This window comes from Pinus tabuliformis, chromosome 9, assembly GCF_031772625.1.
Source record: "Pinus tabuliformis cultivar Carrire ecotype Pingquan chromosome 9, CPIR1, whole genome shotgun sequence".
Classification (NCBI taxonomy): Eukaryota; Viridiplantae; Streptophyta; class Pinopsida; order Pinales; family Pinaceae; genus Pinus; species Pinus tabuliformis.
The window spans coordinates 1673692563-1673764651 of NC_142307.1; positions in this window are offsets into that span (position 1 = coordinate 1673692563).

Sequence of the window (72089 nt, forward strand, 5' to 3'; positions counted from 1 at the left end):
CAAGTGGTTGTAATCCTCTCTTCTACTACTTTTACTAATAAAGCTATTTGGGTTTTCCTCGATATTCTTGTGTATCTTTGAATATTGTGTTGATATATGCATTTGTATGGTCAATATATATCTGATCCTATATTGTTTACAATGATAGATCTCTATTCTTTGATGTTATTATGCTACTGTGAATCTACAGGTGCTTTTTGAAGCGAGACAAGTAAGGAAGCAGTGGCGAGATTCTATCAAAGGAGAATGGAAACAATCAAGGAGCCAAGCGGAAGACTGAGGTTGGTACTCTCTGCTTCTTTCTCATCTCTCTCTCGTAAAGGAAAAACAAATGAATTTAATCTGTTTTTTTCTAAGATAGCTACCCGTCTTAGTGGGACTAGCAGTTCTGAATAGACACTAGATATCCCGATAACAAAATGGTGACTCCGTTGGGGAGCAATTAGTTTGATTTCTTGTCTCTATTTTTTTGATTCATAAACCACAGACGGAGCCTGAAGTTAAGCCAGCTAGCCTTCGAACTGCACTCGCTATGCAAGTCCAAAGTAGATCAATGCTACTTCAGTCAATCTCTGGGTTTGTTTATGAACTGAACAATTGATTTGCAAACATCCTAAGTGCCCTAGAGGTAGCTTGAGTAACCTCATTAGATCAGCCCCTGTACTTTGTAGTTACTGACTATCATTTGCTTGGCATAAATCACTGAACTAAGCCGCAAAATGTGACCAAAAACCAAGTTAAAGTCTTGTCCCTGAACCATCGCACCTCCCATGTGCAGTAGGTGGTATGCATCCCTATTTCCATGTGTTGCAGGTGCGATGATCAGACAAAGTTAGTTCTGCCTCCAGATTTTGGTTTTTCTTCACTCTCTTCAGCTTTATTTAGGAGTTTTTCTGTCTGTGATCAGTAGACCACTGTTGAAACCCCCTTCCTTTGCATCATCCAACCTCCATTGTGCAAAGATTTGTGAATGTTTTTATGTATTTTTTTCCATTCACAGCTCTCATTTACAAAATGGTAGCTTAATCGAACTATCGTCTTTGGATTTGAAAGTGTCGCAAGTGTCATTTTCAGTCAAGGAAAAGAATCCTTCTCTTTTTGATAGTCAATTACACTACTACTCTTGTATTTGATCTAAATTAATAGTACTTCAAGTGTTGAAAGCAGTTTTCAATTCAAAATTGTAAAGAGCCATCTTGTCTCCCTTTTGTTTTTTTGAAAAGAAGATCGTTAGTATTGTCACTTTGAAAGAAGATATAGTTCATATTTGTGCTTAGCATTCTTTTTGTCAATCACACATTAAGAAAGAAGAAAACAAATACATGCATGTGCATTTGTATTTGCATTTAGAATGCTTGTTGATTTTGATTTAGGACAGTGCATCTAGTGTGTGCTCTCTGCTCTATGTTGAAAGGATTTCATTTCTCTTTCCTTAGTAGCTAGGATTTTCATTGGAGAAAGAAGATTAAATGACTGTTTATCATCTTAGATTGCATTTTAGGAATTGTATATCTACATCACGCGGTGAACCTTAAAGGAAAACTTCTTAAGAAAGGTCAACTATAAAATAAATTCAATGAACATAAAAATGCTTTGGAACCTAACGCACAACATCTAGAAGTCTAGGCTAGAGACGTATTCCAGCGTCGTAAAGCCTGGTAACTATCACTTTCATCATAGGTTGGGTGATTCCTCCTCTTTGAGATGACAAGTGCCAATACAGACTTGTGCTCCCACGTACCATCAAGTATATATTGGGAGACCACAATAGGCTATATCCCTTTATCCTTACAAAGCCGTGTCTTTTGCCCTATCAATCGCAATGCACTGAACACAACATTTGGGAAGATTGACTGCCGTACCGTAAAAAGTATTCTGCAGTTTTGCGATTGGTTTGGTAATCCCTCTATCTAGATTTCCAGAGTAGTCCCTTTCATTCCTTTTAAGACTCCTTAAAGGAAAAGGTCCATCTGAGCACTTGTCACTTCAGGCTCATTAAAAATCGAAGGCGACTAGAGTCATCTTTAGCTTTCTCTCAACTCTTAAAAACTGAAAAACCAAGTTGTGTCAAAGCGTATAAAATTTATTTTAATCGGAATAACGTCACTATTTCCTCGTTGGTCTTAGGTTGAGAAAATGGAGTCCACCAACCAAGGATTTCCCCTCGGGGGAAATCCTAGTCCTTTCTCCTCTTGGGGAGATGTTGGTGCACCTCATATGGCCACATTGTCCCTTCCAGGACTGACAATTGGCCTGTCGGTATGGCTTTTCTCGACCTCTGTCATTCAAAGCACCATGATTCCTGAACAATCAAATCAACAACTAGATGATACTAGAGTTACCCCCCAACCTTCTACTTCATTTGTCTCTCCCTCTCCTTCTTCCTCTTCTCTTGATGAAGATAGTAAAACTAAAAACCAAGTAACTGAGAAGAAGAAGAAACGGAAGGAGAAGAAGAAGAAGGAGCCAATGGAAAAAAGAGGCAATCGTGCATCGTCTAGCAAAAATACACACACTGCACCGTCCAAACCTAAATCTCCATGTCTCATCTACAAAGGAGAGCACTATCATCGAGATTGTCCTTGCATCCCATGGATCTTAAGGGACTGGTCTCCCCGCTTGCACAATCCAATGTCGTCAACCTCTGACAATCATGTTGAGAGTACACCGTCAACTAGTGAAAACGAAGTCATCAGACAGAAAGGAAAATCTAAATTTCCCTATAGACTGTGTGAAGGCGATCATGCGCTCCACTGTTGTACCTTCCTGGATGAAGCTAAAAGAGTCTTGGATAATCATCTTGCATCACCGCAACGACTCCCTCCTAGATACAAGAAACTCTTGCCAAATCCATTACTAGTTGAAAATCTGGCTAACCCACCTTTGTTGTCAGTCGAAGCACCTATCATTGAAGATAAACCCTCTGAGTCCACATCGGACCAAAGTCACTCGAGATGGCAGTTGACCCATCTTGGCTTCAGAAGATTTACCTTCAAATGATATAGTCACCAAAGAGAATGAGAATGACACCGTTCAAATTCTTTTCATAAACACAAACTCCGATGAACATGGGGGAAATCTGCCCATTCCTTTGCTATAGGAAGGAAATTCATCAACGCCATATCCGGCCATTTATTCGGTCCCACCTCCAAGCAACCTAGTCGTTTCCTTTGATTGGAACCTACTAGGTAGACCCCGTTTACTGCCTAATGTACCATTCCGAATCATAGTGAAAACATATAAAATGGTCATGGTTGATACAATCATAGATGAAGGGGCTTCTGCGATTATCCTTTTCTCAACTGCTTGGAAAGCGCTTGGTTCACCATCGCTTTTTCCTAAGATGTGAAATCTGACAGGCTTCGATAAAGGAACTAGTCGATCATTAGGGATCCTTCCAAGTTTGCCTATAACTTTGAGGAAAACCATTTATCTGAATGTAATGGTAGTCCAAGGACCTTTAGATTACAATATACTCCTTTGGCGTGACTACATTTATAGCATGGGAGCTATTTTTCCTCACTCTTTCAAGTAATGTGTTTTTTGCATGAAGGCAGAGTGGTCCAGCTCATAGACCAGCTTTCATTCCCCCGTTCACACATAGGTAATAGTCAAATGCCATCCCTAACAAGTCTTTTTGTGCAAGGAATGTCTCATCAATCTCCAGTCAGTCCACCTGATGAACGCGAGCGATTCGGTGGTTGTGACTGAAACCTAGGGGGCATGCACCCTAGTTTGCTTCGGCAGGAAAGCTTCAGGTATAGGGTAGGTTTGCATAGAAGATATATGATTGGTCTAACACACCCGTCCGTTTATGAAAATGGGATTAGACCAGAATAAGATACCTCTGTTAGAAGGTAGGCCTTTCCCGATAGAAAAAATGTTTTGTCTGCAAATTGAAGGGTAACCTGGAAAAGGTAGGCCTTTCCCGATAGAACAAATGTTTTGTCTGCAAATTGAGGGGTAACCTGGGAAACTCTACTTCGCTATACCTGGGGGCATGCAAACCTTTTTGCATGAAAGTGAAAAGTGACCATTTATTTTCCTAGTTTGTAGATTCTTAACCCTTTAAACTCGTAGGATTGGTCGTTCCTAGCTTACATAATAAAAGGAGTCGGAGCATAATTTCGAATGGTGCAAGCTCCCTAAAAAATGAACCTATCGATGAGACATCCTTATTATACGACTGGCATGAGCAGTTTTACGTGAAGTTCAAGCTCGTTAAAAATTAAACCTAGCAATGAGCATATGTTCCACTAGAGTTTAAGATCATTAAAAAATGAACCCACCTCCAGTAAATAACCATTGTGAATGATTATCATCAGCTTTTGAGCCTTGGTCATGTTCTTACCATCACCTCCACTCTGTTTTAGCCGATCATTCACCTCCATTTGATTGTTTACCCCTTTTGAGGAACAGCTACGACGAGTGATCCTATTAGCCACCTTCTTTACACTGCCATGATTGAGGAAGTTCCAAACCTTACCTGGAACCAGCTGCTATCTGAAAACATCACTTGTTCCTCAAAAAACGAGTCTCCTTTAAGCTCTTTTCATCTAACTCATAAAATATGAAAATATTGTCGAGCAATTGGCCTCTCCAGCTCGTTAAAGTGATCGAAAGTGCTATCCCTCCTCTAGATTTTAATCTTTTTGGACCTGAGGGATCATTAGACAAATGGATCAAGCGTTTGTCTTATTCGGCTCGTTAAAACTATTGAAAAGTCATCCCTTTTGCATTGTTTTATACTTTTTCGGACTTAAGGGATTATATTACGAAAAAGGAATATTGGAGTTTCCTTTCCGTCTCTTTTCAGACTCTCTAAAATTGAAAAGGACTGAGTTATCCTTGTCGTTAAACTCGTTAAAACAATAGCGACAAACTTGTCCATTCAAACAAGAGCGAGTTTCATTGTCACTAGACTCGTTAAAACATAGCAACAGGTCTACCCGAAGGGCAGATTATAGAACAAGCATATGTTATCCTCCTCAAGCTTGACAAAAATAAAGAGGTACTGGTCAGAAATGACTGGGGAAAATTGGGAAGAAAACTTGAAGAAACTTTATTGGTAGTAGGTAGCTCTTGAACATGACACTTTCACTGCATCACCATGATTAAGTCGGGTTGGGTTATTCCATTCACCAGTCATATCACCATTGGTCCATCGTACCATCCACTTTTGGGGTTAATGCTACCAATCAATTTCAGTGTCGCCAATATGTTCAAGAGAAGTCACTAAGAGAATTCACCTACCCAGCTTGTGTCTCATCCGCTACAATACCCTCACACTTCATTCTTTCGTGACCGCCACCCCGAACCTTGTATCATCAGATTGTTTTCACCTCTGAAAAATCATTTGCTCCATTTCATGTCGTAGATGTGGGATCCATTAATGCCTTCCTACGACGGGTCACTTCTTGTTGACATCATCTCATTATCCAAGAAGCCGACCTAGGGACGACCCTTCCAGTACTTTGAAGCTTGCATGCCTCAATGGCAAGTTTCTCACTTCCGGCGACAGGTTTACATTAATGGCCTTCGACCGAAAGATTTTGTGTGGTGTTCGACATCGACTCATGTATTCACACCACATGAATTATACTGCAGTACCTTGAGGGTCATCATCATCATTGGTGATTCCTCTCGCGTCTGTTAACAGCTTATTTCATTGGCTAGTAATCAGGAAATGTCCTTCCATGTTCAACATCAGAACATCTTTTCACATGGATCGACTTGTACTTTCAGGCGAAGATTGAACGAGTTTTGAAGACCCCGGATCTAGTTTCATCCATTCGGGCTGCGATATATTCAGGAAAATAAAGACATCAAATGTACATCATTGCTGCATAGATAATCATCCAAACTAAGGGATGATGGCTCTACCAAAATCATTAGTCTGCACACAGACGGTTGTCTGTCCTATGTACATGAAAATGAATTTATCAAGCTGAGCATGGGAATGCCCACCTCAGCTAGATCATGAAAATCTTATGAATATAATGTATTTTATTGTTTCTTATTACAGGTCACCTTACAGTGTAAAAAACCTTGGATCCTCATTATAAAGCATTTCACCCGACATCAAAAGATTTACGACCTCATGCTTTAGGGGGCAACTGTTATAGAAATATTTGGGCACTGCAACCCCAATCACATATGTCCATAAACCAAGGGCTTCTAAGTCCCTAAAAGTGTTGTTTCATACCCTAAAGGAGCAAAGTCAGCTGATTACATCATCTCCCAGAAGTTTTCCATGAAAAACCACTCAAAACTGGTCAAAGCAGGACCATAAAGACTGCCCAATGCAAAGGGTGTGATGCATCTCACCTGCCACATGTAAAAAGTGCGATGCATACTGGAAAGCCCTTCCGTAGGGTTCGATGTGTGAGAGCAAACAAATGGTACAAGAAGTTTGCTAGGTGGAGACCCTGAGAATCTTCTAGAAGCTACTCATTTAACACTTGCCTCCCTGAATTCACCCAAGGATGAGTAAGAGATCATGAAATCTTGAAGTGGAACCAAGAACTATCAGAGAGATGACACTAATAAAAATCCCAGAAGCTGACTCACCCCCCTACAAATATCTATAAATGGATCCCTCATCCCAGAGATCCAAAGGTTGGAATTTGGTAATTTGAAAAGAAGTGTTATTGGTTTCTCGTTGAAGACATTGTTGGGTGATCTTGCTTTGTATGAGGTGAAGAGGGATTTTAAGCTGGGAGGATGGCACTAGGTCAGACCAAGTGGTTGTAATCCTCTCTTCTACTACTTTTACTAATAAAGCTATTTGAGTTTTTCTCCATATTCTTGTGTATCTTTGAATATTGTGTTGATATATGCATTTGTATGGTCAATATATGTCTGATCCTATATTGTTTACAGTGATAGATCTCTATGCTTTGATGGTATTATGCTGTTGTGAATCTACAGGTTCTCTTTGAAGCAAGACAAGTAAGGAAGCAGTGGCGAGATTATGTCAAAGGAGAAAGGGAACAAGCAAGGAGCCAAGCGGAATACTGGGGTTGGTACTCTCTGCTTCTTTCTCATTTCTCTCTCATAAAGGAAAAACAAGTGACTTTAATCTATTTGTTTCTAAGATAGCTACCCGTCTTAGTGGGACTAGCATGTTCTAAATAGACACTAGATTTCCCGATAACACATAGCTACTATGACTCAGTGAATGGAAGAGAGAAACTACCAGATTGGGAATGACTGTGGTCAGATCTGATGCAGGAGAAGATCAGGACGAGCACTAGAGATGGTTCTTCATCTAAGGAGGATGAAGAAAATCTAGCCTTAGCTAGTAAGGCAAGGAAAGAGAAGGAGAAGGATTCTCAGTCTAAATCGAGTTCTTCCCATGGTGGGAAGAAGATTGAAAAATCTAGAGTGCGATTCTTTAATTTTCATGAGGTGGGCCATTATAAATATAATTGTCCATTGAATAAATCCAAGAAGGGATCCTCAGAAGGATCTAAAGGTGAGGCATTTGCCTCTCATTTCGAATTGGATTTTACCCTCATCGCATGCATGGTTTCATCAATGATGGGTTGTGGTTTGTTTCTTGACAGTGGAGCCTCATTCCACATGACTGATGATAAGAGTTTATTCAGTACCTTGGAGGAGAAGGACATCCAGATGCACATAGAGATGGGAGATGATGGAAAGTACCATGTTTCAGGTGAAGGTACAGTTGTCTTTCATAGGGAGAATGGAGCTTCTATGACCTTGACTGATGGGAAGTATGTGCCTGGACTAAAGAAAAACTTGGTATCGATTGTGATGTTGGAGGACAAAGGCTACGGCGTTGTCTGTAGTAAGGGAAAGGTTTTCCTTAAACACATCACCATGCATCAGGTGTAACAGATTGGTTCATGGGTACAGAACCTGTATGCTCTTGAGGTTCAAGATGCATACAAGGCCTTGAGGAGAAAGGAAACTATTAGAGACTTGGTGGTTGAGAGGGAGAGTACATTACCTCTCAACATGCAACGCTAGAAGAAGTCTCAGACAATTGTGGAGGAGCCACAGTTGGTGAAGAAACTTCAAGAGGTTATGGAGTAGCCACAACTAGATAAGCTGAGAGGAGATCGAGTGGAGGCATCCACTCATGCAGAGACCTCCAGTAGGGGGAATTTTCGAGCCAAGTGGGTAGAGGGACCACATGCAGCCATACCTCCAGGTGTGAGGTAGGGCGATGTGAAGTGATAGTCCCAAGAAAGTTGAAATAGGGGTAGATCCCTGAGGTACCAACCCCTTTGATTATACCTTGCTACAAGAGCCTCGACGAGGAGTAGCAGGACTGGCTGAGTGGGTAGAGACAAATGCAAATGGAGTGGCAGAGGGAGCTTCAACATCAGAGGGTATTTCTAGCCCAACAGGGAGGTCAATTGGGAGATCAGTTAATTACCTCTCAGTAATTGAGTTGTGGTGAGTAACATGATGCAGCATGATGAGAGGAGGTGCAGTGCGGATGCAGTGCTGGGAGATAGAACCAGTAGAAGCACGGATGTAGTGAGAGGAATCAGTGGGATTGATGCAATCAAAGACCAAAGTGACAGAGGCTAGAGTAGTCAGATAGTAAAGAGCACAGAGGTGCAGAGTTTTCAGTCAACAGAGGCAATAGCAGTCAGAGACTTTGATGACAGATGCATCATTCTGATTTAGGTTTTATATTTTTTGTTTCTGGAGTTGCTGCAGCAACAACACTCGAGAGAAGTGTTGCATGCAGAAAATTCCAAAGGTTGAGGATCGCGTTCCAGTTGAATGCCTTGCTTGTTGAGAGGGAGTGTTGAAAATAGCAATAAGTAATGCTAAAAATAGAAATGCTAAAAATAACATTGCTATAAATAGAATTTCAGGATATACTCCAACTCTGTTGGAAATAGAAAAAAATAGAAAAGATAAAAATAGCATTGATATAAATAGCATTTTGGGATATATTCCAATTTTGAATTGTCCTTGAATCAAAATTGAGAATTAAAATTCGAATTTAGTCTCACTAGTTGTTTGAAAAATAATTAATTAATTCATATTGAGTTAATTAGTTGGAGAAAATCAAACATGAAGTCTTTGTGAAGACATGCAACAGTTATCCCTTTGATTGAGGAAGTTATCCCTTAATTAAGGAGATAAGGATGAGTTGTATTTGAATTGTAATTAGTTAGCTCAGTTAACTGAGTTAAGTCCAATTGAATTAGTTCCAAATATTTTGTGGAACTAATTGTGAGTTCAGTCAGTTAATGCATGCATGCATGCAACTAGTGTTCTCCTATTAACTAAATATTCTCTCAAAAATAACTCATGCATGTCAGTTCAGATAGAGACCTAATTGATATTAAAGGAAGGGACAGTGTACTATCAGTTGGAGGAATTTTCCTATAAAGGAAACTCATCCATGCAAAAGGAATTATCTCCTTCAGGATTACGCAGTTATTTCAAAAGTTAGTGTTGTGTGTGAGGTGAGAATCACATGGGTTGCAGCTGGAGGACAGAGGAGAAACTGTGCAAGGAAATAGGAGGCTTGGAGGACTGAAGGAAGGCATATGTGTTGTCTATTCTATCTATGAGCAGTAGTGGATTGTACTGAGAGCTTGATAGCTTGTGAGCTAAAGCTTTGTGTAATCCTAAGATATTTCCACTTGTATGATAATACAGATAGCAGGGTTTTTAGCTAAGGCTTTCCCCTGAGTATTCTTCTATGTTTCATGTTTATGATTTCTTCTTCTCTATTATATGTGTTCCGATTGATCTTTCTCAAATTGATTAAGCTTCTGAAAAAGTTTGATAGTAGAAGTAGATCAAGTATTTTTCTTTAGTTACATTGCATTATCACGTGATCTATAGTGAGAATTTCTACGGGGACTGGACATTGATATTGTGTAATACATAATTCTTGAATGCACAAGATGCATAGTTCATAGTTGAAGGACACAAGGATAACTTATTGGAGCTTAAGACCATGTAGTGTACATTTCCTGAAGGCAATATTAGGGGTGGCTGGTTGGGAAATTTGTGAATACAAGAGAACTTCAGAAATTTACTATGTGCGATCAGTGAGAAAGAAAGGTGAGATTAGACCATGGACATGTATTGAACATGCTGAACACACTCATAACAATTAACCACATGAGAACGTAACACTAAACACCCAAAATAACATGTGTCCATTGAAATGATAGCAAAATAACACTTACCTCCAAGTGTGACACTTAAGATACACTCCGCAACATAAGTGTCAATTGTAGTCAGAAAGTGCGCTGAGTTGTGGGAGAGTGTCTAGCACATTTTATTATGATATATAAGATCAACTAATGCAAAAGAGTGAGCTAGATCCACCTCTAGTTATGTGCCAAAGTGTGACACATGTAGGAGTGAAAATAGTTAAAAACGACATTTGTGATAGTAAAAAAAAAGGTAAAATGACACTTGTGAAAGATAAAGCAAGTGAAAGTGACACATGCTAAAGTGAAGAGAAAGAAAAAGTGACACTTGATAAAGAAAAACAAGAAAAGGCAATAGTCAAGAGAGTGAAAATGACAATTGTGAAAACCAAAGTCTAAAAAACAAACAGTTGAGAAAAATTAGTAGGGTGATAACATAATTGCAACTAATATTGAGAAAGACCTTTAACTGAAACTGCGCACTGCCTGTCCATAGGGATTTCATAGTGCATTGTCCCTAACAACTAAACAGGAATTCTCAGCAGGGATTGCACAATGTTCAGGAGTTATGCATGATTTCTCTTAAGGACTGTGTAGTCACTATTTCTAGAGACATCACAAGCATTGATCTCAAGGATTACACAATTGTTGACTTTAAATATAGACATTGACTATTAAGCTAGCTGGAAAGAAGTGCAATTGTAGATGCATTGAAAACTAATAATGTGCAAGCAAGTGACTTCAACACTCTAGAATCACAGAAGAAGACTTAAGAACTTTGAAAAAATCAACCAACCATGAAGTGATAGTAGGAAACTTAAAATGATAGATCATAACATCACAAGGAGGCCCCAAAATTCAACATAGGAAAAATTTTGTAGGGTGTTTATCATAGCAACAATAGGACCCATATCATAAATTACCCCGAAGGTGCCACCATTGAAGAAAATTAAAAATCACAAAGGAGGAGCTCTAAGATGATTCAACTTTGGGACACAAAGGAACACATGGCAGACTACAAGGACAAATGAGAATCGAGCACATAGAGAAGGAGGTGGACCCATTTCACACATAATCCCAGGTCAAAGACCCCGATGTTATTTGCAAAATTCACACTAAGGAAAAACATTTGAGGGCCAAAGATAAAAGGAAGGATGAGGTTTTATGAGGATTTGATGACCAAATGCAATAGATTTTTTCATTGTTAATAAAACTTCAGGGCTACAGTCAAATGGGCCTTGATTAAGACCTTTGTTTGAACAATTTTATATCTTGGTTCTTTAATTAAAAGGCTTTGGGCCTATGTTAAATCATTTTTGAATGAGATTTGAAAGTTTTGTGGAAACATTCACACACAAGGAGCTATTTCTCTACAACCTTATGGCCCTAGCAAGCTTACCAGACAATAAAATATATGACCAATTGAATCGCATAAACAAATATGAATCTATATGATCAAGCAATTAGTCATGCATGTCTCCCCTACACTAAGGGTTTGAGCTCACACCTACAACCCTCGCAGATTTGTTAAGGATGTTGGATTTGATTTAGAAATTATTTGCCCCAGCCAAGAGCTCTTGCCTCCAACAATAGATATACTACCGTACACAAATGCATCATCAAACAAAGACCACAAATAGCCTTCCACAAAAGAATTCCATCTCAATCAAACATTAACATGTATAATAAACCATAAACATTGATTTAGAGTAAAGTCAACATGCAATTTCATTAATCGTAAACAAAATGGTACAATTATACCTTCAAATAATGAGATCCTCTCCTCAAGCTTATATTATGGTCTCCTTCTCCCAATACAACAAAGCTCTCATACTATATTTTGGATACTCTCTTTTCCCCCATTTCCTCTTGTTAAGATTATATAAGTTCATTCTACCCTCTAGTAGAATGTATATAAACACCCATGGGCTTGAGAAGTTATGAAAATTCTACAATAATGGACCCTTATTCCACTCACACACAACTGGGTCAAGTTAATCTCATTGGGAATGAGAAACTCTAGAAATATTTTTACGATTGTGAAGTTTTTCTCAATTATCTCAATTACAAAATAGTTATTATCTCCTAATTATAATATTTTAGCAAAAAAGTTATGATAAATTGCTCAATTATGTAATAACACCATTTTAACATGGAATAAATCTCACATAAGTAAAATAAAATCTGAAAGAGGATGAACTTTAGCCAGCAACTAAGGTAAGTTGATATTGGGTTTCTCTCACTATAATTGAGTGGAAAATAGGGTTACGTTGTCACTACTACAACACCCTCCTAAATTTTGGCCTAAAACCAAATTTTGAAGCCTAATTTAACTGTGCATGTTTTCGTTGCAAGTATAAAGAGTCATCATATGTGTTTTCTCCAAGTATTCTTGTCCCATTTAGAAGAAAATCAAAGTGTCATTTTTTAGCACGGAAAGCGTTGCACATCACATATATGTATTTTTGGTTTTTTTAAATGGGTATACATGGTGTTAATGATAGATTCTTACCATGTACACTGGTATCACACTCATTCCCAAAGTTTCAAGCAATTTAACACAAGTGTTGTCACTGTCGACGCAAAGTGTACCTTTAGTGTCATACTTGGGGAATTTTGTCGCAATGTCATTGCATTGAGGGAAATATGTTGTTCATGTGTTCTAAGTGATCGATGGTGTTCCATCAACTGTTATGAGTGTGTGATCATGCTTAAGTTTTTTCATTGTTCACATTGGCCTCACTGATCCAACAATTAGCCAAATCTGGAAAAATTCTACACACTTGGCTTCCCTGAACTACACATTGCATAGTCTCAAGGGTTATTCTTGGCTCCTAACCTCATGAGCTGTAAAACTACACAATATCTAAGCATGATATCCATTTAGAGTTTTAATGAAGCAAGTTACACTACGAATTGATTGGACTGATGACATCTTGTCATGAGTGGATTTCAGCTATAAGTATTATATCATGTTATGATAGGATGATGATGAAGGGGATGAAGAAGGAGACCCTGCTAGAAGATACTTTTGAAGTTGTGAAGACAAATTAATCAATCAAGAAATACAAAGGGATGCCATATTGTGAAAGGAGATGGAAATCAAGATCACGTTGAAGAATCCCTACCTTCAAGCCTTACGAAGGAGGAAGAAGAAGAGCATGTCCCATGTCATTAGTTTCATGTCATGTCATGTCATGATTCATAATTTTCCACATCATTTGTGGATTATGTAAATTATATATTGGAGTAATGTAATGTAAATTGGAATTCCAAGAGTCATCCATAGAATGTGAAAAGTCATGTAGGATTCAAAGAGTCATAAATAAGTCAAATAGCCATGATGGTAGTCCAAGAGTCACGAGGGAGGTGAATGGTCACCACATTTGTTATATATACACTATCATAGGTCATGAAAAATAATTTTCACATTGGCTCCTACTACCAAGAATTAGAGACAAAAATAGTTCTTTTGGAGGAGCGAGTGGTTTCTCTAACACTCCACTATTGGGGCTAGTGATTTTCATTGCCTTGATGTATCTTGGAGCTTTTGCTTAATTTCAAAGCATTTTGAGCCACACTTTCATGTGTATGTCATAAATACTGTATGAATATTCTTTGAATGTTTGTGATGTATGTTGTTTTCATTTGTACTAAGGAAACTAAACTACTTCGGTGGCTTTTGTACTTACCTTTTTGAAGGTATGTTATATGTGTTTTACAATTGTTGCTTCTATGTGAACTATTTCTCATTTGTCAAATGATTAATTCATTTGTATATGCCCATTTTTCTTTACTAGATCATTACTATTACTCCTATTCTAAAGGCTCACTTTTCTCTCCCCTTTCAATAGAAGAATCTTGATACATTTTTCAGCTGAAAGCTCCCTAAGGAATACTCACTTACTAATATGAAAGTACATGTTCATTACTCTATTGTGCTAAATATTATAGCCAAGGAATATCTTTAAGAATATATGGTAGTCAGGCCTTATTTCCAGAACGGTTCCCACACCAAACGCTGCGAATTCTAATTAGGACTTTTCATCAAGGAGACCTCTTGCATGTTGGTGGTATCCAACACCATAAACATTCTAACATGATGAGGAGGGAAACAACCTTTTTATTGTCGAAAATTCACCACATCCTAACAAAAGAACTTCCATGCAAGGCAAAAACATTCCCATTTCCACTCCCACTCATACTCCTGAAAATGAAGAAATTATTTAGTCTAGCCTGGGACATGCCTTCGAGGTTACCTACGACTAACTCCATACTATACAACCCATCCCTCGTTAGTTTGTGAGAGCTCTTGGTCTACTCCTTGTCGTTGTGATTCTACTTCATAATCCTATAAAGAAAGAAGTAACTCGTAGTGGTGTATTGGTTTGTCAATGGAATATTTGGTGATTGCAACCCTCAAAGAGTTCACTGAACCTATAGAAAATGGAGGGGAACTTACACCTGTTGAGGAGAATATAGATAGTGAAGGTGATGATTTTAATTTTTTTGATGAGGAGCACCCTAATTACAGTGCAGATATGAATGGTCAGGCACAAGATTCATCATATTTATAAGAAGAGGAAAAGGACAAATATGAAGACATGGCTAACACAGATTTGGATTAGATGGCCCAAGGGCCACTCCCTCTTCTAGACAATCTTAACAAGATTCCAAAACATCCATAAAATATGTTGTCAAATTTTTATGCGGACACGAAGACAAAAGTTGAAGACCATATAGACATTCTTCATGCATATATGGATGCTAGAGGTACGTATCGACGATGTTTCTTGAAAACTCGTTTTGCACACTTTAGAAAGTAGAGAATTTGTATGGTATCATAGTATTCCATCCAATTCAATATGAAATTGGAGGGAGTTTAAGATGCTTTTTTCTTGAAAAAATTGTCGATGATAAGACTCCCGTCATGCTGTTGAAAGAACTTGGGAAGTTGAAAGTGGGGATAAATAAAGAATCAAAGATTTTAATGAGAGATTAATGTGATTGTTGGAAAAGTTCCCCACCAATGTACAACCTCTTAACGACATCACTAAGGATTATTACACATATGCATTGCTAACTAACATTTATGTTTTGGTAAAGAGAGTTGCAAAGGAAACATTGGCCTTAGACTTTGCAGAATCCCTTACTATAGAAAAATATTTGTAATGTATTGGAGTCATCTTATACAATGATGATCCCAAGGACTCCAAACAAGTTGGTAAGAAAAACTAAGTCTCTTCCTATAATAAAAGGTAAAGACTCTTTCGACATGGAGGGCTTGACCAAGTCTCTCAAGTTTCTCATGAAGAAAGTATTAAAATTGAAGAGATGGTCAAGCGAGGCATCAACTACTAGTAGGAAGTCTTCCATGCCACCATTCTTTAAAGGAATTACCAATTCACAATTGGTCAAGTCTTCTTGGAGTTCTAACACAGTATTCAATATCGAAAGCCTCAACATGTATAATTTTTGCACTTTTGATCAAGAAAAACATTCAAGAAAGACATGCCCATAGTGGAATCATAATATGAACACTATGATGGCTAATCTCATTGATACATTATTGACAAAAGAATAGTATGAGAAGAATGATGAAACAAGTGAACCTAGCATGATTGAAGACAGTTCAAATGTTGGAAATTTAGTAAACATATTTAGTATCATATACAATGCTGAAAAACAAAGTGTTGACCAACCAGTAGCCAGTGAAACTCCTCCAAAGTAGTCATCTAACCATTATAATCTCAGGAGAAAGGGACCTTTTACTGAGTAAAATTAAGAATAAATTAATACAAAATTATGCCACCTTCCAACTCGACTCAAAATTCACAGAACAAGTCTAGAGGTGCTCCTTTTTCCAAGAACACTTTCAGTAGTAACAAGAACAAGTCCATCACTCCTACTGAATCAAAAAAAGTTACACCACTTGATTCATCAACACGGCATGTTGTGATGGAAAAAAATTATTATAACAATATTGAAGACATGAAGAAATATCACGCTAACATTTCACCTTTCAAGCTCGAAATATAGCGGGCTAGCATGAACCGATTTTCCAAGCATTGTCATCGCACACTCCGACAGATAAAGAGGTTTTAACATTGCAGGTAATGCCTAGTAACTCTCACAATATCCTAGAATCCATTATAAATGTTGTAAATTTAATTTCTAACACTCTGTACACGCCATTTCTATCAAATTTTAAAAAATTTAATTATAGTGTTCACAATTGTTTAATTTATTCTAGTGCTTCAACGAATGTTCTTCCATTGTCAATTGTAAAGAAAATCAATGCATAGTGGGAGAAAATTGATGCGCGGATCATAAAGTGAGATAGATCAATTTTCCAAGCTATAGGTGAACTAAAAAATGCTCTTAGTTGTTTTTCATATGATCATATAGTTCATCAATGTATAAATATCATAGCTCTAGACATTCCAGAAGCATATGGATTATTGTTAAGCAGAGCTTGGTCCAGCAAACTCTAAGTAGACTTTGAAATAGACTAGTCTCATTTATGGCTTCCGTAAAAGGGTAGAAATAATCAGATTTGAGTTGAAATTGAACCCTACATGAAGAGTATCGTGACACAACTTGAAGAAAAAAATGAGCTAATGGGCTTTGCAGAAGTGATCTTTGTTTATTTTTTCTTGAAGTAGATCCTGGAAGTTATATGGCTTAGCCCTCACCAATCCCACCAAATACATAGTTGGAACTCCTTCCCAGAAATCCACCTAGTGATAATGACATTTTTATAGTAGATGTAGATAGTACTAGTGTAGGTTATAACTCTAACATTTCTAATTCTTGGATTTTATATTTTTACAGTTCGTAAATGCAGGAGGGATCTAGAGATGGTTGCATTTTATTAGAACCACAACTGAGAAAATATCGAATCTTGTGTCACCTGGAATTTGAGTGAATAAAAAACATCGCATAATATGAAGCACTCATGTTGGTTTTGAATAAAGCCATTGACCTCAAAGTTGAGGCTCTTAAAGAAAAAGTTGACTCTAAAATCATCGTACCACAGGTAAGGAATTCTATATATTGTGTGTCACCTAATCTCAAAAGTTTTTATGAAGAGGTAAGGAATTTGATTTCATAATTCAAAGCTTTCAATATTGTTTTTGTTCCTAGAATATGTAACACTTTTGTTGATACATTAGAAAATGTTGCTGCTAGGTTGTCACCACTAAGGGATGGATTTTCTATTGAAATAATTTATAGGCCATCCATTCCTGATAATATCACTAATTTTCACATTTTCAATGATGACCAATGGGTGTGGTGTGACTAGAAAATTTGTATGACTTGAAAAATTGCTTTAAGGGGCTAGAGAACACGAAGACTTACAACTCAACTCGTTCGCACAAATAAATCAATCTTGGGATAGAACAAGATCCGAAATTTATAAATCTCAGTACTTTCTACACACCTCAAGAGAGGCAAGCTTTCATTTGCATTTTCAAGAAGTATTGATATTTTTTCACATGGACATATGATACATAGAAAGAGATGAGAAAGCTACTAGACGCTCAGATCATTTTCAAAGTGTCACATTCAAAATGGTTCTCAAATTTGGTCTTGGTGAGAACGAAGTTCTGGGAAATACGTTTGTGTGTGGATTTTCGCAATCTTAATCATGTGTCAGGAAAGGAAAATTATCGAGTGTCATCGATGGAAAAGATTATACAGACAGTATCGGGGTATGAAATGTTTTCCTTCTAGGATAGATTTTTGGGCTATAACCTGGTTCTAATGTTAGAACTCCATAGATATACAACAACCTTTCGAACCAAGTGGGGTGTGTTTTCTTTTGAGAGAATGTCTTCTGGACTTATCAATGTAGGTGAAACTTTAGAACATGTGATGGAAGTTTCATTTCATGATTTTATTGGACAAATTATAGTGATCTATATTGATGACATAAAGGTGTTTTCAAAAAGAATATCTGACCACTTATGCCATTTGAAGAAAATTTTCTAGCAGTGTCACAAATATAAGATATCACTTAATCCCAAGAAGAGTATTTTTGTAGTGTCCAAGGGAGATCTCTTGGGCCATATTATCACAAAGAGTGGGATTAAGGTGGACACTAAAAGTATCAGAACCATGACTTAGATTCCATTCCTAGTGAAAACGAAATCCATGTAATCCTTCTTGGGGAAAATTAATTTCCTCCACAAATTCATATCTGATTACGCAGAGTTAGTGAAACCACTACAAGAGATTATAAATAAGGGTGTGATGTAGAAGTGGGATAAAAGGGAGAAGGATGCTTTCAGCTATATAAAGCAAGCAATTGTAGAAGTACCAGCACTATAAATTCCAAACTTTAGCAAATATTTCCTACTATATACTTTCACTTTTGATACACCAATTGTTATTGTTCTTACATAGAAAGATTATCAAAATAATGATTGGTCCATATCATTCATGAGTGTTGCCTTGGAAGGACCTAAACTTAATTATCCTTCAATTGATAAACACGTGTACGTAGGTTAAAAGGAGTTAAAAGACTTTCAGACTTATATCCTAAAAAATCATTGTATTATCTTTCTACCACACCCAACTATCATATTGTTGCTTTTTCAACAAGATCTAGGTGAAAGAAGAGTGACCTAGATGACTATCTTATAGGAGTATGATATTGAGTTCAAGACAATTCACAATAGCAATGGCCATATTCTATGCCATCTAGTAGTAGAAGTGGTAAATTCACTAGAAAATGACTCGTTTGAATGGGAGTAGGAGAACATAGTTACCGATCAAACGAGAAAGTGAACTGGTACCTGTTTTTTTGAGGTAGCAAAAAATCACATGATTTTGAAAAGTGGTGATGCCAGAATAATTTATATTTTTTAGCATATTTTTGGCACTTTAAATTTTAGTGATTTTAGTGATTTTAATTCTTTTTTTTCAATGTTAGTTATTTTAATGTTGATTTTGAGAAGTTCTGATGTAGCATCAACCCCTTTTTTTTAGAGGCTTATTTTTTGGCACTTTAAATTTTCTAATGTCTTCCTCTTCCGGTAAGATTTTTTTTTAAGTGTGTCTTTTTTGTTTTTTTTTTGTTTTCAATTTTCTTTGTAACGAAATCTTCATTTTTTCGCGTAGTTAAAAAAATAAAAAAATGGTCAATCTTTTAAAGTTACTATTTTCTATATGGTTATGTAGTGTTAATTAATATTTCAATGGACATCAAACAATTGTCACTAAAACAAACTAATTTTAAACATTTCAAAAAAACATATTTTCTATATAAATATAATGAAAAAAATACACATTTTCAGAATTTTTCTCAAAAATGACATGTCAAATAAACGATTTTTATGGGAAAATCCTAATAGAATTTTTTTTTTAAATTGCATTTTTAATGAATTTTATGTTAAAAAATAATAGTAATCATAGGGTTTTTACAAAAAAAAAACTATTCACATAAAAATTACAGTGAAAATCAGGTAATATAAATATTGAACATATAACAACAATAATCAAATGTTCATTCTTCTCATAAAATCTCAAAGTCAAAACATTACAAATAAAACTAATGAAGATCTTTCAAAATTGAATTTGATTTGCAATCATAACCTAAATGTCATCGAGAATATCATATAATCCATGTTCATCATCTTCTACAACTTTATTATTTTCTTCTTCCACAATATTTCTTGCTTGAGTTTCCTCATTTTCCTCATCTACTAGATCTTTCATGTCTACAAATCTCTGAAAGTGTCCTTTCCAATCATTCCATATAGTGGTGGTTGTCGTTCCTTTGCTTTTTTTGCCACACGTGATTCATTAAAATCTCATTTCCTCAAACCAACTTCTTTCATTTCATCTGGAAGAAATTGAAGAGCATTAATTCTTTGTCGAATAAAATTACATTGTAGACCTGGGTCTCTTTCAATCGCAATGCAATTTCTTCCTTTTTGTAGGAATCATGCTCATGTTGTACCTAATCATCAAACACAAAAACAATAAGTAAGTAAATTAGTATAAACACATAAAAACAAAAAAACAAAATATTAAAATTCAATTTTATATAATAAAACTTATCTAAACCTGAAAATAAATCCAAAACCCAGTCTCCTTTATTTGACCATAAATCTATAAGATAGTTAATCAATGTTTGTGGTTTTTGATAAATGTTAACTATCTCCCTTTTTGCATCTTTATCCTCATATGTTAACTTTCTTACGACAATGTCATGAACTAGTACTTGGCTATGACTCTTTCTATCTACTTGCTTCAGAAGAATGGACTTATAGTTATCATCTTTTCCCCAACATTCAACATGGATGAACTCACAATCACTTGTAATTGGTTGATCTCTGGAAGAAATAAGATTTGACTTTTTTCTGTAGCACAACATAGTAAAAGTTCAATCCACTTGTACATACAAAAAAATTACATTAATCAAACATACAATTTCAATGTCTTACCATGTACGCTGCATCCTTGAGTTTGATTTTCCCTTGAAGCTTGTTAATAACATTGCAAATTGTGTGTCTGAATGAAATGTCACAAATCTCCAAAGTGGTGATGTTGTGACTTCTTGAAAGCCCATAACAACTTTATTAAAAGCTTGATAAGTGTAAGGCTCACTATCATATTCAATGTTTGGGAAATTTAAACCATGAGGAATGTATGCAATAACCAGGGCATATTCCCTTTTAGGTATGAGTTTTGCAATGTCTTCATAGTCACCTTGTATTATTTGGTATTAGACAGTCACCAACCCATTCAAAATGAAATGAGTAAGAGTGGGATCAAGTTCAACATTCCTAAGACGCTGCTTTCTCAGCCTTTGCAACTTAATTTTTTCAATGAATCTTTTGAAAGTATTTGGTACTCCATTCACATCCTTCTTCGACATATTTAATGAAATAAATAAATATAAGTATAAGTAATATAATAAAATAAAAAAATTGTATGAATAAAATGAATGTAAAAATCAACATACCTTTTTGAATGCAAGATAAAAATATTTAAGTATTGCTATAGAACTTGATTCTAGGTAGTTGAGTACAACATTGTTCCAACTCTCTTCATTCAACATTTTTACCATATGTTCTTGTATTTTCATATAAATATTATGACTGAATAAATAAAGTAAAAAATGTTAACATAATGATATGTATAACAAATAATACCAACAACAATATGTTATATTTAAAAGAAAATTATAATCTAAGAAAAAAATCAAAGTAATTGAACAAACATACTTTTGAAATTCCGAGCACATTTCCTCCAATGACAATTCACCTGACTTCACACGACATAATATCGACTTGACTAGTTTTTCATCTTTCACACCTTGCATTGTTCTCCAAGGTGTGATAGTCATATCATCTAGAAGTCGTTTCATTTCAGGACCTATCTTACTGTTGGTACATATTATGGGTTTAGACCTTTTAACCTTTTGATTTTTTACGCCAATATTCTCCCACAATTCGAAAATGTCATCAATCAATTCCCATATCTCCCATATTCTAAATTCCAACTGGAAAATGTTATCTATGCCTCTGAATAGTTCTGAATTTACTTTGCCACCTTTTTATTGGATTCTATCCTCAATTTGATAACCTATTTCCATACAACATTCCTTCGAAAAGCTTAAATTGACATTAAGATTATCCCCACCACATTTTTCTAAAATTTCATTATGAATAAATCTGACCCTTTGAATGAAAGTCATAGACATTCTATACTCATTATCTGCATTATGATCCCATGCCAATAAATTTGCCTCCATCTTTGTTAAACCAACATAAATGATGCATTTCACTATTTCAAAAAGATAGTTTCCAGGATATTCCTCGATCAATTGTCTTTTGGCCTTTGCTGAATGGTTCCCTCCAATTACATAATATCTATAGTCAAAACATCGTGTCCTATCAAATGTCTCCTTATTGGGAACTTGATTTGGATCAACAAGAATCACATAAGGCACCACGTGTGCATATGGATTGTACCTGAACAATGTTTTCAAATCATTGACATGTAGGTGATGTGACTTTCTAATTTGATATTGAGATTGTCCTTCATCTGACCTATAGAATTGGGTGACATTAAGCTCAAATATTTTGCCACCATTAATTAATTTATTCTTCCTCATGTGATTCTGAATGGCATTTTGTTTTTTTTTCATAATGCCATCTTCTAAATCATCACCTAGTGTTATGATTTCTTTGTTGCCTTTAGAACTTTCACTTTGTTCTTCACTGTTGCTTATGATTTTAATAGATTCGCCAATTTTTTATTTCTTCTTCTTCCTAGTTGACATTTCTTCTTCTACAGAAATAATATCCTCATCATCAAGTGGAAGAGCAACATCCATGGGCATTTTTATTTTTAGTGTTTTATCTCTTTTCTCCATTTCAAAAAAAGTTCTAACCTCCTCCTCACTAATGGAAACAAATTTCTGAGCTTCAGCATGAGCTACAACTACCACATCTTCAAAAGAAACATGTTTACCTTTGTTAGATTCACCCACCGTATGGATTCTTTGTCTATCTCCTGTATGTACCATTGTAGTGTTGTGGATTGTTGATCTTTGCCTCATTTTATTTTCTTGTTCTGACTTTATATGGAAATTGTTGATGACATTCATAATATTTGGTTCCATATAATAAATATCATCTAGCATCATTGAAAGACTCTCAGCAAAATCCTATCAAAGAAAATAAATTATGTCAATGATCAATCATTTATAAACAATTTCATAATCATTACAATAATATATTACACATAAATATAAATAAGCATACTTACAATGTTATTTGAAATGTTGGATGCGATTCCTTCGCACAATGGTGTAGATTCTTGATCTGTGTCATACCTGTACTTTCTAAGACGATATCTAACCTTTTCATGTGACTTGGAAAATTTTGCAAGAACATAAATAGTGTTTGAATTCGGCACCAAACATATGTCTCATACTCTTCCTATCACCTCATATGGTTCACCCAAATAAATCATACCACAATATAGATAGAGATGTGTAGTATCATCAGATTCAACATCTTGAATATGCCATGTACACTCTGTTTTATTTATTTCTCATGAATTCATCCATTCAGAAACAATCTTTGGTTCACTTGATGGGTTAGTTGGTCAACTTTTACTTTTGGTATGTTTGACAGTCTTCAAAATGTGTCCACCTGCAACTTTAGATGATGGAATTGTTGTCTTTGTTCCAGACATATTCACAGAGACCTTCCTTGATGCCATCTTCTTGAGAAACAAATATATATATATATATATATATATATATATATATATATATATATATATATATATATATAAACATGTAAATTAGTTAATAAAAAAAAACCATATATATTGTTTAAAAATAAAAAAAAAATAAAATATAAAATTTCACACTATAATTCTTATATAAATATAAAATTAAGTTAATTTATATGTAATTTAAAAAAAATTATATATAAAATTTATATCTACAAATTTATAAAGAATTTACTATATACAAAATTTATTTATATATTTTTGAAATTAATAAAAAAATATTATTAAATATAAGTTAAAGGCAAAAAAAAAATCTTATATGATTTATATCTACATTTTTATAAAAATATAATTACGTACTAAATTTTAAATTATTAAAATAAAAATAAAAAAACCGTATATATATAAAATAAATAAATTAACTATTATATATTAAATTTTCAATTATTAAATCAACAAATTTTATATAAAAAAAAAAACAAATTATATATTAAATTTTAAATTATTAAATTCAACACATATAAAATTTTAAATTATTAAAAATTAACAAATTATATATAGTTTTTTTCCTTTTAAAAAGTCTTAGATATTCAATTAAAAAATAATAAAATCAAAATAATATATATAAAAAATTTATATATAATTTTTTTATTATATTTAAATTTTATAAAAAAATGTATTAATAAAATTGTATTAAGATGTTTATATATGAATGTATTTTTATTATTTGAAAATTTGTTAATGAAATTATTTTAAAATTTGTTAATGAAATTATTTTAAATTTATATAATAATTTTATAATTATGATTTTATTTAAGTTTTAATTTTAGTTTTAATTTTTTTTAAACATATTATGATGATGATGATGGTTAACGTCTGCTGAGACCAAATAATGGTCTATCGGACCTAAAGAAATAGATTATCTATTTTGATTTAAGATTTTATTCCTATGCTCAAAAAGCTTGGAGAGAAGCCTCCCGAGCTCACTATAATTTTGACATTGTAAAAGGCTAGGAAGGTCACTATTGTAACAAAGATTGTGAAACTAAGATCTAATGTGGTTATACGCAGGGCACTCTAAGAGGAAGTGGTTTTAAACATATTATATTAATTTAAAGAAAAATGAATTTTCTTTTTTAAAACATATTATATTCATTAAAGCACAAAAGTAAATTTCATTTTTTTTAAAAAAAATTTTAAACGTAATATATTAATTTATATATAAAAATTTAAATTTTATTTTTTATTTTTTTATATCTCTAAAACATATAAATAATTTGAAAAAAATTAATAATTTTTTTTTGTTTTTAATTTTTTAATAATTAACTTTTTTATTAAATTAATTTTTTAATAATTAATTGTTTTATTAATTTAATTTTTTTATTAAATAAATAAAATAAAAAAACATTTAATGGGCCCGCCCTTTGGCCACTCGCCGGGGGCCCAGGCGGGCGAAGGGGAGTTGCACGTAGCCCCCTCCGCCTGCTCGGGGCCCCGTCCAGGGGCCAAAGGTTGGGCCGTTAAATTTTTTTTTTAAACAAAAATACAAATAATAAATTTTAATTTTTAAATAATAAATAATAAAAAAAACAATAATAAAATTTTTATTATAATTTTTAATAGATTGAAAATTAAAATAAAAAACAAAATTATAAATTTAAATTACAAAATTATAAGATAAAAAATACTATTTAGAATTAAAAAAGTTAAAAAAAAAAAATAATATTTTTTTTATAAAATTATAATTATAATTAAAAAAAAAAGAACCAAAAAGAAGAAGAAAAAAAATAATTATAAAATGAAAATTTTAATTTTAAATAAGAAAAAAAAAAAAAACAAAAACAAACAAATAATTAAAAAATTAAAATTAAAATTTTAGTTTAAAAAAAATTAAAACAACAATAAAAAATAAATATAAAAATAACATTATAATTTTAAGGGACAACAACACTGAAAACAAATAGGGTTGGAGGAGTAGCGGAGGAAGCAAGCTAAACTAGGGTTTGCAACAGGCATCAGTGTTGGTTACCATGGAGGGGCGAGGAGGGGGGAGTTCCACTCCCTCCTACAGTCATGCAGTTTCGAACCGATTCAAGAAACCTATGGAGGCAGAATCTGGGAATATCAACATAGAAAAACAGAAAAACATCAGAGCACAGGAACAGGAAGAGAGTCATGAGGAAGTCAGAAGAGAGAAGAGAATAGGGGGAGGCAGTCAGAGAGCTAAGCACAAGAATATGATAGGACTCTGTAAACCTAGGTCATCCATCACACCCCGGGTTGTATTAAGTGATCCAGCGCTACAGGTGCACAGGGATCACATGGCGGCATATGCAATAATATGCAAATTTATGGGGATATGGCCAACAGAGAAGGCTTTGCATGCATGGATAAAGAACCACTCGAAACCTAAGGGAGAAATAAATCTTCACTTTGGGTCCAAGGGTTTCTTCACAGTAGTGTTCACTAACTTAGAAGACAAAGACAGAGTGTTCGAAGGAGGACCATATTTTGATGCTGCTGCAAGACTCTGTTGCGACCATGGGTGATGAATTTTGTCTTGGAATGAGAGACATTCACATCAGTGCCGGTATGGATAAGACTCTACTCCTTACCTCTAGATTATTAGTTGCCAGAATCCTTAAAAGCCATAGGCAATAAACTAGGTCATTTTTAAAAAATATCAGATGGGACTCTGCGAGGAAAATACACCTGCTTTGCCCGCATATGCATAGAAATGGACCTATCTAGACCACTTCCAGACGAAATCATCCTAGAAGTATATGATGAAGAATGGGTGCAAGCGGTGGACTATGAACATGTCCCATTCAGAGGTCGCAAATGTCATGAACACAGGCACCTCTTCAGAGACTACCCATTAAACAAAATGGAGAGAAATATTAAAACCAACATAGGCAAAGATACTGAAGGATTTTCTAAAGTGTGAGGTAGAGGGAAAGTGCGGAAAAAGAACTAGAAGAAAATCAACAAGGAGAATCAACCAAGTAATAACAGATTCAAGATATTAGAAGAAGAAGATGGTAACAATGGAACAAACCAAGTACTGGAGGATAGTCCTACAGAGAGGAAAAATATGATAGAATGGAGGATATACCTAAAAAAATTAAACTAAAGGAGGATCTGTCAAGCACTATGGAACTCGACAGGGACAATGAGATGACCCCTAGCGAGGTTGGAATGGAGGACCATGATTTGCAAGAAATTATTGAAAGGGGGAATCTCGACCTAGAAAAGTTCCTTGAGCAGGGAACCACCAAATGGGTTGATTCTCTACCACAAGGGGAGTTTGAAAGAGTACAACATCTCTTCCTTTGGATATCTCAAGAAAAGGGATCTAGAGTCAAAACAAACCATGATAGCCAGGAAAACAGAGGGGTGAAAACAATGGAGGCAACATCGGGACACGCTCCCAAGAACCCATGGAGGAAAAGAGGAAGAGAAAGACAGAATGAGTTGCTAATAGAGTGTGGGAAACTCATGATCAACTCCAGTAAGATGAAAGACATTACTAGTTACTCATTTACAAACCTTTTTTAATGAATCTTACAACCTAGAATATTAGAGGTCTAGGAAGCAAAAGGAAACTAAGAAATATCAATAATAGAATAAAAGAAGAAAAACAAGATATGGTGTTTATCCAGGAAACAAAATGTTCAATAGATAAAATAACAAAGATAAATAGCAAATGGCTCATCAATTATGAATATCTAGAAGTTAAAGCAGAGAGCATAGCTTGAGGGGTTCTCACACTCTGGAACCCCCAGAAACTTGGAATCCTAGATGCTAAAGCATCCAGGAAATACCTATCGATGGTGATCCAACCTTTGGGTGATAAGGAAGTCTATCTGATCACAAATGTCTATGGTCTTCAAAAACTTGAAGACAAAATCAGGCTTCTTAGCCCACTGGAGGAGCTAAGAGAAAGATATCGTGTTATGCCTTGGATTCTGGGAGGGGACTTTAACATGATCAAATCTCTTTTAGAAAACAAAGGTGGGACTAGAACACTAGGCAGAGACTCCATAACCTTTCAGAACTTCCTCAACGACATGAGGTTAATGGATATGTTATCACTCAGGTTGTTCCCTTTGACTCCTAAGGGAATACGGCCGAGGTAACCACTAACCAATCTTTTGGCCACAGGTCCTAGCCTACCTGTAACCAGAGAGGGCTCTCTCTTTATGATTTAACTTTGTTTTGATGAGGTTTTAGGCTAGTTATGGTGCACAGGGTTTTGTTTTGAATTTGTTGGGATGATGATTTCAGTCAGAACAGGTATGTTTTTGCAGGATGATCTAGGCCATTGGGCATGGAGTCCATGATGTTTAATTGCTGGGAGCGTCCTTTGAGGGAAAGAGTTATGCTACAGAGCCAGATAAGTGTCTATGGAACAATTTTTTAAATCTGTAGTTTGATGGGATGAAATCAGGGCGTGAAAGGCAATCAAGGATCTTTCAGTTAGCTGATATGGGAATAGTGGGAACATTACTTAGGAGCATTCAAGAATTCCTGAATAACATTCATATTGATAGAACAAATACAAACATGAGCAATTAAGAATTCATGTTTATGATTAATTCTGAAGAAAACATGTTAAACAACAGAGACTGAGCATAGGGTGCAGACAAACAATTCCTGTGCTATTCTTTTTCTCTATTGCTAAGCTAGTGAAACACATATATGAGTTAAACAAACACGAAAAGACAAAACATAGTTCAGGATGACTTATTGTTCCATTAGACACCATAGGAATTCTGTAATAGCACGCAGAGCATCATTGATACATCAGACAGTCAAGAGACAGTGAACTTTGCCAGCCTTTGTATTAGATCATCTGAAAATATACAATATATTGTCTCAGAGAGAAAATCACCAACCCCAAATACGTTGTAAGGGGAGGTATATATACAAAATTTAGATACAAAAATATCTAGCTGCTGAATTAATGGCTCATAAATACTGTGCCAACTCCTGAAGAATTACAGCTGAGAGAGTAAATGCTGAAATAACTGCTTAGTGCATTAGCTGTCCAAAATTTGTCAGAAAGTTTGACTTTGTGACCCCTTGAGTCGGCTGGAGCCGTGTTGCCCAAACTTGCGCGTTTCCTTTGCCTTGGCTTGCTGTCGCAAATGTCATGCTGAGTCACTTCTTTTACCCGCCTTGCCTGCTGTCCTGATGCTGCTTTTTTACTTTAGTTGACCTGAAGCTGATTAGGATAGATTAAACCGAGATTATTGAGGCAGAATTTGCAGCATTGCTTGCCACCAATCTTCCTTGGGCAGTTGGTGTCTTCGTATTTTTATCAAGGTTTCATCTGCCTCTGTATACCTGTAAAAATTTGGTGGGACCTCAAATAAGTGATTAATCTCATGCTCAATGTAGAATAGATTTTCAAGCTTGTCATATAGGCTCTGCCCTGATGGAGGTCCTGTTTCCTCAGAGGTGCTGGTGGATGCTGTGATCTGATTTTCAATAAAATTTGTCATCCTAGTAGCATATTGCTCACGGGTGAGCAGTCTTCCTGTGCTGGTCAATAGGCTGGGCAATCCTTTATTTTGCAATGCTCCCATTCTAAGCTTGTAGTCATCCACCTCAGCCTGCATTTCCTGACATTTTCTTTCCACAGTCTGCACAAAATTCCTGAGGGTCAACACTTTTTTAACTGTTAGAACGACATCTGTTATGTTGTTGATGTTCAAGGCTGCCAACTCCTCCCTGGTGTGATTATTGAGGAAATGTTTCATCCTGTTGGCTTACTCAGGCTTATTCCCTAGTGCTGCTCTGGCCTTCTAGCTTTCAGCGTGTGCTTGGCCTATTAATTACATCTGCTCATGCACTGTTTTGATTGACTTCCACTGTCTGGTAATGGAGTGGTCAATCCGGGCCCACAAAATCTTTTTTATTTCTGCCAGAGTATTCTCTAATTTTAGTTCCTTCTCTAAGGCCTTTATTTTGTCTTTTAGGGCCTTGATCTCTCTGGTCTGCTCTGCTACCGTCATTTTGGATTTATCATACTTAGTTTCTAGCTCTGCCAATTTCTCTTTGGCTTGTTTGATTTCTGTAGCCTGCAGTTCCAGTTCTTTGACAGCTTTGGTCAAATCATCTAGGCTTATATTAGCCTCAGGAGCTGTTGTTGTTGCTGCTACCGCATCTGCTATTGTTGTAGTCGTTGCAGGGGTTGCTGCTGCCTCTGTAGTTGCTGCAGTAGTTGGGGCAGTTTGAGGAGGCTGGGAGGTTGATTCTCCTTGTTTGTCTTGGAGTGATTTTTCTAGCTCCCCTTCCAGATCAATCACTCTTTGGTTCAGCTGCATCATTAGATCCAATTGATCCTCAGCTTCCTTTTCTTTCTGCAATTCTCCTGTTTGAGGGTGCTCAGTAGGAAGCAATTTTAGTCTCTTCTTTAATGCAGCAATGTCATCATCTTTCTTCTTCATAAGGGCCCTCACACCCTTAGGATCCTTAGGATCATGTCCTAAGTCCACAATAATGTCCTCCAGTGTTTTGATTCTGTTGTCTTTGGCCGTGGAGGACATTCTCTCTAAGTCTAGCTGAGTATTGGTGTTCTTTAGAGATTCTTTTAATTCATGGGCCATTGTGGCCCTGTCTACCAATGTGGCATAGACCATTTCCCCTGTTTTCTTATGCAGTTCTATCTGATCCATGGGGTGGATGTCTTTTGCCATGACTTCTAACTTTGTTTTAACAAAATCTGTAGCTGAGTGAGGTTGCGGTATTTTGGGCTTAAAATGGCTGAGGATTATCTTTTCCTCTTGAATATCAGATGCTGCCATCAGCCTTTCTTGTTTAGCCGGTGTTGCTTTGAGAAATTGTTTATATAACTGCACTCTTAGCAGCTCATTTTGTGCCTTAATTTCTTTGAAGGTGGCCTTGGTACTGGATGGCTTCTTGCTCTGCTGTGTGGAGGAGGATACCTCCATGCCATGTTGTCTTTCCTGCTCTTGTTGAAAAGAGCTTGTGGCTGTCTGCTGGCTATCCTCTCTTTCTTTCCTTGGGCTCTCAAGGATCTCTTCACTGATTTCTTCTATGACCGGAGAATCAACCCTTTGCCTTTTGGCTTCGGGTTGCTGAGTGGATCCACTAGCAGGTGTGGACTCCTCTCGGTCTCGTTTCTTGCCTCTTTCCTCATGTGCAGGGGTCTGTAAGGCAGGCACTGCTGGTGCCTCTGTTTGTGGTGGAAGAGTCTGTTCTTGCTGCTGCCCAATTCAGGAGGCAGGTTTTTCTGTGACTACTTCTTTTTCTACACCCATTATCCCCTTGCCCTTTTCTGTAGTTGTTGCTGATGTAGATGGCCCCTGGGTGGCTGGTTTGGTTGCAGCAGTGGATGTACCTTCTCCAATTGGATGTGGCTATTTGAAAGTTACCTGCTGCACAGAATCTAAGTCAAGAGTTTTTTCTAAATCCTTGACATTTATTTCCATTATTTCTTCTTGAGTTAGTTCCTCAATTAATGTTCCTTCCAACCATTCATCTTGGTTGGCATACTGCTCAATTTGTGGATATTTACAGTGATCATACCCTAGCAGCCTGTATTTGACTCTTCTAGCACTGATGAAGCCTTCGAGGTCATAAGGGACCCACCAGAAGCTTCTCTTTAGTTTGTATTTATCTCTGAGAATTTGATCAGCCTCTTGCCAACCCTCTTTCTTATTCATGATAAAGGGGCCCATATGGTCTTTGAATTTGAGGTGGGCTTTATTCTTGGAACTATGAAAGTGGGTGATGTCAGAGCTAATGAGTTGCCTATAGTATTCCAAGGTGAACAATCTCATCGGTACATATCTTGGGAGCCTATATGGACAGAGCTCACAGCCATAAATTCTGATGACTGTATGGTTTTGATATAGGTACCAGTCACCTATTTTATAGTTCTTGGACAGCTGCAAAGTTTTCTGGATTTCAAATGACAGTCTGGGAGGAGTGGATCTCATCAGGAGGCAAGAGACTGGGTAAACAAATTGGTCAATAAACTCACAGTAAGAATATGGTGAATCTTGAACTTGGTGGAAAACTGATGACCAGAAGATAACAGACCTCCTCTCTCCCCTGGAATCCAATTTCTTAATGGGGCATTGAAAGACTTCTTACTGATAATACATGAATAAATGGTAGATATATGATGAATATTTGAACACACCCTCCCTATCCACTTTCAAGAGCTGGTCATGTATTTTGTTGGCTATAAACTTGGCAAAGTTATATTTGTAAGCAGGAGGCTGGCCTGGGCTATAAGCAGCTAATAATACCAGCACTGTCTCATCAATGTGCTCACTGGTTTTGTAGCCCAGCACATAGGAGATCATATCAACTAGGAGCTTGCCTACATCAGTGAAATGGACATACAAGAAAGGAGGTGGCCCTGTAGGCTGGCGGTCTGCCCTCATGAATGTCTTGGTGACCTTCTCAATGTCAGCAGTGGAAAGTTTGGCGCCTGCATCTAGCAAATAGTTCATGGAGAAGGGAAACAGCAGCTGAGTCTGCTTGAAATTGAGCATTTGGTTGATGGAGTCAGGATTGATGTGGAAAAGTATGCTCCCAGATGGAGACTTGACAGTTCTCTGAGTTGGATCATAATTCTCAGCACATAAGCGGATGATTTCTGGAAAAATATTAACAGATGGGAGGAAATAGTAAGGCAGATTGGACTCCCATATCCCATATGTGTCATTGTTGCTCAAATAGCTGTCTCTCAATTGGCGGAAGGTCTGTAAATGGTTCCTGTCACCCACAAGGTCTTGGATGAGGTAATCTCTGTCAGCAAGAGGCATGGCTTCAAGCTCCTTGTTTGGTGGATTCATAGGAGTGACACTGAGAGCTGATGGTGTAGCCATTTGTAAAACTTTCAGGTCTTGACTATAGAGTGTAGCTTCTTAGTGTAACAATCTGAATATGATAGCTTATGAGGCTTTAGAAGTGAGGTGGCAGAATGAATGCAGCTGGGGCCAAAGTTGCCTTTTGGAAGGAGCAACTTGAAGGATTTAACTGAACTTTGGTTTCTTCTGTGAATTCTCAGGATTTATGGACAGTGAGGGCAATTGCAGAGGAGAGAAGGATTACAAGTTGGTATAATGGGGTCTTTAAATCAAAAATTCGGCAAAAGGGAACAATGCCGGGCAGGTGGGAGAGTGAGTCGAATTTAAGCCCGAAAGCGACTGTGCATCGGTGAAAATATGTATGGTGCCTGGATATTTTGAACAGAGGGTGCTTTAGATTATTTTAGGCTAATCATTACCAGGCCCACACCATTAATTTAGGAGTTCTTAGGCAATTCAGTGGAAAATTTACAGAGAATGGGAAGAACACGGGCAAACGGGTTGGTTTTGGCAAATACCTGGTTTAGCCAATGCCGAAGGTCGTCGAATTGTTGAGAAGACGAAGAATGTTGTTGAATTGGCGAGTGGCAGCGTCCGCAGCGGTGAATTTGAAGTCTGGAGGTCGTTGGAGGTTATCAGCAGAACAGTGCGGCCAAGTTTGTATTTGTGAAAATGACAAGAAACGGTCATTTTTGGCCTTTTTAACCATAAATTTGGCGCATTAGCGCTTTTGGCGCTTTCCCGCGATGACGTCAGCATGACGTCATCAGCGGGCCCCGGGTACGGATGGTGACGTGGATGCTGACTGGGATGCCAGCTTGGCGGGACACGGCGGCGGAATGCAGGGGTGGCAGGACAGAATGGCGGCGACGTGGAATAGTGGCGGGGACCCGGGCGTGACGTCACGCTGACGAAGTGCCGACGTAACGGGCACGGCGGTTTGCGGGAGGCGGTTTCTGGTTTCCCCGCACCGCCTTTGGGGAAAGGTGGTTTCGGGGGGGAGGGCTCCGAACACCGCGGGCTGCCGCCACATGGCGGGGGTACGGCGGCAATACCGCCCATCCCCCGGATGTTAAATGGCGGCATATCTGTGGCCCATATCGCCCGCCCACCATTAGATCAAGCCCGGCGGGAGATCAACGGCTGGCGGGGCCTGCTGTGTGGCGCGCAATTTGGGAAGCGGGACCCGCCCTACGTTAAATTAATATTTTATGGCGCGGGCCCAAACTTTGGATCGGGTGGGTTATGGTTTGAAATTTATGTATGCGAGGGTGCCACAATACATAATAAAAATGCCTTTTAACCATTTTTACCAAAACATTTGGGTTTTAACTTTGAGGGGGGTATTATTTTGCAAGGGTTTTAGGTGAATTGTGGTTTAGGAATAGGCTATTAATTTAACCAGGGGTTAGATTAATTCCGGGGTAAGGACTCGGAAGGGTTGACTATAGTCCCAGATGGACTAATGTCTCCCATGACATGTTATTTAGCTATAATGCTAAAGGGGGGGATATTTAATATATTTTTTGGAAATTTTCTATAGTTTTTGTAAGAAATAGGGGTGGGGAGTACTTAGGGAGCTATATAATAGGGTTAGAAGTTAATATGGGTATGTGTGGTGAAGTGGGAAACCAGAGATGGATGAAGTGTGAAGTGATGACTTTACACAAGAAATGTGGCTTCCTTTTGAAGAAGAAGGCCACAACTTGCAATGGTTTTGACAAAGGAGAAGTACAGGGAGGACTGTTTAGGCAGATCCTAAAGTCCTCAAGGGGATGTCAGTAAGAAATCCTTTGAAGGGGAATGAGGGAAGTTAGACATGCTTTGATATTTTGCCATATAGACCATTGTTCTTGCTTTTGTCTTGTTGGTGAGATCAGATATGATCTACCATATATCATGTGGCTAGACCTTATTTCTGCAACCCTCAACTGCCTACCCTGCATAATACACCTAACATTTTTTCTTCTTTTTGATGGGTGCACTTAGCCTTGCAAACCCTGATAATCCTCTTTTCTTTTTGCTGCCCTCCTATCTAAGTCTACCCTTATGTCTTCCAAGGGCCCAGATTAAGCAATTGGGCTCCTCCCTTTCTCTATCCAGCTAATCATCTGCCAAGCTTGAGCTGTTTGAACAGGTATTCATTCTCTAGTCTAGAACAGGCAATTTAAAACATGGCATGGCCCAGCTTGAACTGTTGGGTCACCCATCAAGATAGCAGTGGCATTTTGGTTGGCCACTTTCCTGGTCTTTCTTTGGGGTTCATTTCAATTATTTTTTCTGACCAATTCATTTTCTTTCCTTTTGATTATTCTTTTAAGGCATACCCTCTTTACATTTTTTAACTGTCTGTTTCTCTCTCAAAAGATGGAACCTTTGTATCACCAAAGATGAACATTTTTGGCACTTCCACTGTCAATCATGAAAAATGAAATCCTATTGGTATAGGAGACTAACATGATACAGAGACAAAAAGTGGTACCTTCACCTGGAATAATAAGCGGGGAGGGACGTCTCAAGTTGCTTCTAAACTAGATAGATTCATAATCTCTGAGGAGCTCATTCTCACAGGCCTTGATTTGTCTACTTTAATCCTCCCTTTTGGAGGCTCGGATCACTGGCCTATCCAACTTGAAGCTTCTTTTATAGGTACTTCAAGAAATAGACCTTTGAGGTCTGAAAATATTTGGCTCACCCATCCTGACTTCATCAACAATATTGGAAGATGGTGGGTAGAAGATATGCCCATTCAGGGAACTAATATGTTCCTCTTGCATCAGAGACTGGAACATATCAAACTCAGGCTTAAATAGTGGAACAAAAATGAGTTTGGCAATATATTCAAAGACAAAAGGGAAGTTAGACAGAAACTACAGGGAATTAACCATGTCCTCATCATAGATGGCTTTACCGAGGAAAGGAAAATACAAGCTAACTCTCTTCAATAGGAACGGGAAGACAAATGCAAGTAAGAGGAGATATTCTGGAGATAGAAATCAAGAGTGCAGTGGATAAAGGAAGGAGAAAGAAACAAAAAGTTTTTTCACAAGTCAACCATGGATCATAGGTCTCATAACAAGATTTCAAAACTCATAGATACTCAAGGAAAATAGCTCAGCACCTACAAAGAAATAGAATCTTCTCTGGTACAACATTTCCGAAGCATAGCAGAGGAGCCTCTCATAGATAGATCACAATATCTCAACAACTTCACAAAGTACATTCCTAAGCTTGTAACAAGAGAAGACAATTACAATCTTAACAGGCCAGTGACTAAAGAGGATGTCAGCAAAGTTATCAACGAGATGCAAAATGGGAAAGCTCCAAGCCTGGATGGGTTCAATGTAGACTTCTTCAAAGCATGTTGGGAAATAGTCAAACAAGATATCCTTGATGTGGTGGAGGACTTGAGGAAAAACAAAACTATTTTGAGGGTGCTTAATGCCTCTTTCATAACTTTGATTCCAAACCCGGAAAAAGCTATGACACCAGATAGATTTATACCCACAACTTTATGCAATGTGGTGTACAAAATTATATCCAAAGTAATTGCAAACAGGCTCAAGCCCCTTCTTCCAACTCTAGTGTCTGAGGAACAAACTCGGTATGTGGAAGGAAGGAAAATTCTAAATAACATCATTCAATCTCACGAGGTGTTTCATTCTCTCAAGAACAATAAGCAAGTAGGTATGATCATACAACTTGACCTAGCGAAATCTTATGATAAGCTAAGCTAGGCTTACATCAGGGAAGTACTAAAAGCGTATGGCTTTGACCACAACTGGATAAGATGGGTAATCACCCTTGTCACCACAACTAGGTTTTCAATCCTGGTTAATGGCTCACCATCTAGAACCTTTAGGCCTTCAAGATGTCTCAGACAAGGAGATCCGCTCTCCCCCTTCCTCTTTATTCTCATGATGGAAGGTTTAGGAAATGCGATCAAATCGGGCAAAGAAGAAGGAAAAATCCAAGGTCTCAAACTCACCCTGAATGGGGATGCTTTAACTCATCAATAATTTGTGGATGACACCATGCTGCAAGGTACACCAACAATCAAGGAAGCTAAATATTTCAAGCAAATCCTAAATGACTTTGCTATGGCTGCTGGTATAGAGGTAAGCCTTACCAAATCGAATATTTTCTTTTTAATACTGACATTGCTATTTAGAGAAACCTCACCAGAATTCTTGACTTTCAAAGAGAACAACTACCTGCCAAATATTTGCAAATACCTCTAATGAACAAACCTATGAACAAGGTAGTTTGGGAGCCAGTTACTAATAAAGTCCAGGACGAAGTCTAGAAATGGACAAGCATTCTTTGAATTTAGCAGGAAGGCTTGTGCTAACAAAAGCTTTCCTACAAACTATTCCAATCTTCATGTTTTCAGCCCTTCTTGCTCCTAAAGGAGTTGTTCAACACATCAGAAATATCCAAAGAGACGTTCTTTCGGGCAAAGGGGAAGAGAAAAAGAAATGGGCTTTGGTAGCATGGGATAATATGTGTAAACCTAAGACACATGGAGGTTTGGGACATCATGACCCTGAAATTCTAAACAAAGTTTTGGGGGCAAAACTATGGTGGAGATGGCTAAAATAATCGGTAACCCCTTGGACCAAGGTCTGGAAACAAAAGTATGCAAATAATTGGCAAGAAAGAGATCACATTCGAATGTATGGGCTCATCAAAGGCTCCCACATTTGGAGCAGAGCATGGGAGAATAGAGACATTGTTCAGAAACACAGTTTCTGGGAGATCAGAGATGGAAACCTAGCTTGGTTTTGGGAGGACAATTGGCAACAGGAACCTCACCTGTTAAGATAAGAACTAGCCAATCTCAAGAATGACACTGACAACAAAGTTTTACTCAGGGTAAATGACTTCTGGGATCAGGCTAGGAACAAGGGCAAATGGAGAATATGGAAGGAATCAGTATATAGTGAAGAAATGCCTTTGAAGGCTTAGGTAGAAGCTCTTGCAGTGATCTTGGAATAGAGAAAGATTTTGACATCAACTTCGTCAGACCAATTGAGATGGGGAAGGAACAATGAAGGAAATTTCAACCTCAAAGATGCCAAAAGAATGGCACTAGGGCTTGACTTTCCAAACCTTGATAAGGTATGGAAGGACCTATGGCAGAACCAGGACTGGGTGAAAATCAAACTGTTCATGTGGTTGGTGCAACATAAAAATATTCTGACTTGGGAAAACCTTCGGAAAAGAGGTGTAGCCGATCCATCTAGATGCCAACTATGTGAATTACAAGAAGAAACAATGGAACATCTACTCAACCTCTACCCATTCACCTCCACACTGTGGAATTGGGTGGCTTCAATCTTCAAACAAATGGATAGGGACAATTTTAGCATTACTGTCACTTTGAACAATTGGAGGAGAAACTTCTCTGAAAATGAAATAATCAACAAAGCTTGGACTCTAGTTCCAGGATTTCTAATCTAGGATGTCTAGAAAGAATGCAACAATAGGATTTTCAAGAACAGAATTAGCTCAACCCAGAGCATCATAGCTCAGATCATCAGATATCTCAAAGAGATTGTAGGAACCCTTATAAAGAAATCCCTTGAGAACCCTCCTCAAGACCAGGATGCACAAATGCTATTACATTTGGGTCTACATGTGCCTTTCCCCTAGGGAATTAGCAAGGCTGTAAGTCATATAATAGCAAATAAGGACTTCTGGCAACCTCCTCCTCATGGTTTTTTGAAATTCAATATAGATGGATCTTCTAAAGGATACCCTGGGGTGGTTGGGTATGGCGGAGTCATAATAGATGAGCAAGGATACATAAAATTCATCTTTCACAGTCATTTGGGGAAGGCCATTAATAATATGGCAGAACTCATGGCCCTAGAGCAATGCCTAGAAATCTTGATTGAATCTAATTTATATAATACTATCATCGAAGCTAACTCTGAATTGATAATTAATTCGGTCAAGAAAATATGCAATGGCACAACACCAAAAAGAGTGTCGAAACACTGGAGGTTATTGCAGGTCTATCAACATATACAATCCCACCTGAGAGCCCTGAGAACCCTCAATTTTGTTCATGTGCGCAAAACAACCAACAATTTAGCGGACTATTTAGCGAATGAAGGAATACTATGTTCCAAAAGTAATAGAAGATATGACTGGATGTCGACTCCCACAGGAAGATTGTGGGAAGATTGTCACAGACAGGCTACCATAGACAAGGAATACTTTCAAAGCATGAGGAATAAGTAGAGAGATGACTAATGGGAACAGAAGGAAGAGGACCAATCACAGGGTAGTAGCAAGTGGTAAATAGCAGGGAGGAGGACAGACACCTGACTAAAGTTTGCCTTGAACTCCATCATCCTAGGAATTTCGGGTTGGAAACTGGGATTTAAGCATATTTTCATCGATAATCAGAAAATCATCAATGTAGACAGAAAGGCCCCAGAACCATCGGATCTTTCAGATCGACGGATAGTATTGGTGAAAGAGCATGAAGTTACTTCATGGGGAAATGGTTTAGCAACAGTAACAGTGGTATTTTGGGCACCCTCAAACCCGTAAGTGGTTTTGAAGGGTCAGTACCCAATGCCACTCATCGAGCAACATGTAGCAGTGAGGAGGAGAGAGGAAACTACTTTTTGGGCAGTTAATCCTCGTGCTACTAGTTGGCTGATTACGCCAACGACAATTATTGGATCAAGTGCCGGATCAACGGCCAAGATCTAATCGCAAATCGCATTAGAGAGAGGTCAAGGGACGACGGAGATATAATTGTGATCATTGATGGGGGATTTAGTGACGTGTCGATAGTCATTGGATCGGTAACTAGAATCGATGGTGGAGATTAGGCCGATCAGAGATCGGTGATTGGAGAGCGCAGTAGAACGCCGATGGACTTGGAGTGCAGACTCACCAATATTTTTTATCATCGGTGTAAAAGATTTGAAGTCCGGCCTTTTGGGTGCTGAGAGGGAATTCCTAAGTTTTCCTTTATATTCTGATATCATGAATGGTCCCGATTTTTAAAAGGAAACCCGATAAAGTGTTGTGGTGGGGTTTTAAGGCTTAAAGCCTCATTTGAACGCTTCCGATAGGTTTTGTGGGACATAACCCACAGGCGGATGTTTTTTTTACAGATCCTTTGTAATCTTGTTCGAGTTTTTCATAGTTTTTGGAGTTAGGTTTGGGTTTTGCCAGCACAGCTGCCTGTTAAATTTTCACAGAGCTGGTGCTGCTCTTTGTAAATTATGTATTTTTCTAGATTAATGGAAGGTCCCACTCTTACTTGATAAAAAGAACATTATAATTTTAAGTTAAAAAAATAATAAAAAAAAAAACAAACAAACAAATCACTAATTTTTTTTATAATATTAAATAATAAACAAAAATAAATTAAAATTAAAAAAAAAATATTAATTCTATTTTTGTAAATTATTTTTTGATAACTAAAAAAACATATAAGAAATAAATTTATATAAAAGAAAAGAAAAAAGAAAATTCTAAATATTTGTTTTTTAAATTAAATTTTTCTAATATTTTCAAACATACATATTTTAATTTAAAAAATAAAAAATAAAAATAACAATCGAAAGAAGAATAAAAAAAAAAACAACAAACAAAATAAGAATAAAAAAATATATATTAATAACGTTTAATAAATATAGTTTTAATTAAAAAAAAAAAAAATTACAAATATATAACAAAAAAATTAAATGTATTTTTTTTGTTTCCATGCAATAATTTTAATGCTCCCCAAACGAAATTAAAAAAAAAAATAGAAAAAGAAAAAATAAACACCCATTTTTCCTTTCAAAAGCCTAAAAATTTAAAAAAATTCTTAATTTTTCTCCCAAAAATCCTACAAATTTGTGTTTTTTTTCCTTTTCATCCCTATAAAAATATATAAAAAAGAGTTTTTATGTGGTTTTTCCCGTAAAAACACAAAATTTCCCCAAATTCATCTATAAATAGTCGAGATAGAAACAAAACTAACCTTTAAAATGCGTAAAACTCCCATTGAATGTAAAACTCTCGGTGAATGTGCTATCTATGACAATGCAGCTCCTTCGCAGCTCCTCCGCAAAATCACTCCAAACTTTTTAGCAAGACCCAGAAGACTTGATGTGATGTGATGAATAGAAACGATGAATTTTATTTTATAGCGATGATTCTGGCATTGATTTATCGTTTCTTGAATGTGGGATTAAACTGAAAATTAAAATAAAATAATTTATAGTTAATATTATAGCTTTAGGTTAGTTTACATTCATTATGGGATAGAATATATACTAAATACAAAAATTAATTTACTTACATAGTCGATGTTAAATAATTTAAATAGAAAAAATATTTTGAGTTTCTATCAATATTTTGAATAGAAGCTAGGGTGAAATTTTCCAAAACCAAAAGTTTAGTAATTTGTTTTCAAGTAGATTATAGATGAAAATTTTGGAGGGAAAAATTTTAAAACAAATTTTTTGGAGGGAAAATGTTCAACGAAATTTTTTGGGGGCAAACTTTGGAGGGAAAATTTTCGGCAAAAAATTTTGGGTGGAAACTTAAGAGGGAAATTCTGAATCTCTAAGTTATATATTGTCATTGGGAGAGAGTGCATTTGTATCATTCGAGAACTTCTGGTTGAAGGTCATGGATTCTTCTAATAGTGAAGTTTTTCTTTCTTCAACATCGACATCTTCATAATGCAACAACTCTATTCATTTTGATTAATCTAATAGGAATTATTTTACTATGAATAGAGAGACAAATTTTCCACTTGGTCTTAATCTTAAGGATGATGAGAGAAACATTGATGAATGGCAGCAAAAATAATTTCCTATGAATAGAGAGTCAATTTCTCCAGTTCCTCCTAGTCCTAAGGATTATGAGAGCACCACTGTTGTGGGGGGTGAAGAATTTCCAGAATCAAAATTTTCACAATCCTAATCCTAAGGATTATCAGAGCGGCACTGATGAAGGGGGTGATGAAGAATTTCCCAAGTCAAAGTTTCCACTTCCTTCTAATCATATGGGTTATGAGAGCAGCACTGATGAAGGGGGGCATAAAGAAATTGTAGAGTCAAAGTTTCCACTTCCGCCTAGTGCTAAGGATTATGAGAGCAGTACTGATGAAAGGGGGGACGAAGAATTTGCAGATTCAAAGTTTCTACATAGTCCCACTCCTAAGGATTATGAGAGCAGCACTAATGAAGGGGGGGATGAATAATTTGTAGAGTCAAAGTTTCCACATATTCCTAATCCTAAGGATTATGAGAGCAACATTGTTGAAGGGGGGGGATGAAGAATTTGTAGAGTCAAAGCTTCCACATATTCCTAATCCTAAGGATTATGAGAGCACCACTGATGAAGGGGGGGATGAAGAATTTGCAGAGTCAAAGTTTCCAAATCTTCCTAATCCTAAGGATTATGAGAGCACCAGTAATGAAGGGGGCGGTGAGGATGAACAATTTACAGTAAATAGAGATTCAAAATTTCCACTTAGTCCTAATCCTAAGGATTATGAGAGCACCACTCACGCAGGGGAGGATGAAGAATTTCCATTAGATAGAAATTCAAAGTTCCCACTTATTCCTAATCCCAAGGATTTTGAAACCACCACTAATGAAGGGGAGGATGAAGAATTTCGTGGAAATGATAATTTGACTATGAATAGAGAGTCATATTTTCCACTTAGTCATAATCCTAAGGATTATGCGAGCACAGGCGATGAAGGGAAGGATGAATAGTTTCTTGCAAACAATAATTTTAGAGGCACAAATGTCAATAATGCATTTTCTCTAAGTGAGTGTTTCAAAGGTAGTTGTGGTGATGATGAATTGAGTCCTCCAAGGGAGGTTTTCAAAAGTAGGGATGAAGATGGTGAATAATTTCGTTTGAGTCAAGATTTCAAAAGCGTAGATGTTGGTAGTGAAGAATTTCCTTCATGTGAGGATGGTAATGAATATTTTCCAAGCAATGATGGTGATGAATTTTCTATCTATCTTCATCAATATAATATTCCTCCTACTGATGATGAAAATGTTTTTGCAGATAATAATGAAATGGGGGAGACGTTGCAAGAAAGATTGTATATGGGAGTAGGAGCAGGCCTTTTCATATCAATAAAGAATATTCCAGTTATACAAGGGATAGGATAGAATATCTCACAAGTAGAAGTTTTGTCAGTGATTTGATTTCAAGTGAATGTTGTCAAAAATATTGCTTGAAACATATGGATTTCATGTTTGCTATGGAGAAGAGGAAGAAATATTTGTCAATGAATAAAAGCATGCAAAATTCATTTTTAGTGGGTTGCATGTAATCTACACTGGCAGGTTATGATTATCATATTAGGAATGTATTGATATGTAGAAAGGCTTTCAAAATGTTGCATTCAATTGGTAATTTTCATTTGTCAAGAATCCAAAATAGACTGGAAAAAGACCCTACATACTATTCAGAAGTACATTATAAAAGAGAGGTTGGACCATCAGCAATTACTGCAATGTCATGGATGAAAGGCTTCTTTTCAAAGCATGGAGAGTGTATGGCTAATAAAGACACAATAAATATTCTAGATAATTTCTCAAGACGAGAAATCTACAACTTATACAGAGAATATGCAGAAGGTGTTGAAGGAGATGGTAACTTTATCAGATATTCATATTTTAAAGGGATATGGTGGAACGAATTCAACAATGTTCGTATTCCTGAGAAGACAAGGATGGGGATTTGTAGTACCTGTGCTTCTCTTAAATCAAAAAGAGATAACTTTCAAGGGGCAGATAGAGGTATGCATTCATAACATTAATTTTAAAAATTGGATAGTTATTAACTATGAAAATATATTTATTAATAGATTTCTTTTATTTTATGTGTATATTCCATTGTCAAAGCACTTCAAGAGCATCGCAATCAACAAACAAGTGAAAGAAAAAAAATGTATAAACATAGAAAAAAGTGTTATGATAATCCAAATAAATATTTGGGTTTCATAATTGATGGTATGAACCAAAAGAAAACACTTCTACCACATTTTGTCTGCACACCAAAAAACTACAGGAAGAAAATTTTATTCAGTTTCACTTGGTTGGTTGTATGGTCTTTAACAGGAAGATGTTGCCAAGGGTTTACTTCATAGCTCCAAATATTCATAATGATGAAAATATTACCATAACTATAATCCATGATGTGCTTTCTCATTGGTCTGGTATTCTTCCTAAAGTTTTGTATTTGCAATTGGACAACACAAGCCATGAAAATAAAAATCAAGTTCTTTTTGGATATCTAAACATGCTTGTTCAATTGGGAATTTTTAAAAAGGTAAAGGTTGGTTTCCTTCTTGTTGGGCACACTCATGACCATATTGATCAGATGTTTAGTCATTTTTCAGTAACATTGAGGAGGAAGAATGTTGGGAGCCTTCCATCATTAATTGAATGTATTAAGAAAGCATATATTCCAAAGCCGGTTTTTCATGTGCTAGAGGAAACTATTGACATGCGAAGGTTTATTTTTGGATCATATGGTGAGGATAAATGCATTGACCAAATTAATGACATTAGCTTCCGACATCAATTTCGTAGCAAAAAAATTGATGGCAAAAAACTTATATGGGGCAAGAATTATTCAACTATTGCAGAATGGGGGTTGTCATTAGGTTTATCATTTTTGAAGTTCATTCCAGATCATCCAATATTTGCATCAAACATAATATTATTACAATCAGTTGCTGAACTCAATAATGCACGAAGGCATAAGAGAGAGATAAGTTATTCTGAATGTCTGGAAGAAATAAAAATATGTATTAGAGATACATATGACTACTTTGATGTTGCTGATTCAGTTTGGTGGGAGTCTTTTTTCAAGGATCAAATTGATATCATCTCAATATCAGGAAATGAATATACACTTTTGAAGACTCCATTTATTTGGCCTCAAAATATGCCAAATGAACATGAGGAAAGACACATTGTTGAACGACAACAATCTCAAGACATTATTAATTCTCAACAGGAAGAGGAAATAGAAATATATATTGGTTCTAGAAGATCGCGTGCACAATGTGAAGCCATGGAAGACCTTTATAGGGGCTCTATGCGAGATGTTAAGGAGGGTTGCATGATAGCAGTATTAGCAGATGGAGATCCATTTGGCTATCCATTTTGGGTTGTGAGGATTATAAAAGTCATTAAATAAATTGAAGATATTACAACTGTTGAGGTACATTGGTATGCCACAAGCACCCACCCATTCAATGGTGTGTACAAGCCAGAGATGGTAGTTGATAAAAAAATTTGCAGAAAGAGAAAAGGAAAGGGTACAGATATAAATCGTCCCCGCATAAACCTATTAAAATTGGAGGATGTTGACATACTTGTCTATGACTTCAATTTAACAAAGATAGGAACTCTTCGCTTCAAGGCCATACATATTTTGAAGAAGTTTCTACTAGAAGGAGCAGTGTTGAGATGGGAGTCTAATGAACTTAGTTGTAGATCAAGAATATTTTTGAAACCTGAAATGGTGGGCATGCATGTTGACTCAAATGGGGCTCTAGTTGATGAAAGAGAAGAATATGGGTCATCTTAAGTTGCATCCAGTCATTCATTTGAAGATGTAGATTCTGATGGTGTGCCAGATCCTATGGATGATTTTGAATAAATGTCTAAGACATTTTATGTAAATGAAGTTTGCATGGTAACTTGAAATAAATATTTTGACTTCCATGATGTCACATGAATTTATGAGTCATTTCTTTGTTTGTTGGATTTTATGTTTTAATTAAAAGAAATTCATGTCTTTAGAGATGTTTGCATGGTAACTTGAAATAAATAGTTTTGAAATCCATATTATATTACATGAAGTTATGGGTCATTTCTTTGTTCTTTGGATTATATGCTTTAATGTATGTGATATTCAATCCAAGAAAGTTGATATTTTGATTAAAAGTAAATAAATATTAGAAATTAATGTTGATTTTTTAAATTATATAGTGATATTGTCATGATACTATTTATTGTTATTATTTGGTATAAGATAGTTTCAAAATTTTTGAAATTTTAATGCCTTATTAAAAAGAACACTTCATTTAGATGGTCAATTTTTAGGTTTTCCTTACAATAGGATAAGTTGTCTTAGGCTAAAATTTGAAAAGAGCTATAGTTTTATCCTTTGAAATAGAAATTACTCTTGAAATAATGAATCTTTCATTTACTTGTTCATTTTTAAAAATTGTTTTAGTCATATAATTTGTCCATAATTTCATGTTTGAAATGTGTTACAAATTGAAGGTTTAGTTACAAGGTTGAAAATTTGTCAAAATGTTAAGGTGTTTCTGAATTATGATATTTTATCTTTAATGCTATGGTTGAAAAAAATTACAATTTCAAAGTTTTTTAGAGTCAAGATATTTTATCTTTAACTCCATTGCTAAAAATTACTCTTGGAATAATGAATATTTCATTTACTTGTTCATTTTTTAAAATTGTTTTAGTCATATAATTTGTCCATCATTTCATGATTTAAATGTGTTACAAACTAAAGGTTTTTAATTACAAGGTTGAAAAATTTTCAAAATGTTAAGGTGTTTCTGAATTATGATATTTTATCTTTAATGCTATGGTTGAAAAAATTACAATTTCAAGGTTTTTTAGAGTGAATGTATTTTATCTTTAACAACATGGATGGAAATAGTTGGAATTATCAAGATTCAAGACATGATATTTTATCTTTAACATCATGTCTGAGAAATTTTGGAATGTTACAGTTTTCCAAAGTACGGATATTTTATCTTTAATTCCATTGCTAAAAATTTCTCTTGGAATAATGAATCTTTCATTTACTTGTTCATTTTTAAAAATTGTTTTAGTCATATAATTTGTCCATAATTTAATGGTTGAATGTGTTACAAACTGAAGGTTTTTAATTACAAGGTTGAAAAGTTGTCAAAATGTTAAGGTGTTTCTGAATTTTTTTCTAAGTAATGCCAATCTATTAATAAAAAAGGTCAAAATACAGCAAGGCGCCAGCCTCTACGATACTGAAAAAAGTTATATCAGTATGGAACCAAGAACCAAAAATCATGACTGCCCACCAAGGGGAAACCAGTTTAAAAGTAGCCATATTAAACGCCCATGCAGGGGTCCCAGATCATAAACAAAAGCATATTAAGCCCACACAGGGGTTCTGATAGTGATTCAACCAAAATGAAACAAGTGGAATGAAAAATTCATTGTGAAAACAACTAGACTGAACCTGGATAGCACATCTGTCAAACGGGGCCCACTAGGCGTCTGGTGGAGGCTCCTCCACAATTCGAGAGCTATAGTCTGCCTAGTCCACCGACTCTTCCTCGATACGACAGCTATATTCATTCCCCTCCACCACCTCAGTCAACGACCTCCTGCGTGTTGCCCGAGCATCCAATGCCTGCATGTTGGCTACCATCTAAATCCTTGCCATGCAGGGTGCTACCATGTCCAGCCTTGTGCTTGAGCAAGGCTATCTTTGCCTTTTCGCCAGCTCCTGTATCTCACGTCTTCTCGGCCTTTCCTCTAGTGCAGGTCTTCTCTTCTCTGGTTTAGTTCCCTAAGTAGCTAGCTCCTCCTACTGACTCAATTCTTCGCTGAAAGCCACAGTGATGGTTGCGATGATGACAGGATAATTCAGCGTGCTCTGAAAATGAAATTGGGTAGTGTGGTAAGAGGGGTGAGGGGGGTTAAGAGGGCCAGTCATTTGAAAGGCCGCATTCACTCTTCTGGCCTCAGAATTTTGTGCTCGTCCTATGCTGGTGCAGGTGTGTGAGTAATGGCCAGTGAGATGACCATTAGATTGAGTAGAAGAAGGGGTGGATGAAGGGGTCTCTGGTTTGGGGATGGACGGTGAGGCTGGGCGAGTGCTACATCCTCGACTGCTACCACGTCTACTCCGCATCCTATGGCGAGTTCGCATCATGGCGTGGCCAGCAGAATGGCGATTGAAGTTTTGGGCTGGGATGACAAAGATAAAATCAGGATGAGGGCTTGGTGAGGAATAATTCACTCTGGGATTACTGCTATTGTTGAGCCTGGAAGTAGGGGAGTTCTCGGCATAAATTAGGATGCATTGAGTGGTTTCGGTGAAATGGAATCCATTTCCCAAATCCACACAACTAAGAATCCAACAACAATGCCCTGTAACTGTGCGGAATTTTGACTCCTTAGCTTGAGGGGGGAAAGAATATTTAAAAAGAGAGGGGGAGAAGATGTTTTGGTCCGCGTTTGCCATGATTTTAATCCTGCTGCATCTGTCTCGACCTGAGCACCAGCATAATTGTCCCTGCATGTTGACAATGTTGTGCCATAAACTGGCATGGAATGGGACGTGGGTGGCCATGTGGCTCGGCCACCTGCTGTTCGCCTATCCCATCTTCATTAATGCCCTTTTAATCACCCGCATCTGGGTGTATGATATTTTATCTTTAATGCTATGGTTGAAAGCAATTACAATTGCAAGGTTTTTTAGAGTCAAGATATTTTATCTTTAACAACATGGATGGAAATAGTTGGAATTATCAGGATTCGAGACATGATATTTTTATCTTTAAGATCATGTCTAAGAATTGTTGGAATTTTACAGTTTTTCAAAGTCCGAATATTTTCTCTTTAACTCCATTACTAAAAAATGTCAAAATTGTAACTTGATTTTCTTTTTGTTATTCTAGAGTAAACAATTTTTTTAAGGGTGTTTTTTTGATCCATTTTTCTAAAAAAATAATGATTTTTACTTCCATTTAAAAAACATGTTGAAATTTTACCCTTAAAAAAGAAGCATCGTTCTGGAATAAACACTTTTTAATTTTGGTTTGTTTTTTCATGTTTTTATGGGTTTTTGGGCTCCAGTACTGTTTTGAGGTAATAGTTCCTATTTCATTCTTAACTATGTTAGATATTGAAATGTACAATATTGAACAAGCTACCCCTACTAACACACCAACCTCTTGGTACCTAGACCTGTGACAATAGCTTAAGCACAATGATCTTCCCTCTCATTTATCAACGAGACATAAGAGGGCTACCATATTGAAATATTTAACCATAATAGAGTCTTCCGTAGATGCTTGAAAGCACCAGATTCGGAAAGGGCACTGGGTGACCTCCATGATGTACTAGCTAGAGGACACTTCACATGTGACACTATGACACACATAGTTATGTGAGTTGGTTTCTATTGGTCCACAATTTTCAAATATTCTCATAGTTATGCCCACAAATGTCTGGTTTGTCAGAAATGCGTGGGCCAAGAAAAGAATTCAGTTGCCCCATTGCAACCCATATATATAGAAGAACCATTCCAACATAGCGGCTTGGATGTTATTGGAGAGATCTTTCTGCACTCATCGAAGTAGCACTACTATGTTCTCACAGCCACAGATTATTTTCACATGGTGGATGGAAGTAGTTTCCCTCAAGCAAGTGAATAATCAAGAAGTCATCAACTTCCTCAAGTAGAACATTATTGCTAGGTTCAGCATTCCAACTTCACTTTTTTTATAATGCAATGTATTTTTCATCGCTAAAAATTTATGATTTTTCATTAGAAAATGGCATGATATTAAAACATTCATCTAATTACTACCTGTAGTGAAACGGTCTTTCTGAGTCAAGAAATAAAAAATGTATCCCCATCATTAAAAATATTGTCTTATTTGAACAAAAAAACTGGTACACTACTTTGGTGAATTCCCTATGGGTTGACCATGTCGGGCCTAAACCTTCTCTGAATACTTTTACTTACTTCCTACTGTATGAAAAGGAAGCCATCCTAGCTTCCAACATCTACTTTCCTACCATTCACCTTTCGCGGGAATTTCAAGGTAAGCCTTGCCTCTTGGTTTAGAATAGGATAGACACTCTTCCTAGTTTGCAAGAAGAAATAAAGAAAGAAAAAGAAAAAAATTATCTTCACCAAAGACGTAAGAAGAGATGGTTTGATAATAATTCTACAGGAAAAATGGAATTTGATGTTGGTGACTTAGTATTGAAATGGGATAAATCCCATAAGGAGAAGGGGAACACACTAAGTTCTAATACATGTTGATCAGACTGTTTATTTTTCATGAGAAGCTTAGCCATCACACTTATCATCTCTAATATTTGGACAGGAAGACTGACTCTCTTCCTATAAATGGGAAAGATTTGAAACAATATTTTCAATGAAATTCGAGGGTTGTACCCTATCCTATGGACATAGTTCATTGTCTTTTGTTTATTTTTCATGTTAAGTATTTTCATTTTTTTTTCTTTCATTCATGTGAGTAAGTATCGTGCTTAAACGTGTTCTTGGTTCGCATGTATATGGAGGTATTGAAGAGAATATTGTGACACTACAACATTTGGATAACCTTCAATCCTTCTTCTTCATCTTGGTTACACATTTTGGTCAATGATGTTCCAACAAAAAATATGATCCTTGTGTAAGGAAATATTTGTGTTGAACCATGATATTCCTTTATATTATAGAAACGTCATGCCTACACTTGGTTCTTTATGTTTCAGTGTTTTCCATGTTGATCCAATCAAGTAGAGAAGGACAAGGGGAAAATATAAATGAGAAAACCAATATCAAAGGTTTTATATATGCTTCTCTGAAGGAACAACCTCTTCTGCTCTCAATAAGTCAAGATCCCTCTTCCACCCCATGAAATGAATAAGTGTCGATGCACAATCCTATATAAATAAATAAATAAAGGGTGAAAGAAGAGAAATGCTTCCTGCATAGTGAGGTGAAGAAAGAAACTCCACCGGGGTACTACCTAGGCTTGCTAGAAACAGACAAATATTTGTGTTCCTTAACTAACTTTGTTGGGGTATTTTCCAGACCTACTGGAAGTGGAGCAACACTAGAGATGGAAAACTATACTCTAAAAATATGAAGCTCATGAAAAACATTACCCTTCTCCTGATTCAAAACATTGCGATATGGTTGGTTTTATGGTTGTGTTCAACCGAGAAAAGGATGAAAGGGACTATGTTTATACACAGGGTAAGTGGGGAAACTAGAGTAATTTGAATAATGAATCAATACTTCCTTAGGAACTAGACCTTGAACAAAATATTTGACCATGGCAGAGAAGCTAGAATTCAACCAGTGTGTTTCCAAGTGTTGTTGTTGCTACAACATCCTCCAAAATTTTGGCGTACATCCAAATTTTGGAGCCTACTTTTACTGTGCATGTTGTTGTTGCAAGTATAAAGAGCCATCACCTTTGTTTTCTCTAAGTATTCTTGTCCTATTTAGAAGAAAATCAAAGTGTCATCTTTTAGCATGAAAATAATCACACATCACATATATCTAGTTTTGGTTTGTCTTAAGGGGTAACCTTGTTGTTAATGAGTTATTATTACCATGTAGACATGTATCACACTCATTTGCAAAGTTTCATGCACTGTCACAAAAGTGTCGTCACTGTCGTCACAAGGAAAGTTCTCACAACGCCATCACATTAAGGGAAGTATGTTATTCATGTGTTCATGCTGATCACTGGTGTGTCATTAATTGTTCTAAGCATGTGATCATGATTAAGTTTTGTTATTGTTCATTTTGGCCACACTAATCCCACATATAGGCAAATTTGGAAAAGTTATTTCCCGAGCAACATGACCTCACTTAGCCTTCTTGAACTGTGCACTATGTAGTATTAGTCCTCAATATTCAACCTTTTCTCTTAGCACTACACAATGTTCAGTCACTTCCTTCCAAAACTGCACAGTACACAGTCTTAGTCCCAACCCTTGAGCTCCAAAATTTCACTGTCTCTTCCTTTAGTAAGTCTCCTCTATGCACTGTACAGTCTTAAGCAACAAGCGTCAACCTTGACCTCTTTAACTATGAAAATGCACAATCCCTTGGCCTATATCCCTCTAGAACTGCATAATGGGAATCCTCAAGCCTTAAGCCTTCAACCTGATGCCTTTAGCCCCTTAATTGTGCAAATGTCTAGCCCCCTCCTGCCTGAACTACACATTGCATAGTCTCAAGGCTTAGTCCTAGCTCCTAACCTCCTAAGCTACACAATTGCATAATCCCTTTGCCTGTTTCCCAACCTATCACCCATTCTAGCGTAGTTAGTGGTTGTCATGAAGCAAGTTAGTTTGGGGGCTTATTGAACTGATGTTATCTTGTCATGAGTGGATTTCAGTTGCATGTATTATATAATGTTATGACGGGATGATTATGAAGGAGATGAAGAAGAAGAACCTGTTAGAATATACCTTTGATGTTGTGAAGATAAGTTGATCAGTCAAGAAAGACAAAGGAATGCCAGATTGTGATATCAGTTGGAAATCAAGATCACATTTAAGACTCCCTACCTTCAAGCCTTATAGAGGAGGAAGAAGAAGATTGTGTTCCATATTTCAAGAGGACATAAAGAAAGAAACAACAAATAATGGATTGACATTTCCATGTCATCATATAGTCCATGTCATTAGTGTCATGTCATCTCATGCCATGAGTCATCATTTTCCACATCAGTTTTGGATTATGTAAATTACGTATTGGAGAAATGTAATGTAATGTGGAAGTCAAAGAGTCATCCATAGAATGTGAAAAGTCATGAAGGACTCAAAGAGTCATAGAGAAGTCAAAAAGTCATGAGGGTATTCCAAGAGTCAAGAGGGAGTTGAATGGCCACCCCATTTGTTATATATACACCCTCATAGCTCATGCCAAATAATTTTCACCTTGGCTCCTCCTACTAGGCATTAGAGGGGAAAATAGTTCTTTTGGAGGAGAAATTTGTTATCACCAAAAAATTGATCATCTAGCCTAATTTAATATATGGATTGAAGTACACCATGTAAGGCCAATTTTATCATAGTAAAATTTCTTTCACTGTGAGAAATTACTTAATAAACCACATTTGTTAAGTAATTTATAATTAAACCCATGAAGAATAATTTAATAAATCACTATCTACTTATTTATCTTCTAGTAATAATTAATTAAACCATTGTTTAATTAATATTCCTTGTGATATTTGACCCAGTTATGAAAAATAAACAGATAAATCATTAATTATCTTATCTTTCTCTAAGAATAATTAATTAATAACTGGTTAATTATTATTCCTTTTGAAGTTTAACTAAATCCCTTATGAATAGTTAAATAAATCATTATTTGTTTATTATTCCCTAACCATTCTATTGAGATGATAAATAAATCAGTTATTTATTCATTATTTCTAAATAAAAGCTTAAATAATTTTTCCCTCCTAACCAAATATAATAAAATATTCCAACGGGTTATTCCAAGAACCGGGTTAATAATATTTTATTACTGCACATTGTTTGAGGATAACTCAAGGTTTTGTTATAAATAGAAGGGTTTTCCATCCATTATTCACTTTTGATTAATTTCATTGTTTTACTCACTATTGTAACTCTGATTATTATCACTGTCACACACCATTTTTCTTCAATTTGAGTTCCCATTGAGCTCAAACATTTTATTTGTTGGGTTTACACATTATAGAGGAGAGAGACTCTACACAAGCTGAAGATGTTTAAGGATAGCCAAGAACCCATCCCAGAGAAGGGGTTTTCTTACATCTATTTGTTCCCTTAATAGGTGTTATTTAATAAAAACTATTCTTTGTATATAAGATTTCCATTTGATTATTGGAGTTACCCACATTTATTACTATTTCATTTTGTTGTTTAACTATGATTATGGCATAAATTAGGACTTTGGCAGGTTTTGTTCTTATCATTTGCTGCAAATCTACAATGTTTAGCAGCCATTTATATTGTTGAGATTGTTTGTCATCCACAGTCTTAAGTGTTTCCTTTTTGTACATATTCGAGGAGAAAACACTATAACAAAATTGGCGACTCCACTGGTTTTTTACTTCAGATCTAGAAACCTAGGTGACCTTCAGTTTTCAGCTTAGGGTTCTTCTTTTTTCAGTCCCTTAATGTTGTTTACTAGCTTTCTAACCCTAGATATATCAAATTTCTAACTTTCGGAAGTTTTCTGGTCTTTTCGCAGGTCACAAGAACTAACCGCAATAGAGACGAATTTATTTTTTCTGAGACATGCTAACTGAGAATCAAGGAGAATAAATCACACTTTTCTGCCCAAAAAGTGCGATCTGGAGGTCTAGAGTGCACTTTTTAGCCCAAAAAGTGCGATCCCCCTGAAATCATGTCAATACTTGCAAGTTTAGGGTTTTTGGGTTTTTGTTAGATTTGTTTCTAGGTTTTTCCGAGAGTTTTATGCTAGGTTGTTTGACCTCTGTCTCATCCCACTTAGGACTTGATCTACTCTGATTTACTCGTCGAAGTGGAATTTAGCCCCTTAGGGCTTCTAATACGCTTCCACCTTTACAGGAGGAGTTTAGTTGAGTAAGAAGTCTAAGTTTCTACATCACTTTCAACTGTCTTTTCCATATCTATACCCTTATATTTAATATATTCAAAGATAGGTTGTTTCCATCAAAAGTTTCATTTTAAACATTATTTGGTCATTTTCCTTAGGGTCCCATCGATTTCCCTAGGTTTTACACCCATCTCCATATCCTTTTGCAACAATCTTCCTCTCTGGTTTGTTATTATTGCTGCACCACTTACCAGTAGCCTAGTGTCACTTGATCACAGTCACACCAACACTTAGATCTCTTGAATGTTTTAGCGTGTTTTCAATTGATTTCGCCACCAACCAACATAGTATTTGCAAACCCAGTTTGGGTGGAGCTTAGTTAATTGATTTGTTTTTCATCTTCTATTTTAAATTTCAATTCATTTTCAACAATCTTTATTATTTTATCAAACGTGGTCGGTGCTTAATCAATAAACACACTTGCGTGCACACAAGCACACCTTGAGTGAAGGGCACTCGGTCTACACCGCCAAGCCAAGACTTAACATAATAAATTTATCTCGACACACAGAGGAAAAGGAATATTGTTGATCTACCTTCACCATTTCTATGTCACTTGTGTCTTACCACCATTGCGCCACCAAGGCATTTGTCATGAAGGCTCTTAGGCCTTCATCCCCAGTTTCACTTGGGCATATTACTCCTCCCTGGAGGGTTCGAGTTCATAGTCCCTCGAGTTCCCATACTAACTCTTCTCCTGGTTCATCTAATTCCTCATTTAATTCCAAGCATCCTTCATTGCATATCATCACCATGTCTAGACCCACAACTGGTGCAGGAAGCTAACCTGGTGTTGGCTCTGGTTCTACCTCGATGGTCACATCTAGTGGAACAATTTCAGGAACCATTTCAATAGCACCCATGCTCCCTTTTATGGCTGGGTTATGTCTCCTGAATTCTATCCAGTTGATAAACGACCCTATACACCACGATGTTGGTTGGCCTATTATACTGACTAAGCTTCCCTATGACATACCAAAGTTCGAGGGTAATTTTTATGAAACCAGCTCAAGAAAAGATAGAAGAGATAGATCAACGCCTTAGAATTCAGCCTCTTCGAGGGGGCAACCTCCTTTACATTACATAAATGAACAATTCTTTTATGATTCAAATGACAAAACCTCCTTTCTATATATAGGAGTCTAACGAGTCACAATATAATCCAGCCGACCTAACAATAATAATATAAAGCCACAAAAATAATAATAGAGGGATTCTATGGGGCACAGAAATAACAATATGGGGGTAATAGGGGCACAACAATATAAATAAGGGGTATAACTATAATAGTAATGGGGTAATCACTATTATTATAGGGACCCAACATGCCCCTCTCCTTCAAAAAAGTGTTGTCCTCAACACTTGAGTAATTCTGGATACTTCTGCATAAAATTCTCATCCTCCCATGTGGAATCTTCAGTGGATAAGTTCTTCCACTTCATAAGATACTCTGAAATTGATCGATTTCGTCGCTGTCGAGTTCTTGTTTCTGTGACTGCTTCCGGTTCCAAAATAATTTTCCCTTCCTCGTCAAGTTCTAGAAATATTGTTTGAATTGGGAGCTTGTCGCCTATAACCTTCTTTAAACATGAAACATGGAAAACTGGGTGCAATCGAGAAGCTGCAGGAAGCTCCAATTTGTATGCCATAGTACCAATCTTTTGCAACACCTTGTATGGACCATAATACTTTGGTGATAGTTTATTATCCTTCTTAGCTTTCTTTAGGGACATTTTCTTATATGGTTGTAGCCGTAGGAATACCCAATCACCTACATCAAAACTTCTTTCACTGCGATGTTGATCTACCTGTTGTTTCATTCTATTTTGTGCCAACAGGAGGTTATCCTTTAAGAGCTGGAGGACTTTTTGTTGATGTTCGACTGCCTGAACCTTAGAATTTTCTCTTAAATATGATGTGATGGATGGTGGTTGATACCCATAAAGTGCCATAAATGGGGTCATTTTTGTTGATGTATGGAAGGAAGTGTTATACCACCATTCAGCTAGAGGCAACCATTTGACCCATTGTGTCTGTTTATCAGATACAAAGCAACGAAGATATCCTTCCAAACATTTGTTTACTATCTCAGTTTGCCCATCAGATTGAGGATGATAAGATGAGCTATGAGCTAACTGAGTACCAAGACAAGAAAATAATTATGTCCAAAAATTTCCAGTGAAAATGGGATCTCTGTCACTTACAATAATCTTTGGGTTTCCATGTAGCTTTTGAACTGTTTCCATAAATGCAGTAGAAACTGTACTGGCTTTAAATGGGTGTGATAATGCACAAAAGTGCATACTTGGTAAGTCTGTCAACTACCACCATGATGACACTCTTTCCCTCAGACTTGGGTAAACCTGTGATAAAATCCATTGAAACCTCCTCCCAACGTTGGCTTGGAATGGATAAAGGTTGTAATAGACCCGGTGTCTTAATTGTTTCAACTTTATTTTGTTGGCAAACCAAACATTCCGCCACAAACTTTTGAATATCTGATTTAAGGCCATCCCAAAAAAATTCCTTCTTAACCCTGTGGTAAGTTTTTAAAAATCCTGAGTGCCCTCCTAAGGGAGAAGTGTGCAATTCCATAAGAATTTTTTGTTTTAGCTGGGAATTCTTACAGAGGTATAAGCGATCTTTGTACCATAATGAATCATTTTGCCAGCTAAATGTATCAGAAGTACTGGAATCTTGTTGTAGCTTTCGAATAAGTGCCCACACTTCTTCTTCATTCTTCCATTCCTCCCTTGCTTCGTTTATCCAATCTGGTTGGATAATAGAAATGGCAAACAACAATGCTTCCACATCCTCATCCTTTCTTGAGAGTGCATCTGCCACCACATTTTGCTTCCCTTTTTTGTAGATGATTTCAAAGTCATAACCCAACATCTTTGTGACCCACTTTTGTTGCTCTTCAGAGGATAATCTTTGTTCTAAAAAGTATTTAAGGCTATCATGATCCGTTTTTACCTTGAAGTGTCTTCCCATTAGGTAGGGTCGCCATTTCTTAAGTGCATGGAGTATTGCCAACATTTCCTTCTCATAAATAGCTTTGCTTAAAAACTTTCCCTTGATTGGACGACTTTCAAAAGCAATGGGTCTTTCATCTTGCATTAGAACAGCACCAATTCCATTTCCTGAAGCATCACATTCCACAATAAAGGTTTTTGTGAAGTCCGGTGTAGCTAAGACCGGTGCTTGGCACATTGCCTCTTTAAGATGTTCAAAGGCCTTTGTTGCTTCCGGAGTCCATGAAAATGAATCTTTCTTCAATAATGTTGTTAGAGGTGCTGCTATTCTCCCATAATTCTTAACAAACTTGCGATAATACCCTGTCAACCCAAGAAATCCTCGCAGATGCTTTATGGATGTGGGGATTTTCCATTCCTTAATGGCTTTAATTTTGCTAGGGTCTACCTTAACTCCTTCATGAGATACAATATGACCCAAATATTCCACCTCCTGGACTCCAAAGAAACATTTGGATCTTTTTGCATATAATTGTTTCTCCTCCAATAGTTGTAGCACCCTGTCAACATGTTCAACATGATCCTTCCAAGACTTGTTGTAGATTAGTATATCATCAAAAAATACTAACACAAATTTTCTAAGGAATGGTTTGAAAATTGAATTCATCAAACCTTGAAATGTTGAAGGTGCATTGGTAAGGCCAAAAGGCATGACCAAAAATTCATAATGACCCTCATGAGTTCTAAATGCCGTTTTCGGAATGTCTTCAATCTTCATTCTGATTTGATGATATCCCGAACGAAGATCCAACTTGGTGAAGTAAATTGATCCATGCAATTCATCCAGTAATTCATCAATGACAGGAATGGGGAACTTATCTTTAATAGTGAGCTTGTTGAGCTCCCTATAATCCGGACACATGCGCCATGATCCATCCTTCTTGTGCACCAATACTACTGGAGCTGAGAAAGAACTTTGACTCGGTTGAATTATACCAGCCTCTAGCATTTCTGCAACCATACGTTCAATTTCACTTTTTTGGACATAGGGATATCTGTACGGCCTGATGTTTGGAGGAACACTTCCTGGAATCAGATGAATAGCATGATCATGATCACGCATAGGTGGGAGACCTTTGGGAGTCTCAAATACCTTGGAATGATTGTCCAGGACTTTTTGGAGATCTGGAGAAATAGATGATTCCAATGTGGAAACATCTAGCGAACATAATTGTGCAATTACACCTCTTTGCTCCTTTTTTAGAAGCTTTGTCATCCCATTAGAGCTGATTATCTTTCCTGGTTTCCCTGCAATACCCCTTAATTCAACTTCCTTTCCTTCCGTAGAAAATTTGATGAAAAGTTCTTGAAAATTAAAAGCTATTGTACCCAAGGATTGTAGCCATTGGACTCCTAGTACAACATCAGCACCTCCCATTGGAATGGAAAGCATTGGGCTAGTCAATACATATTCTCCCATGGATAGCTTGATATTATGGCACTTTCCAGAGCAATTTATTGTTCCTCCATTTGCAATCATCACTTGACACTCTGGTGCTGGATATAGGAAGCAATTCAATTCTTTTGCTACCCTACAATGAATAAAATTGTGGGTGCTTCCTGAATCAATCAACACTATTACCTTTTTCTTCTTGATTTGTCCTTCTATCTTGATGGTTTGAGGAGTGGTAATTCCCACCAATGCATTACAAGATATGGTCGGATTTATTTTTTCTTCATCTAGGCTTTGTTCCTGGAATATATCCTCTTCTTTTGACCTTTCTTGCTCCTTTTCTTCTTCCTCTTCACAATCTATGTAGAATAATTTCTTCTCAGCACACTTATGACCTTTTGTGTATTTGCTATCACAATTGTAACAAAGCCCTTTTGCTCTTTTTTCTTCCAATTTTTGTGGTGTCAACCTTGTAGGTTGTGGAAGACTAGGGGCAACAACACTTCCGTCTTTATAGTTGTGAGTGGTATGCTTCCTAGTTGCCATAATTTTGCTTTCCATTTTTCTTGCTAACCTGAATGCCTTCTCTAATGAATCAGGTTCCCAAAGGCGAACATCATGTTGGATATTATCCTTTAAAGACCCTATGAACACATCAATCCTATGCTCCTCTGGAATATCTTTTACCCTTATGTTCAATTTTTGGAACTCCTCAATGTGCTCCATTATTGAACCCTTTTGTTTGAGACTTATCAATTGGCTAAAAAAAGTGTTGCTTTTTGTATCCTCATAATGTGCTATCAATTCTTCCGTAAAAATTGCCCAAGTGATAAATTGTTTACGAGAACAAAGCCATTGATACCATACAAACTGATTTGGTTCCAAATATACAGTTGCCATACGTACCTTTTGTGCATTTTGCACATTATTGAGATCGAAGAATTGCTCCATCTGTAATATCCATGTGGCGGGATCCTTGCCATCAAACTTCCTCATATCGATTTTTGGAATATGGTGATTCTTCGATCCAACATTAGTGTCTATGGAATCATGATTAACATTTCTTTTGTTCTCATCATGAGTTTCCTTTACTACCTTTTCACCATTAGTAAGTATTTCTTGTAGAAAATTTGTCAAATCTGTCTTCAAATCTTCCATGCCTGTCTTCAAATTTGTGTTCAAATCTATCTTCAAATTTTCCATCTTAGCTTCCATGCCATTCATCTTAGCTTCCACGCCATTTATCTTAGCTTCCACGCCATTTATCTTAGCATCTGTTAACTTTTGTGAGCATGACATTTGTTGCACTTGTTCTTGTAATTTTGATATATCATGTAGCATTTCTTCCTCTTCTTCATGAGTCATGCTAGAGCTTTCAGGTTCCTTACTAGGTGTTTGCATTTTCTTTCCTCGGGGCATCAGTTATCGATAATAATGCTCTACTATGCCCTTTGAATTCCTTCAAAATAAATTTTCAAACCAAGCTTAAGCAAAAATTTAAAAAAATTTACACACCTTTTCTCACTTTGTAGGAGCTCGATATTGCCTCTGATGTATCTCTGTACTTTCCAATCATCTAGTTCTAAATTTGTGACCTATTGTATCTCTCTATGTCCTCTTTCCAATGCCACCAGTGTGATCCAAATTGGATTCTCCAAGAAAGAGTTATGCACAATCTCCCAAGATGACCTGATTATAGACCTTTCTAGAAGAGCGAAGTTGTATGAAGTGCCACGTGTATAATTTTCGATATTTGGTTCTGAAAAAGATATACAAGAAACTACAGTCCATCCTCTTTCTGTACCTTCTTACGAAATTTCAATCTGATTCCCAGAGAGAAAGTTATGAAAATTTTCCCCAGGTCACCTATTTTGAATGTAATTCAGGAGTCTGCAAAAAGACCAACTTCCTCAGATCATATCTCCGAAAATATCATGCGAAAATCTCTGAAATTTGGACCCAAGGTTCAGCGCAATTTCTTCTCAAATGGGTTTTTTTTTTGTGACTTCTGAAATGTTGCAGAAAAAAAGTTATAGCGAAAATGCCACGATGACCTGTTTGGAGTAGCGAAACCCTAGAATCGAAAGCTCTGATACCAAATGCTATGAAACCAGCTCAAGAAAAGATAGAAGAGATAGATCAATGCCTTAGAATTCAGCCTCTTTGAGGGGGAAACCTCCTTTACATTACATAAATGAATAATTCTTTTATGATTCAAATGACAAAACCTCCTTTCTATATATAGGAGTCTTTGGAGTAACAATATAATCCAGCCGACCTAACAATAATAATATAAAGCCACAAAAATAACAATAAAGGGATTCTATGGGGCACAGAAAAAACAATATGGGGGTAATAGGGGCACAACAATATAAATAAGGGGTATAACTATAATAGTAATGGGGTAATCACTAGTATTATAGGGACCCAACAGTAATTCTAGAGAGGCCCCTACCAATCATGTCCGCTCCTTTCACATGTGGTGTTCATACAACTCCATTACTGATCACTCCATTTGTCTTTGGCTGTTCCAATGGACACTCACTGGAGACGTTGTAAAATCATATGTAGACCAACCCGTTGCATCTCATTCCATTTTTGTGACACTTGCTAAAGCATTCGTTTCATATTTTTAGTTACCTCTTCGATACGACAGTGGTACGAAGCTCTTGACCTAATTTCGTTAGTCCTCTACCACTCGTCCTTCTGATCATGTTCAGGAATGGTGTAGAAGGAGGAGGACATGTTGTTCCTTGCCCTACGAAGATTGTGTCTACCTATATTGGTTTCTTAGGAGCCTTTTATCACCCATTGGAATTGATGTTGTGTCCCATTTTCCTCAAACAGACGAAGAATCTCTCTAAACCACTCTAAGATATGACCTGATTTATGCACAATCTAGTTATGTCTATACCGTCATTCCATACCTCCCCTATCTTGAAGGTGCCAATGCACTGGGGGCATCTCACGCTACCAATGGTATCGTTGGAACCCTTTCACACCCTTCGCCATATACTCAACAAAGTTATGGCTATCCATAAGGGGGCACCAGTTCCTCCAACACTTATGCCCCTCAGACCTACTAGCAACATGTTTTCAGGGCCATTCAATGCTCAAGCTATCTACCAAACCGTTGCTCCTCCCTATGCATAGTCGAGTGCTATAGCCCCTCAGGCATTAGTCCCCAACCTCCCATGCATCCTCAACCCCAGCAACCACCACCTGCTCAAGGTCAAGTGTTTACGTAGTAGAGTGTGACCAATCCCCAAAATTCAAAGAAAAAGAATAAATGGAAAGGTAACAAGGGTAACCAGGGTAATCAAGATAATCAACCTAGTGAACCCTAAGGGAACCATCCTAACACTAACAACTAGCAAGAGGGCAGCCAAACCAGGAAAAACAATATTATTCGTACGAATAAGCCTTGTGCATGTTGTGGTGTACATGGCCATTATACACATGAGTGTCCTCTATTAGCCCATATGCACAGTAGATCCTTCTGACGATCATTTGATTGTCTTCCCAGTTGATACATCAAAACGTCCCCCATTACCTTCATCTGTTGGTTTCCAGATACCAGTCCAAGTCCATAATGCCATTATCTCCCGATGGATTATTGACAAAGGTGCATCCACCTATATGATGTCCGTTGTCATTTGGAAACAACTCAAGTCACCTGAGATGTCCCCATCCACCATCACTTTGCATGCTTTGGGTGGACATTCCTCCCAGCCTCTTTGCCCGTGACTCTTGCAGGCAAGACTGTCCATGTAGACATTGATGTAATTGAAGCCCCTTTAGATTACAACATTCTCTTAGGTCATAGTTACACGTATGCCATGTCAGTTGTTGCGTTTGCAGTTTTCCACAAGATGTGCTTCCCCCATGAATGGAAGACCATCACCATCAATTAGTTAACTTACTATGAGCCAGTATCCATGACCTCCCCCGAGTCCATTATCTTGTCCATGTTAGATAAGAAGTCTTCAACTCCTCTCACCAGTGTTTCACCTGACGTCTACAAAGATCCCTCATTATTGGGTGCTTTCCCTGGTCCTCCCCCCCTCATCACAAAGCCTAATTCTTTTATTTTTTTCATGTTACAAGAGTCACCAATTGCTCTCAAGCAATCTGGTACTTCTGATCCACAACCAGCTCCTCAGCACCCTATAGTTACCATCCCAACCAAGCCATCCAGATCCACCCCCCCAAGACCTCCTCGATTTGTGGGTTCCTCTCCTATGTTCCCACTAGGAATTGTTCCTCTGAGTCTCAACCATCTAGGAGATGTTCTGCCGGGACATTATCCTATAGGCTAGATACCTTTCTTATTTCCCCCCTAGCAATATTTTTCGTCCCTGTCATGGCTTCGCTAGTTCTTCTTAACACGACTTTGGGGATCCCATTATGGTACTTTGATCCCCCTGTAAGCATTCTTTCTACTCATCTAAGAGATTATCATGCTTTAAGTCCAATTCAACCGGTCCATACGGCCCCTGTCGCTACTTCCATTCCATCACAACCTCAACAGGAACTCACTCCTATTGTGAAAGCATCCAGGTAGGGGAGAATAGATAAGAGGAAAGAACCTAAGGACAAGGCTCCCTAAGCTTGTCTAGCCCCTAGGGCCCCAAAGTCATCACATCCGTGTGCGTCGTGTAAAGTTGTTGGGCATGCCACCAATAATTATCCTCAACTCCCTCATCTCAAACCTTTGGTTCATGAAATGTTCCCTGAGTCAAATATCCCTGAAGTCCATGTTAACTTACCTGGTCTAGCCAAGAAACTGAGAACATTACACACAAGTCACCCTTGTTCCTCGTGCGATCATCATCGTCACTATTCCCATTGTTGCCCTTGTCTAGATGAATTTTGCAATTTCCTTGAGGCGCTTCACGAATACGAGACCACTCGTAGTGGATCACCTACTCCTATACATGTGGATTCTAGTACCACTAGTAAACCAGAACATGGGGACTCTGGTCCCACCATCGTGATCTCTCCCCCCGATGTCGATATGATGGGATCCACAAGCCATATCCTTTACCTATCTTCATCCTTGAGTTCCTCATAAGCAAACCCTCTTTGGTTTCTATAGACGCTTCTATCGAACCTCTTTTGTTAGAATCTTAGGTCTCAACATCTGTAGATCCTCCATCTACTAGCTCATCATCTACCATTCTAGATGATGCATATGTGAACCTTCTCTCTTAGGTTGATGCACTAGGTACCGTCGCCGCATCATGTAGTCAGTCTTCCTCCCATCTGCCCATCTTCCATTCTGATGAGGACATCATGGAAGCTATGTCTACCCCTGATTACCCTTGCACTTAGGCAAGGGGACATATGTTTTTGGAGGATTCTAAAGGCCATCTCCTTCCTAATTCTCCCAATGCACTCTACCTCAAGAAATTTTTCTCATAGCATATCCCTTTGATTTGCGTGTCTTTATTTCTATCATGAAGTTAGGTAGGTTGCATCATCTCATCCGTTGTCTTTTGTACCTTTCATATGGATCCATCATCCACACCGTATATCAGTCATGCCGATGGTGCGAATCACTTATCCAGGAATCTAGCCTTAGCAGCCTAGGCAATTTTTACCCCCTTGCATACGTTAGTCCTTTTGAATGATGTGGGCATTGGATATTCCACCAATAACTAGGTTGAATATGATGCAGTGATAGGTTTGTTAGTCGATGCCCTCGCTCATCACATCCTTCATTTTCATATTCATTTAGATTCCTTGATACTTGTCATGTAATTGTATGGTGTGTATAATGTGCATAACCAAGTCATATTTAGAAAATATCTATGAGTTAAGCTATTGGTACGTGGATTTGAAACCATTACATTCAGTCATGTTCCTAGAGCCCAAAATAACCATGTAGATACCATTGCAAATAACATTCTAGATTGGCATTTATCACATGTATACCACAGAAGACAACCATAAATAAAACACATGACGAATCATCATCGTTATATAAAAATCTGTAATCATATTATGTATCATATAACACATATAAGTGTTTGGAGCCCATAACTCTAAATACATCCAGTACGCCCTGTTGTGGCCACAACCACCACCCTATTAAAACATGCTCTGGTAGAAAATCTGAATGAGTCCCCTAGAAGTTTGATCTTTCACTTCTCCAAATGATCTGTTTTTATCTCAGGGATTTTAACTATGTGCTGAGTCGAATATTCAATTCTTAATGGTCAAGACCCCCCCTGAATAAATCTTTGCAGCATGATTCATTTATAACCCAGTCTAGCCCTTCATTCATATCCTTCATCAAGACCCTTTCAATCCTCATAAACCTTCATGGTGCCCTATGCCCACACATATAACCACCCCCATTATTTACCCCTCAAAACCTTCCATGGCATATTTATTCCTATTATAACTCTTTTATAATAGAAATGCTTTGAAAATCACTCATGACGTAACATCTCTGCACATCCTCATTGCATACCTTTATTGTATATCGTAGGTTGCATTGATCAAGGGCAAGGCCTATCTCTCATGAATAAATGCGATGTGATTAGGCCTCCAATTGCAAATCACAATCGTACTTTGTTAAGACCCAAAGCCCAAGCTTCAGCATTCCGTGAATGGCGAACCCGCCAGGATTATCAAGCATAATACATATATTTTTGGGTCTGCTTCCCTAATCGCATATCACAATCAGTGGAACCCAAGGTTTATATATAAGGCACACCGTGATATACTAGACCCACTGGAACTATTAAACGCAGCATATATATTTCCAGGTCCGCCTATTGCATATTGCAATCAGTAGAGCCCGAGGCTTATACATAAGGCGCGATGCAATTAGTGGACCTGACGATAACTATAGACCCAGGTGCATAATATTTGAAGTCTGTCCTGATGGTCCAGCTGTGGGTTTTGCCATGTTTCCCCATGTATTCCAATAAAATGTTATGGTTCGTGTTTTTAAATGAAAATCCCATATGGCGGACCCGTCGAAACTATTAACCATAGTGCATATATTTTCGGGTCCGCTTCCCTAATTGTAAATTGTAATTGGCAGAGTCTAGCGCTTATACATAAGGTTCGATGCCATATGGTGGACCCGACAATAACTATAGATCCGGGTGTATAGGATTTGAAGTCCGGCCTTATGGTTCGGCTGCGGGTTTTCCCGTGTCTTTCGATAAAATGTTGTGGTCCAAGTTTTCAAAGGAAAGTCCGATAGGGGTGATGTTGCATGTGATTGCCCGCTGCGATGTGCAATTTTGACTCGATCGCATCAAAACCTTTGGTGAACTAGGGGTTGATTCTTTCACACTCGCTCATTTTGAACTCAATACACCTTATCATTTTATAAAGTTTTAATGAGGGAAAGATTTTTTCTTAGGCATTTCTATCATATGTTTCATAATCATAAGGCTAATGTTAATTATCTCTGTAGGCGAGGATTAAAAAATGGATGAGCAGATATGAAGGGTTCTCATATGCGAGTGTGTTCTATTTAAATATCCAGCATTAGGCATTCTCGGTCAGGTTTTCCACGTGTTTCCTGTGTATTCCGAAAGTGAAGTTGTCCAAGGTTTCATCATGAAGAGACGACACACAGTCATTCTCCTTTCCATCAACATCCGTTCACCCCCCCCAGGAAGTAGAACACTCCAACAAATCTAACCTCGACTTGTCAGCAGTTATGCAGATTGTTCTATGGTTGTATATTTTTATTTGTATATTGAAAAGAGAAGGCAAGTGAAAGGTTAGGGGAAGACCGAGGGTCAGTTCCTTCTGCATAAGTATTACCTTTGGAGATGAGGGGGTGAATTTTTTTTGGGCATAATAGCTTTTGATTTATTGTGCTAATAAAGAAGATTGTTTGGGTCAAGAAGGAGCCTTTGAGATTCATTTTCCTCTTCTTTCATGTGTTTGGAATCAAGGTGTCATTGCTGGCATACATATAAATGTGTTTTGTTTTGTGCATATTGATAACTATACAACTTATGACTGGCCTTGGTTATTTGAATGTAATTCTTTATCATAGTTAATTCATGAGCAGTCCCTAATTTGAAACTATGTTAAACATTAGTTGCAAGTTTAGTTGTAGGAACAGGAATGTGCATTCCTGTGTGAGTAATTATATTGCAATTAAGCTTTAATACAACCTTGTTCATCTGTGAACTTAGTAATTGATTCATTTGGACTTGGAATCTATGCATGATGTTTAATCTCTTTTGTTATGCTCCTGCAGGATAGATTAGAATAGTTAGGACTAGCATAAGTAGTTAGAATTAGTGTAGAGAGTATTTGATACATATAGTTTAGTTGTTTCTTTTGTTGCTTTAATTGAATTCTTCCTCCAAGAAGCAATCTTTCAACATCTATAACAGTTTACTGGATCCTTTAAAACCTGTTGGAACTAGCCACTTCAAACAAACGCTGATCTAATTGGGGTCTGCGATCGGGTTTGTTCCCCTTGTTGGCATAGTGAAAATTCGTCGTGTCAACAAATTGGCGTAAAAGGAGGGCTTGAACTGCCTTCCATAGCTTTTCATGATTTCATCTACAAATATCATGCATGGATTCGAAAATATTAATGTATGGATCATAAAGGTCGAAAAGATCATTCCACCCATTTGGAAGAGCCTCATTTCGAAGAAGCAGAGATCCCTCTAAGTCCCATGTTTGGGTCACCCAAAGAAGAGACACTGTGGGAGTATCGTATCACTCAGGAACAACCAGTCAGAGTACTCACTCGGCCTTATGCTTGTTCCCTCTCTCAACTCCCCATCTTTCACTCTTTACCTCAGACAACTAACATAAATCCAAGGGTCTTTCCCATAAGTGACGAGACATCTGCATCCCCTTCTCTTGAAGATATTGTCCTAGAGTCCTTGCAAAGTATCGATACTCCTTGGGAAGAAATTCCTGAGGATTCACCCTCTAAAGGTAATCCCTGGCTTGATTTGGAAAATCCAAACAAAGAACACCTCGAAGAAACCTTCAACAAAAACCTCCCTATCCATAATATGGCTAATGTTCCCCCTCTAGGTGGGAATCTGCCTCTACCACCCCCTCCAACTGGGAATCTGCATCCACCGCCTCCTCCATGTGGGAATCAACCTCCACCTCCTCTGGGACCACTCCCTCCCTAGCTCGCTCAAGATTCCGTAGTGCTACCTAGGCAGTAGCATGCCTTACCCAAGAATGCAAAAAGAGTATTGCCTAAATTCAACCTTGAGCGGGGACACACTGCTGATAACCATATTCACTCTTTCTTCCTAGCCGTGCGCATGTTGGGGGTAGCCGATGAAGATGTAGTATGTCACTTGTTCCCTTTTACTCTGAATGGTGTGGCCTCCACATGGTACTTTAGCTTGAGAATAGGATCGATCACCTCATGGGGTGCCTTTCAACAGGCCTTTTTAGACAAGTTTGGCAATGAAAAAAAACCTATGACCTTAGTTTTAGAACTATCCCATTTGAAAATGGAAACCAAAGAGAAGGTCAAGGATTTTAACATCCGATTCAAAACGTTGTTCAATAGAATCCCAACTAACGCTATACCTACTGATGAGGTGCTCATGGAATTCTACATCACTACTCTCCCTGTCCCTACTGCGATGTGGGTCAAGAGAAGCAACACACAAACCTTACAAGGTGCTATCGATGAAGCAATAAAAGTTGAGAATGAAAGGATCAGTCTCACAACATGTCATCGTACGACCGAAGGAAAGAAAGCCTCTCAGTCATCCAAGAAGAATAATGAGAGTGATAACAAAGTGGGTGAGGTCAAAGAAAGGGACACCACAGATGTGGAAGGTCTGCATCGGATCATTAAGAAATTGACAAACATAGTCATCAATATGAAAATGAATTATAGAGAGAGTAAAAATGGGAATGGAGGAGATTATAACAATAGAAAATCCTTCAAACCTTTCTATCATAAGAAGACAGAAGGTGGTCATGGTCAACTTGCATTGCCTGCTCCACCCAATGAAGGGATTTAAATATGAAAGAGCTAGCTCTTATTGGATCACTCCTTAACAAAGAAGAACCTATAGTGGAGTTGGAGCCAGAACAAGAAAATGGGGAAGAATACCAAGTAGAAGATCCGTTGGACGAATAATCTCAAATCAATGTACTGTGGGATTTCTATAGAAATGAGAATGATGATGATGAAGGAGATAGTACGACAGAAATCCACACTAATGAAATCCACACATGAATTAAAGGGCCACTTATGGGCGTGATGAGGCCTGTAGACTAGACAAAGAAATATGTTTGCCCTTTGAAGGCATCCACTCCTAAAGATCCTGTTGAGAAGGGTAGACCTAGTGGTGATTCCAAGAGTACTCGAGTTGTGAACTATCCACAGATTCAAGATAATACATCTCCGACTGCAATGAAGGTGACTCAAAATGATAAACTCGCACCTAACAACGGCAAAACCGGTATGTTTACTCTACGTTGGCTTATTGGGCCCTGACCTAGGTTTAGAAGAGTTTTTAGCCAAAAAAATCCCGTACTACCGGCCCTTTCGGCAATAATCTGTAGAGCGCAGACTGAAGTCTCACCCGAGGCAGTATGGGAGGGTGCTAGAACCAAGTTTCCACACCCTAGGGATGTCTTGATGAGGTCTGGTGGATTTGCAACCCGATCTATGCACTTACAAATTCCATGCAGCAGTCTGGCCTTCGTGAAGATCCACAAAGGAGAGTTTCTTTGATCCTTAGTCTTATTACAATTATTATAGATACAATAATTCAGAACACTTATCTTTATTAATCTTCCGTTTAGTACAATCCAATTTCACCGTGTGCACACAGCTGTGGGGGTCCACGCACAAAGTTGCGGACTCCACTAGGCCTTTGCGCACATAGCTGCAGAGCCTATTCTACCCTCTACTACCCACGACTCGGACTTACAGACTCAGAGCACTTTCACTTTCACAAACCCATACATCAAATCTATCATCCAAAAACTATCTTCTAATCCTAGATCCTTGCTCTATTTATACATTCCCATGATCCACGGACCATGGACAAGTTGACACATTCTAGATTAATCTATAATATTTTAGGGCGGACTACCCTTGGACTTTACTCCTTACAATTCGTGCTTCGCACACTTCACAGAACTTTTTGCCATACTTTTACCCAAAATTGCGGGCTTCAGCCCCAAAACTGTTACATGGGGAATCCACTGCCCAACAGGCCCCCAACACAATCATCATGACTTGTCCCGAATCAATAGGCTAGTATGGTGATCTTTGCGTGGAGGTGATTCAGTAACTTTTGTGCTTCGCTTACTTCTGCAACACCTTCTTCTGCCATCTATTGTACTTGTTGTGCACGAGCCTCTGAAACATCATTATCCACTTCACTTGCTTCTCGAAGTGCATATATTGCCTGCAGGTAGGCTAGCTTTCCCTCAATATTGGCGGTGACCGCGAATGCCTCATCAAGCCATGGCTAGATGCGCTCTTTAAGGACTGCTTCTTTTGGTCGAGCAACGTCAACTTGTGCCTTGAGAGCCTAGGCCTCCCTCATCTTGGCCAATCATTGAGTGAGAGAAACCATCTGCACGGTCCCCCGGACACTATCATAGGCCTACTGCAGCTCTCGTGCTTTGGTCTCTAACTACTGTAATGTTGGATCTTCCTGTAGTGAAGTGACCATGATAAAGGACTGATCTAGCAAGCCAGTACACGCTTGAATGGCATGTGCTATTGCTTCCTAGCCGGATTGGATGACGCGTTGTCACTGCTCTCTAACTTCTGGTGGTGTAGAAGGCTACGCCTTGAGCCTTAGTTCGGTGATCTGCAAATTGAGGTCCAACTGTACTTTTGCTACTTCTTCCTTTGCTTTACGAAACCCATTGGCCAACTTGTGGATCTGTATGCCTATAGGTAAATCTGGAATAATCTCGAGCTTAGGGGCACAACATGCTTCCTGCACAATTTTCTCCAACTACTGATTATGTGCTAGTGCTTCATCTCTTTGGAGGCTCAACTGCTCAATCTTAATTCGTTGCTCACTAAGTCATTGTACCATGTATCCTTCCCTAGTGCAGAGCTCTGTCGTTGCACCATCCTATAGTCAGTATAAAATTTCTCGTGGAAGGGAAACCAAATTTAATCCAAGTCTCGAGAGTCGGCCTACCACGGCTCTATCTTTCACGTTGTCTGTTGTCAATGCTCCAACCAGAAGTGCAATGGTATTAGCCATTTTGGCCTGCAACAACTGCTCGGTTACTGTCGTATCCATAGCTCCATGGGCAGCTATCACGAGAAGTTGTGGGGCCTATGCTTGAAGTTCTTGCAGTTGCATCCTCAGCGCCCCCAACACAGTTTGTTGCTCTGGCATGGCCTTATTGAGTGCCTTCCTGGTAGCCTTGCACACTGTATCCCCGATGTCACATAGGTCACCCTCAGTTAGCGTGATAGGTTCCATGTCTAGCTTGGATGCCTTGGTCTTCTTCCTTGACCTTGACCGCTCTGTCGCGTGCGATCATTTTAAGGGTGAACCGGTGGTGCTTGGCTCTACACCTTCCATGACAGTATCGATTTCCATTTTTGTAGTTACATTTGGGCCTCTTTTGTCTTCTATTGTGGTAGCCCCTCCTATTGTCGCCTTGTCTGTGGCAACCTCTGTTATCTCCTGGAACGCCTGTACTTCCTCAGCGAGCTGTTCATTTCTCTTCTACTATGCTAGGGATTTGGCAGCAGCCTTCTACTTTTGGATTGCGGCCTCATCACATCCTACCGCATCTAGTCCACTCCACTCTGGTGGCCAGGTATCAAGCACCATGAAAACAACATCATCAATGGCGATGAAAGGAAGCATGGTCCATGTCTGCTCTGGATCCTTATGCACCTTGATATATACATGGTGCATATCTACCTTAAAGTCAGCAACGCTTTTCACACTGTCATATACTTCGGTAGTTAAGCGGGGTTGCTGGTTGATCCATTGTCGTATGCTTGCATCCATTAGTATCTAGAAAATCTTGACTTCGCGGATTCTTGTGCCATCCCTCGTTGCCCATAGTGATGCATATCTGGCTACCTCTGGCCAATCTTGGTCTAGGGGAGGAAATTGACTATCCTCGGGTAATTCACAAGTAACTAATAGGATGGATAAGAGTAACCATGCATAGTGGAAGGTCCTATCCTCCTCCTGGGCTTCCCTGTAGTTTTTTAGGAATTCATCGCGAAGTAACTACACCCAATTAAATCATACCCCTTCTACACATTTCTCAGCTAACACGATGACTATTGCTGGTACCTCACTACCTTGGCATTTTCTCATTACCTTCCCTGCCAGCAATTGGGTAGCAATGCAGACCCCTTTGTTCTGAATGCTAGTGATAAGATACCCTCTCTGCTTTTTCTCCAAGTTGTATTTATTTTTCATAGTTTTTGTAATCGTCAAGTCACCACCCATGCCCACTATTTCCGTGGGGTCCCTTCCCTCGCAAGGAAGCCAAGAGATCCTATGAATGAGTTCCACTGTGATGGGGATGGGTTTGCCTAGCCATAAGTACCCATCATGTAGTAGGCAAAGAAATTGCCTGATGACCAATATTGTGATTGGGGGCTGATGAAAATGTGGAATTGACAAGAGGTGGAGTAGCCCGGCCTCCTCCACCCTTGGTAGCCATTCCTTTAGCTATAGTGTTGTAACAGCCCCCTCTGTGCTTTTTTCCATCAGTTCACTAGTTTCCAAATGAGGAAACTTCTTAGTATCCATGAGGTCCCAGTCTTCAAATTTCATAGTAGGAATGCAGCCAAACTCCGTTCCTTCGAGTGGAACCCCTTTGGGGAGGGACGGGGTTATAAGCTTGCTCTGAACAACATCCAAATATTTAGGTACCTTGACCTTTCCTTTTCGTGGAGGGACATACTTGGGTCGTTTTGCGGGAGCCTGCACTGGTTGGATATCTTCCTCTATCTCTTCCTCTATTTCCATCTCTTCAA